The sequence below is a fragment of the Coregonus lavaretus genome (assembly GCF_964263955.1).
Source record: "Coregonus lavaretus genome assembly, chromosome: 2".
In the NCBI taxonomy this organism is placed as follows: domain Eukaryota; kingdom Metazoa; phylum Chordata; class Actinopteri; order Salmoniformes; family Salmonidae; genus Coregonus; species Coregonus lavaretus.
Window position 1 is genome coordinate 25,163,385 of NC_139989.1, and position 72,089 is coordinate 25,235,473.

The 72,089-nt window shown below is 44.7% G+C and overlaps 1 protein-coding gene across 1 annotated transcript; it reads left to right on the forward strand.

Annotated features, from left to right (window-relative positions):
- Window positions 1-12,492: 12,492 nt before the first annotated feature.
- On the forward strand, window positions 12,493-49,530 carry LOC311137901 (cadherin-10-like; the record flags this gene model as incomplete). Its single annotated transcript, XM_084172508.1, has 11 exons — window positions 12,493-12,708; window positions 27,317-27,611; window positions 31,531-31,650; window positions 32,333-32,500; window positions 33,518-33,705; window positions 34,307-34,566; window positions 41,656-41,792; window positions 42,125-42,246; window positions 42,339-42,447; window positions 46,677-46,925; window positions 49,037-49,530. 11 exons carry the CDS (start codon window positions 12,493-12,495, stop codon window positions 49,528-49,530), a joined length of 2,358 nt encoding a protein of 785 aa, XP_084028634.1.
- Between the last annotated feature and the right edge of the window lie 22,559 nt (window positions 49,531-72,089).

The window sequence follows — 72,089 nt, forward strand, 5'->3', positions numbered from 1 at the left end:
CTGTTTGTGCTTAAGCCAACAACCTGTCTGTGTTTTATTCATTGTCATGCCATGACAAACATGAATAGCATGAAAATTATAGAACAGTTGGCTAAAGCACATACAGTCTGGGACCGGACTACCAAATAGGATTTCACTGATAGCTCTATATTCTATATTTTCTCTACAGACCATGGTTGTGTCCCAAATGGTTGAGACCCTATGGGTCCTGGTCAATAGTAGTGCACTAAGTAGGGAATAGTGTACATTGGCACACCACATTCCCATCAATGAGTATGTCATCAATGAGTATGTAGCCATCACATCTGACGGTGGAACAACAACAGCATCAAGATCTGTGTGTTTCATTAAGTATCATCCTGGCGAGACCTGATGACAGATCACAGTTTCAATAAGGAGCAGTGAGCTCCGTAGAGGTGAATGGGAGTGCTACTGCTGCAGTCGCCCTGTAATACTGATAGAACCAGACCCAGAGCCTTGGGATAGCATCCCTGAAACGCTCTTAATGGGAGGAAATTGTTTCCTTGCCCCTGGAATATATATTTTTTTAATGCAACAAATATTCAGTGGTTTACTTGTACTAAGCTAACTACCAATGTACTTAAGAGTTATAAGTCTTACACCTTGGGGAGTGCAGGGACATCATTCGGTGACGGTGTGTGTGAGAGAGTTTTCGCACACATAGTCATGCTCCTATAAGGTGTAAACCTGAGTCAGACACACAATGTGGCTGTTTTTCTCTGATTGCACTGTGTTGTTTGGGCTCAATAATAACAACATAAACCTCCCAGGGGTGTAAATAACAAGTACATTAAAACCAAGGATATGCACAGATGTACAAAATAGCCTGGTTCTTACACTGGCTTGTTAGTGTAGGACACAGGGGCATGGCGGCACACACACACACATCCACACGCATACGCATACACACACACACACACACACACACACACACACACACACACACACACACACACACACACACACACACACACACACACACACACACACACACACACACAGTCATGTACACAGACACACACGCACACACACACACACACACACACACACACACACACACTATCTCTCTCTCATGGCAGCATAAACAACACAACTACATTGTAAATTATGAAGGATGCGGACTTGGCTTCGCATCAGAGAAATGGTACCTCAGTGCCTGTGCCTGTGTTAATTAGTTTAGCTTGTTTGCTTTTTTATTTATTTATTTATTTGTTGCAGTGAGAGTTTGTCTGCATCTCAAATTCCCCATATGGGCCTTGGTCAAAAGTAGTGCACTATGTAGGGAATATGGGTCAATTTGGGACGTTGAGTTAATCATCCATTCACACTGATAGTGGGAGATAAAACTTGCGGTGGGATGAGGGTGGCTAGTGGTACAGCTGCTGCTTCCCTTAAATTATTCATTGAGACTGCAGACCCTGAGTGGCATCCCATGCATTTCAAAGGTACTCCATCACATTGTTTATCAGCTCAGGGTACACGTATGTGTATTGGCATTTGATTCTCTCTCTCTCTCTCTCTCTCTCTCTCTCTCTCTCTCTCTCTCTCTCTCTCTCTCTCTCTCTCTCTCTCCTCTTTGTCCTCAGAATCAAACACACCTGTGATATATTAACTCTCTCCATTTCCCTCAACTGAATTAAAATGCTATATCACTTTCAAAAGGCAGGGTATTGAGAAGGAGCTATATTGATATGCATCCAAGACGAAGCACATAATGAAAAGATATGACGGAGTGCTGCCTGCCTGGACGAAATGCCTGAACGCACGCGCTCAATTTCACTGCAGTCTGGTTGGCCAAGTCACCCAGGCAGGCAAGAGAGCGATGGAGATGGAGTTGGAGAAACATCCCCCCCTCTGAAAGGGTGATTTACAAGTTATGGTCTTTCTCTCCTTCATTCCAATGTCATTGAAAGGATATTAGATAGGGCCGATAGCTTGAGACATCAAACATCACAGAGGAGCTGGACTGTTTAGTATAACCTAGCTTAGACTACCGTGCCTCCTCTCTACAGAGCTGCTTTTCTCCATGCAGTCACATGGAGATCATTCTGTGCCTTCCAGGAGTCCACCCCCCCTACAGCCTCCTAAAGCTTACTACAAGCTCTACGCAGACGCAAGATTTGGAGTGTTGCAAAGTTGTTTTTCGTCATAAAAGGGGCGGCTCCTTGTAATATGCTCCGACATTCAACATACTTTTTTACTACCTGAAAATGTAGACCATTTAAAAAAAGAATCAATGTAAACCAATCAAAAAGAATCCACCCCAAAATGTATTTTATTTAGAAGTAATAACTAGTGATTACAGCCTATTGTGAAATGGTAGAACCTGCTATAGCCAAATAGCTAGCCATGTGCTTTTTTACTCAAAACATGTTGACATTCTATTTCAAAACATGATGACGTTCTATTTTTACCTGATATGGGAATGAATACAAAAGCAGCATATCAAACTGAGATAATGTTTTAGGTTACACCGGCAAACATAAGAATATTTGCCAGAGCATATTTTTTTATTATAAATCTGATTATTTCACATGGAGATGTGGGAAGCTAAAAACGCTAGCTAGCTTGCTATGTTTTTAGCTAGGCTGCTCGCTACTACTAGCAAGGGAAGGCGACTCTTCCTTGTTTCAAAATAAAACGTTGCTATTGCCCCCTTGTGAATGGGAGTGGGACCGGTGATGATATCATGTTACCAAAAGGTGTCCGCTACCCCAAAAATCCCACTCACGCACATAGATCAACTGAGTGAAGCTCGATGTCCATACCCGAGCGGATATCTAATTAGCAAAATGAAAAAATCCCCATCAAAGTCTGTCTGTTTAAGCTAGAGATATCAGTTTGTTTTGCATGGGCTGCGTCTCAATCTACCGCACCCGCTGATGACGGCCTTCCGCATCTGCGGTGGAAGGTGGCAAAAATCTGTCTTCTCACGAAAACGTCTGTAGGGTCTGAACCGTTTGGGCTACACACTAATATGACCCCACCATTGAAAGGTGAGACTCAACCACGTACATGTCGGTTGTTTTGCTCTAGGATGCCCACAAGCCTCACAAGCCTCATCTGAAGGTAATTTAGTTTCTTTCTTATATCACTTAGATATAGGACAGACAGTTCAAAACAAACAAACTTCCTTTTGATAAATGTTTTGACTCTCTATGTTGCCATGTATGAATATATTCAATAGTGGACCACCGAAAGGTATAGACTTTACCTCCCCCGTCCTCAATTCCACTGCTGCTTTTGTCAACTGCTGCTGCTCACTCTAAGTAAGGGCACTTGCTTTTCCCCCTTATCCTTTTCCTCTCTGCTTCCTTTTCTTTCTTTCTCTTTTTTTTCTCTCCCTTGCCCTCTCTTTCTTTATCCCAAACTTGAGAATGGCAGCCAATCAGAAGCAGTCCCCTTTGCTTCAGCCTCCCTGACATCTACAGCGAGAAGTGGTGCAGAGAGAGAGAGAGAGAGAGAGAGAGAGAGAGAGAGAGAGAGAGAGAGAGAGAGAGAGAGAGAGAGAGAGAGAGAGAGAGAGAGAGAGAGAGAGAGAGAGAGAGAGAGAGAGAGAGAGAGAGAGAGAGAGAGAGAGAGATAGATAGAGGGACAGAGAGAAGGAGAGAGGGAAATAAAAAAAATAGAGAGAGGCAGGAGGAGAGAGGTTAGAAAGAAAGAGGGTGGGGGAAGAAGATCAAAAGTGAGAGGCAGGAGGTGGAGAAAGAGAGGGAGGTAGAGGGAGAAGAGCATGGAGAGAGACAGAGGAAGCAGGCAGTAGGCTCACACATACACTAACACACACACTAGCGCTCGCAGCACTGTTCAGTCTTGGATGTAAGTGCAGCCGAGAGGATATAGAATAAGCGCTACCACTAAGCACTACTACGTGAGGAGTGGGGACACAGAACCATGACACTCAGAAACACAGATGGACAATACTACTAAGCTGTAAATAACAAAGGTAAGGTTCTGTTTTTTAGTTTTCTATTCTCTGTTTTGCTGGATTTTTTATATCAAATCTCTGGTGTCAACTCTCCTGTCCATCTCTGTAAAACCACTGCAGCCTTAGGAAACTTCAAAATAAAAAGTGCTAGATATTAATTTAAGACAGTTTGCTACAGCAGGCAAATAATCCTGCAGCAACAGGAAATGTGAATTATTATTTGGATGATAAATAATGGACATTTTTGTTGGGGTTGATACATGGGTTGATACATTTTTGGTAACAGAAATGTCAAACTTTAAAGCCTTTTGAAACCTCAAATACACTACAGGTTTTATATTTCCTATCAAATTAAGATCCTACATCTGTAAATGCATTCAGATACTTTCTTAAACAAAATAGGATGGGCACAGTGCTCATGCTACAGATTTACAAATGGGAAGGGCAGTAACTACATTAATTCAGAGACTTTTCATAACAACAAAATAGGACTGGCACAGTGCTCGTGCAGCGGAATTACAGATGTGAAGGGCAGTAGCTACATACAGGTAACTGCCAAAATAAAGGAAACACCAACATAAAGTGTCTTAATAGGGCGTTGGGCCACCACAAGCCGCCAGAACAGCTTCAATGCTTCTCACCTTGGCATAGATTCTACAAGTTTCTGGAACTCTATTGGAGGTACGCGACCCCCATTTTTTTAATCATTTGGTGTTTTTGTCATGGAAAACACTGTCTCAGGCGGCGCTCCAGAATCTCCCATAAGGGTTCAATTGGGTTGAGATCTGGTGACTGACTGACTGACTGCATGCACGCACGCACGCACTTTAAACCCCAATGCTCCTTTGAGACCCCTCTTGAGATCTCTTCTTCTAACCATGGTAGCCAAAATAATGGGCAACTGGGCATTTTTATACATGACCCTAAGCATGATGAGATGTTAATTGCTTAATTAACTCTGGAACCACTCCTGTGTGAAAGCACCTACTTTCAATATACTTATAATTATATGTATCCCTCATTTACTCAAGTTTAATTTATTTTGGCAGTTACCTGTACATTTAGAGAGTTTTCCTAAACAAAATAGGACTAGCATTGTGCTAGCTCATACGACAGATTTACAGATTCCTCCAGGGTATCACTCTGATTAGATGTTTCATGAACGGACTCATGCTCCTCCAATAAGCTAATTGATATTCAGGCTTTTATGTCAGCTACAAGAGTGATTTGTGTGTGTGTGTGTGTGTGTGTGTGTGTGTCCGTGTGTGTGGTAGGGATTGCAAAACCTTACCTGTAATTAAGTGTGAGCAGGTTTGATGGTGAGGCACTTTACTACTGCTCCTATCTCAGCTCAGATGCATGGAAGGGTGAAAGGGTTCATCATGGGGTGTTAATCACTGCAATAAGAGGGGCAACAAGTGTGTTAGGATGCTTATATTGTATATACCCTAAGGCACAGAACTCATCGCTCTGTCCCTCTCTCTCTCTCCATCCCCATGCCACTGTCCCTCTCTCTCTCTCCATCCCCATGTCTCTGTCCCTCTCTCGCTCTCCATCCCCATGTCTCTGTCTCTATCTCTCTCTCCATCCCTCTGTCTCTTTCTCTCTCTCCTTTTTCTCTCTCTCCTTGTCTTTCTTTCTCTCCCTATCCGCTATTGTGTGCTATGGGGCTTGATAGAGACAGCTTTATAGTCACACAGGTGATTTATAAGGGTGCAGTTTGCACTGGGTCATTTGGGTAATGCCATTATTGTTTAACACACATTAACCACTAACATTTCCCATGAATTACTGTCAGATATGTAATGGCCTTTCAGCATTGGAATGAATAATAGCAAAACCATGTATCCCTCCCACACATACACTGCATGGTTCTCTATCTCTCTTGCAAACACTCAACCAAAGCTTTCAACAGACTCAAATTGAAACATGACAGACCGATCTCTAAATGAACCTGTTGGATTTATATAGAAAATCAGGAAGAAAATGACATTTGGATCAGAAGGGTTGTCAGTGTTATAAAATGCTTGGATCAGGCAACAAAGTTAATTTTGTGTAGTGGGGCTCATCCAAAACACATAACACAAAATATGATCAATGAATTGACATGGACTGCAAAATAAATTGTGAATGAAATTGTAAGCTTTCCCCTCAGTTTGTATCCCATATGCATCAAAATTACACAACTAACTCTAAGTGATGATTTATGCAATTGGAAGGATGTTGTCTGTTCATGGCCTCACATATTTTAGAAGTCGACCCCCTTTTGACCAGTTTTCAAGTTACAAAGTGAAGACAGCATTTCAAAATTGCGGCAGGTTCTGTAAAGGGCTGTCAAGCCTTGCCAGAGACTTCAGCCAGCAGTCGTGATGCTAGCGATCTTGGAAAGGTCTAGGGCTCCACCAAGTGGACACTTTCTTCAGGTCTGCTGCTTTTTCACAGCTGCATCACCGCCCCTACTGTAGTAGCACTTAGGCTCTGTGGTGGTCTGTCAATTGTGCAGTCTGTCAGTGTGCAATCAGTAGCTACAGCCACTCAATCTGTCAATCACAAAACAGGCATTTATAGTCCTTGACCTCAATGCACCACAACTGCCTTCACCTCAAGTGCACCGTTTTGCTAAAAGAAGCACCACAATCTGTTTTTGGCAAATATGTATTCAAACCATCGCTCCTTCTTGCTAAGATAGGTCTATCCACAGGGACATCACATAAACCAAATATAGCCCAGGATGTATTTGGTCATATTTTTTTTGTAGAATGTAATGGCATAAACAAGACATTCTCAAACTGTGGGACGTGGATCACTGGTGGTCTGTAAGATATCATTTTAGTGCCCTTCAGTGAGTTTGCTGATTGCAGAGCAAGATGTGTGTGTGTGACTGAAGTTTGATTACTGCAGAAGAATATGTGGGCATCAGTGGCCAATATATATATACAGTGGGGGAAAAAAAGTATTTAGTCAGCCACCAATTGTGCAAGTTCTCCCACTTAAAAAGATGAGAGAGGCCTGTAATGTTCATCATAGGTAAACGTCAACTAAGACAGACAAATTGAGATTTTTTCTCTCCAGAAAATCACATTGTAGGATTTTTTATGAATTTCTTTGCAAATTATGGTGGAAAATAAGTATTTGGTCAATAACAAAAGTTTCTCAATACTTTGTTATATACCCTTTGTTGGCAATGACACAGGTCAAACGTTTTTTGTAAGTCTTCACAAGGTTTTCACACACTGTTGCTGGTATTTTGGCCCATTCCTCCATGCAGATCTCCTCTAGAGCAGTGATGTTTTGGGGCTGTCGCTGGGCAACACAGACTTTCAACTCCCTCCAAAGATTTTCTATGGGGTTGAGATCTGGAGACTGGCTTGGCCACTCCAGGAACTTGAAATGCTTCTTACGAAGCCACTCCTTCGTTGCCCGGGCGGTGTGTTTGGGATCATTGTCATGCTGAAAGACCCAGCCACGTTTCATCTTCAATGCCCTTGCTGATGGAAGGAGGTATTCACTCAAAATCTCACGATACATGGCCCCATTCATTCTTTCCTTTACACGGATCAGTCGTCCTGGTCCCTTTGCAGAAAAACAGCCCCAAAGCATGATGTTTCCACCCCCATGCTTCACAGTAGGTATGGTGATCTTTGGATGCAACTCTGCATTCTTTGTCCTCCAAACACAACGAGTTGAGTTTTTACCAAAAAGTTATATTTTGGTTTCATCTGACCATTTGACATTCTCCCAATCCTCTTCTGGATCATCTAAATGCACTCTAGCAAACTTCAGACGGGCCTGGACATGTACTGGCTTAAGCAGGGGGACACGTCTGGCACTGCAGGATTTGAGTCCCTGGCGGCGTAGTGTGTTACTGATGGTAGGCTTTGTTACTTTGGTCCCAGCTCTCTGCAGGTCATTCACTAGGTCCCCCCGTGTGGTTCTGGGGTTTTTGCTCACCGTTCTTGTGATCATTTTGACCCCACGGGGTGAGATCTTGCGTGGAGCCCCAGATCGAGGGAGATTATCAGTGGTCTTGTATGTCTTCCATTTCCTAATAATTGCTCCCACAGTTGATTTCTTCAAACCAAGCTGCTTCCCTATTGCAGATTCAGTCTTCCCAGCCTGGTGCAGGTCTACAATTTTGTTTCTGGTGTCCTTTGACAGCTCTTTGGTCTTGGCCATAGTGGAGTTTGGAGTTTGACTGTTTGAGGTTGTGGACAGGTGTCTTTTATACTGATAACAAGTTCAAACAGGTGCCATTAATACAGGTAACGAGTGGAGGACAGAGGAGCCTCTTAAAGAAGAAGTTACAGGTCTGTGAGAGCCAGAAATCTTGCTTGTTTGTAGGTGACCAAATACTTATTTTCCACCATAATTTGCAAATAAATTCCTAAAAAATCCTACAATTAGATTTTCTTGATTTGTTTTTTTCAATTTGTCTGTCATAGTTGACGTGTACCTATGATGAAAATTACAGGCCTCTCTCATCTTTTGAAGTGGGAGAACTTGCACAATTGGTGGCTGACTAAATACTTTTTTCCCCCATTGTATATATAAAAAACACTTCATTATAAGGGAGGCTTAGGGAGCAATTGTCAGTGTATTGTTAAATGTCTAAACACTCCCAACTTTTTCAACACTGTGTGTATGTTTCTAAATATTTCCTGATATTGTTCATAAAAGTTATACTCAAAGGACAGACAAATGGTTGATAACCATATAAGCCTTCATAGAAATAGTGTTTATTCCACTAGCTTTTGCCAGAATGGACAACCATAAATTGCCAAACGCTCTACTCAAAGATTTAACTTTTAAGAGCATATTTAATGATTTGTCCTTTCATGCATCTCTGTCTGTTTGCATGCCGAGCCTCTCAAGCTTCCTACCACCTAATATAATCATAAACAACATTTTTAAAATACTGCAGGATTTAATTGACTAATCAAATCAAGATACTTCAGTGAGAGGAGTCTATAGCATATGGCCAAGAAATCCAGTCAGTACGCTCTGCTCAGCTCATCCTTTAATGGAGGGTTTGGAGGAATTCTAAAAAGACACACTGGCCTAATGCTTAATAGACATGGTGCATCAAAGATTAATATCCAGAATGCTATTAAAACTCAAGGACAGCCTTGAATGATAATTAGAAAATGCAATCACAGGAATCAGACCAGATTAATTGCCAGTCAATGTTTCCCGATTTCGGGATTCTGCGCCTGCCTTGCCGCCTGTCATACTCATGGCAAAGCCTGGGCATGTAGTGAAGTGATAACTGCACATCATCATCAGCTTATGGCTTACTGGCACCCCACGACTTCCCCCAATCGTCATGGCTTCATTCTGTATCTTCTATCGGGTGGTAGGGAGAGCGACACACACAGTTGATATCACATTTTCTTGGTTCATACAGTACATGTTGTTGAGCGTACTGTATGTTTTGTGAAAATGATTACTTTGTCCTCATGTAGTGCACCTTTTTATTAAATTAGGGATCGTTTTATGTTCTTGTGCTTTAACGAGGTTAAACATCTGGGAAACCGCTAGACCGGGTCTTGCTGACTCAAAATTAACTTTAATGGTCTAGTTCCATTTTATATTTTGAAGGCTTGACCTCGGATGACAGCTGAGACCATACCAGTTTTTCCAATCACAACTGTCTCGCTCTGATACTGTCCTAACCTTTTAACATTTGGATAAAAGCCATAACCTGCCTGTATGAGAGTAATTTTTTGATTCAGTATAGACATTAACCTTAATGACATGAATTACATTCCACAGTGCTCTTTAAGACTGGATGGAATGAATAATGTTTCATTTTGGGATCTCATTAGCTGAATTATTTGATTTGCATTCATGGGATAATATTAATTTACATGTGGCGGTGCTTCAGTTTCATCAATGGAACCTTACCAATTTGGTTACAGACAAAAACAAGGTCCTTTGTTCATTCAAATCAAATGCCTTCATTGACATTATATATATTTTTTTGATTGTTGAACAAAAGCAGAGAAATGATCAAATATGGTCCTTGCTTGTTCAAGGCCCCTCGTGAGTTACAAAATGAATGCTTGTCAGGATGGCGCTGGCACTATGGCCTTTCCACCAGCTTCACACTAAATGGGCTCTTTTAGAAAAGGAGGACAAGATTTATTAGGATGAACTTCCCAAAGCCCATAAATTATGCATGCATCCGCAAGTAACCTATCAAGGCTGGCCCTGGTGGGCTGGCCCCTTCATCTAGGTACCATAGACTGGTTAGCTGACAACATCACAAAAACGATGTGCGCGCGTCGATGGGGCAGAGGTCCGTGTTTTTTATGATTCTGGGCAGTCAGATAGCTAACAACAATGACAAGACGCTGCCATGTGGCGAATCGTAGGTGGCTCGTTTCAGCTCATTGTATCTTGTTATGATACCATGTCTTGTTTTGAGGTGTTTTGACAACTGTAACAATGTATTTGAGAGACAACAAGTGCTCACTGGGGAAATGTATTTATGTTTTCAATAAAGATTTGGAGAGGAAATATAGTTTACATGTTGTCGACACTCCTTTGAGTGTAAGCCTACCCAGCCTGTTTGCTACACGGTTGCGCACACATCGGTTTTGTTGCTAAACAACCCACTGTCTACATAGCACGTGCCATGGAGTCAATAATACAATGGCTATGTTTAGAAGCCAAGGTTTGGCTGCCAGCAAGCCCAGTAGATACAGCTTTGTCAGTGGTCAGTCACCATTTATCAATACACAGGAAGATGGCTAGCTTAAGCTGAACATGAAGCAGGCTAGGAAAATGGTGGTTTAGTTAGCTAGCTAGCTAAGTAGCTAGTAAGCTAGCTAGCTCCCTTCCATTTCATTCTAGGTTGGCGCTATTTTAATTTACTTTGTCAATACCTATTGTTTCAGCAGCAACAAATAAATAAGAAGCTGTTACTGGACTGTATTACTTAATATTACTCTATTTCTAATCAGATCTAAAAAAAACAATTGATCAATGTATTACATTGTAATGTTTTATTGTAAGGGAAACGAAAATAGGCTCAGCAGTGTGTTGCAGTAGGCCTTTGTAGAATAATACAAAACATATCCTTGAATCTATCCAAAAACAAATTACTCTTGTTTTTATACATTTTCATGGATATATTTTCACAAATATGTATTTATGCAATTCATCCTTTACAATTGTTTATGCACTATTTATCAAGTGTTGGTGCTTATGTTTATGGCAAATCATTTGACCTGCACGCCTTGCGGGTTAATATTATTCTGGACTGCATTACTTACTGGACTGTATTACTTACTATAACTCTATTACCATTGAAATCTACAAATCAAATTGATCTAATGTGTTACAAGTTTGGCTGCCAGCAAGTTTGAGCTAGCTTACCAGAGCCAATCCTAGGTAAAATGTTTGAGATGCCGATTGGAACTATAATTCCTTTACTAAAAGCTCTATTCAGTCTGTATTGCTGAAGCACTACAGATTGCGCTATAGAAATATTAAAGGTAATTTCAGATTTAGCCAACATATGCAGCATTTACCGTGAATGCAGTCTCCACCAACGCTGGAACATTGCCTTTAAATTTAGCTAACTTACATTTTGTAACGCTGGACTTCCGCGATATGGATTGAATAGAGCCCAAGAGAATCAATTAACGCATTTAAGGAAGTTTCAAATTCCATATAATTCATAATTGTCCCCCATTATGAAATAGGGGAGGGGCATGTGGATCTGTCTCCGTTTGTCCGTCCGTTCGTACATTAGTCACGCTATATCTCAGACAGCACTGGCTGATTTTGATGAAGCTTGGGTGAATGATGAGGCTTGCTATAGAGATCTGGAATTTACAAAATTACACTGATTGGGCCAAGGCAGGAGCTATAGTAATTAACTGAAATTTGTTAGTGACACACAATCTCAATTGGCCCAAGAGGGGGGCGCTACATAATTCGTGGGGGACGACATGTTTACTGTTGCCTTGTTTTTTCTCTAGGAAGATAAAACAGTAGCAATGTAAAACACTGGCAACACTAAACAGCTTTGAAGCATATTATCTCTTGATACAGATGTAAGATCTTAATTTGAGCCAATTTGCTAGACCAGGAAAATTATCCTGCAGCAACAAATGTGACTTATTATGTGGATTATAATTAATGTACATTTTTGAGAGTCTGTAATTTCAAAGTGGAAATTACAAACTTCAGAAGCCTTTTTAAACCTCACATTTTTTATTTCATGCATTGCAGGAAAGTTCTCCTGCAATGGGTGATCAAATTAAGATCCTACATCTGTATTAGACACAATCAGACGATATGACCTTTGGGGGGATATTGAAACCAAATATGTCTGCCTGAAGTCAATATCCTGCTTGTGTTATCTCTCTGATTCATCCATGTTCTTCTTCTTCACAGGGATCAATAAGGGATCAAAGGGAAGAGGACTACAATGCCTGATTTGGTTACATTTCATTCCAGCGTGCATCCTACCAGAAGCTCATTACCATAACTCATTAGACATACAGAACTATTTCCCCGTGTGATTGGATACCATGATAACCAATCACTTCCTGGGTCTACTGATGCTCTCCATCCTGCAGCCAATCAATGCCCTGCCTGTGGCACCTGGAAATACTGTGAATCTCTTGGGAACATTGCCGGAGAAGGATGATGGAAGGATACTCCAGCGCTCCAAACGAGGATGGATGTGGAATCAATTCTTTCTTCTGGAGGAGTACACAGGGAATGACAACCAGTATGTTGGCAAGGTAAGGGTTTTGTGCACCGTTTTTATGGGGCATTCTTTGTATGCTGCCTTGAGATGATCGATTATGTCAAAGTACACTCAGTCAAAAGGACTGTTCCTGTTGGACGTGCCATAACTTTCAATAGTTTCTGAAAATGTGTACATAAATAGAGAGGAGTGCACCAAATGAGAACTCCCTTAATGTAGGTATTAGCTTGTTAGGCCAATGATCATATGTGAAGGGAATGGGCTCCTATATCCCAGCAACAGGCAACTAATTCCAGCCATCCTTCCCTCATTCACACCACAATTCAAAAACAACAAAGTTGGTTATAAATGAGTTCAAAAATTAATAATCAGTCACTCAAATTAGAGATTTAACATGACACAGAGAGGAGGAATAGATGTTCCATATACGACAGACAACTTAACCAAATCAAGTCATGAGGGCGGACATAACGGCTAGACAAAATCACTGACCCAGTCCCTCACATCGCCAAGGGCCTGAGAGCCTCCTCTATCATGATGATACAGCTATTCAACTGACAGAGGCCTGTTTTAGCCAGTCAGGGACCAGATAAGAACACATAAAAGTTGAAATATTTCTCAGAGCTATAACCCTCCACTTTAGATCAAAGGAGTGACGTGTCAAGCCACCAGTGTTAGTGCTAACACAGAGACAGCTAGTCGCAGTGTTAGAGACAACGCTACAGTTATCATCCTGAGGGAGGGGAACGAGGTGACTGTCGACAGCCAATTTTCTCAGAGGAAGCTGGCTTTCATCACCTGCCTCATCCTCAGGAGTAAACAAGTGTCACTGTACAGGGTGGAGTACAGTCTGATGTAGGAGGATATGACTACCAGCTTGGCAGATAGCATCGTCCTGACGCGTTGGAGACAGGGGAACAACAAGAAGACAAAGATGGAGAGAAGAGGGAAGAAGGGAAAGGGGGTGATGGAGAGAAAAATAATGAATCAATCAAGTCAGACCAATGACAATGGTAGAGCATGGCGCTTCCAGCGCCAGGGTTGTGGGATCGATTCCCATGGGGGGCCAGTATGAAAAATGTATGCACTCACTAACTGTAAGTCACTCTGGATAAGAGCGTCTGCTAAATGACTCAAATGTAAATGTAAAAATGCAACAAAACAGGCCCTCCACTGATGTTGTAAGTTACTGCTGAATTCTGGCTTACTTCCTGACTCTGATGGTCTCTGGCTGGTACACTGGCAAGTTTCCTGGCATGACAGCAATCACATGCGCTGGCTCTTGACTCACCCGATGTCCAATATCATTCACAATTAAACTGTCAGAATGTCATGAGGCCTCAATAAATAAAGTGGGTGAGAAAACAAAGCCCACACACGCTGGCTTTACTGTTGAAGCTAGTGGTGATCACTATCTCTAATTCCATCAGCATCACTCTGGAGTTGGTGTCTGTGATGAGGAGTGGTGAAAAGACTGGGCCGATGGACTGGCACTTAAAGGCCCAGCGCCAAGCCATCATGTCTTTCTCATGAAGATAATTTTATGGCATTTACAGTGTACTGTGGGAGGGCTTATTTATTTCACATGCAATCAAGTCCCCCATCCACCACCCCCTCCCTAAACACACTCACAGCTACAGTATCTTCCTCCTCTCCACTGGTGTAGTGGAAAGCCCCGCAGCACCTGCAAGGTGGGTGGGCCCAGGAGCTCTGTCTAAATTGTCATATTTTTTGTGATGAGGTGGTGTTCAAGGAGTCAGGCGCAGGAGGGTAAATCATAGAATAACAGGCTTTAATCCGCAAAATACAGGTTTACGCATAAATGCGTCAAACACACTCCAAGGCACAAAACAGGCGCACTGGAAAATACAAGGTACATGGGAAAATACTTCTGTCGATACACAATACACGAGCTCCACCGAGCTTCACTAACCTCCACAATAAACAGTCACCCACACAGACAAGGAAGCAGAGGGAACACTTATACCATGACTAATGAAGGAATAAGGACCAGGTGTGTGTGATTGAAGACAAGACAAATGAAGTGATGATAAATGGATCGGCAGTAGCTAGTAAGCCTGTGACGCCGAACGCCGCAACCTGCCCAAACAAGGAGGGGAGGCAGCCTCGACAGAAGTCGTGACAGTACACCCCCCTTGACGCGTGGCTCCAGCAGTGCGCCAACCCCGGCCTCGGGTACAACGAGGAAGACGCGGAGCAGGGCGAGCCAAATGGCGACGGTGGAAATCCCGTAACACGGAGGGATCAAGAATATCCCTCACCGGGACCCAGCACCGTTCCTCCGGACCGTAACCCTCCCACTCCACGAGGTACTGAAGGCCCCCCACCCGACGCCTCGAATCCGGGATGGAACGAACAGAGTACGCCGGGGCCCCCCTCGATGTCCAGAGGAGGTGAAGGGACCTCCCGCACCTCAGCCTCCTGGAGCGGCCAGCTACCACCGGCCTGAGGAGAGACACATGAAACAAGGTGTTAATGCGGTAATCAGGGGGAAGTAATAATCTATAAGTAACCACGTTGACTCTCCTCAGGACTTTGAACGGCACCACAAACTGCGGGCTCAGCTTCCGGCAGGGCAGGCGGAGGGGCAGATTCCGGGTCGAGAGCCAGACGCGATCCCCCGGTAAAAAGACAGGGGCCTCACTGCGGTGACGGTCAGCATTGGCCTTCTGACGATGCACGGCGCGTTGGAGGTGAACGTGGGCAGCATCCCACATCTCCTCCATGTGCCGAAACCAGTCATCCACCGCAGGAGCCTCGGTCTGGCTCTGGTGCAACGGTGCCAGAACCAGTTGGTAACCTAGAATACACTGGAAAGGCATTAGGTTAGTGGAGGAGTGGCGGAGAGAGTTCTGGGCATATTCTGCCCATGGCAAGAACACCGACCACTCCCCTGGCCGGTCCTGGCAGTAGGACCGCAGGAACCTACCCACGTCCTGATTTACCTGTTCCACCTGCCCATTACTCTCGGGGTGGAACCCAGAGGACAGGCTGACCGAGACCCCCAGATGTTCCATGAACGCCTTCCAGACCTTGGATGTGAACTGGGGACCTCGGTCAGACACTATATCCTCTGGTACCCCGTAGTGGCAGAAGATGTGTGTAAAACAGGGCCTCCGCAGTTTGCAGAGCCGTGGGGAGACCGGGCAGAGGTAGGAGGCAGCAGGCATTAGAAAAGTGGTCCACAACGAACAGGATGGTGGTGTCACCTTGGAAGAGGGGAAGATCAGTTAGAAAATCAACACTTAGGTGAGACCATGGTCGTTGTGGAACTGGTAAAGGTTGTAACTTACCAGCTGGGAGGTGCCTAGGTGCCTTACTCTGGGCGCACAATGAGCAGGAGGAGACATACACCCTCACGTCCTTAGCCAAGGTAGGCCACCAGTATTTTCCGGTCAGGCAGCGCACTGTATGGCTGATACCTGGGTGACCAGAGGAGGGTGCCCAGTAGATCAGACGATCACAGATAAGAGCAGGCACGTACTGCAGCCCATCTGGACACTGAGGTGGAGAGGGATCCATGCGTAATGCCTGATCTATATCCGCGTCCATCGCCCATACTACCGGCACTACAATGCAAGAGGCCGGCAGTATGGGAGTGTTGTTGCTGGACCTCTCCTCTGTGTCATACAGCCGGGACTGCGCGTCTGCCTTCACGTTCTTCGTACCCGGGATGTATGATAGAGTGAAATCATACCGGGTGAAGAATAGGGCCCACCTGGCCTGGCAAGGATTCTGCCTCCTCACTGCCCGGATGTACTCCAGGTTATTGTGGTCTGTCCAGACGAGGAAAGGGTGTTTTGCCCCCTCGAGCCAATGCCTCCACACGGTCAAGGCTCGGACAACAGCCAATAGCTCTGGATAACCTCCGATAGTAGTTGGCAAAGCCAAGGAAGTGCTGCACCTCCTTAACCGTGGTTGGAGTCGGCCAATTACGCACGGCTCAAATGCGATCTCCGTCCATCTCCACACCTGAGGTGGAAATGCGGTATCCGAGGAAGGAGACGGACTGCTGGAAAAACAAACACTTCTCTGCCTTAGCATAAAGGCCATTTTCCAACAGTCGGGCCAGCACCTTGCGAACCAGGGACACATGCTCGGCGCGCGTAGCGGTATACACCAGGATGTCATCGATGTAGACCACTACACCGTGACCAAGCATGTCCTGAAACACCTCGTTCACAAAGGACTGGAAAACGGAGGGAGCATTCATCAAACCATAGGGCATCACCAGGTATTCATAATGCCCCGTGGTTGTGCTGAATGCTGTCTTCCACTCATCTCCCTCTCGGATACGCACCAGGTTGTACGCACTCCTGAGATCTAATTTGGTGAAGAAACGCGCCCCATGCATTGATTCAATCACTGAAGGAATGAGGGGGAGAGGATAACTAAATCTTATCGTCTCCCTGTTCGGTGGTAGATAATCAAGGTACAGCGTCTACCCAGAGGTTTATCGTGCAATCCCCCACCCGATGAGGTGGTAATTTAGTAGCCTGCGTTTTAGAGAACGCTTGCGCCAGATCGAGGTATTCAGGGGGAATGCGCACGGTGGAGGTACTGTCTGGACTTTCCACGGTGGTTGCACCAACGGAAACACCTAGACACCTACCCTGACACTCTCGCGACCACCCCGTGAGAACCCTCTGCGGCCATGAGAAGGTGGGGTTGTGGAGTGCTAGCCAAGGGATACCTAATACCACAGGGAAAGCAGGAGACTCAATCATGGAAAAAGTAACCTGCTCACAATGAGTCTCCTGGTTAATCATGGTGACTGGTGCAGTAACTTCCTTAACCAACCCGTACTTAATGGTCGACTATCAAGTGCTCTGACGGGGCGTGGAATGGATAGGGGAATCAATGGAATGCCTATACGGTGTGTGAATGCCCTGTCCATAAAGTTCCCAGCTGCGCCTGAATCGACTAGCGCCGTACACTGGGGAACTACCATGTGCTCAGGATAGGAGACAAGTAATTTACAGTGCGCAGCAGAGGGCTCTGAACGAGTGTGGGTGATGCAAGAGTGCCCTGCCTGCCGCCTCCAAACCCAGAAGAGCGTTGACGACAACGTGTGGTGAAATGTCCCTTCGCACCACCAGTGTGGCACTGGCGCTGTCGTCCTCCGCTCTCTCGACTAGCGGTTCCACCCATCTCCATCGGTTCTTAATCCGAGTCGGCCGGGATGGAAACGGGCAGACCTCCTCCAGGACGTCCTCTGGTTGCCAGCAGGTTGTCCAAATGAATGACCATGTCCACCAGTTGTGAGAAGGACAACATGGTGTCAGGGCAGGCTAGCTCCCGTCGGATGTCCTCTCGCAGATGGCACCGGAACTGCTCGATCAGGGCCCGCTCGTTCCACCTGGACCCAGTGGCCAGAGTTCGAAACTCCAATACGAAGTCCTGCGCAGTCCCCGTCCCCTGCCTCAGGTGGTCCAGCTGCTCGCCCGCCTCTCGACCCTCGGGCGGGTGATCGAAGACCGCCCAGAAGAGGCGAGCGAACTCCCCGTAGTTCTCCAACGCGGCTCCTCCTTTGTTCCACACCACGTTGGCCCACTCAAGGGCTTTCCCCGAGAGGCAGGAGACAAGGGCGGACACCTTCTCCCGCTCCGATGGAACCGGCCGGATGCTGGAGAAGCAGAGCTCCAGTTGGAGAAGGAATCCTTGGCACAGCGCCGCTGTCCTGTCAAACTCCCCTGGTTGGGATATATGGATCCCTCCGGGTGCTGGGGTGTAGGTGGCGGGATCCGGTTGACCAGCTGGTCTCGACAGATCGGGCTCTCTCCTCTCCAGGCGTTGGATGACCTGAAGAACCCGACCCATCACTTCACCCAAGCTGGCTAGCATAGTTGAATTCTCCTGGACCCGTTCCACGACTCCAGGCATGTGCGTCTCTCCCGCTGACTCCATATCAAGGTGGGTGATTCTGTGCTGAGGTGGTGTTGAAGGAGTCAGGCGCAGGACGGTAAATCACAGAATAACAGGCTTTAATCCACAAAATACAGGTTTACGCAGAAATGCGTCAAACACACTCCAGGGCACAAAACAGGCGCACTGGAAAATACAAGTTACACAGGAAAATACTCCCGTCGATACACAATACACGAGCTCCACCGAACTTCACTAACCTTCACAATAAACAATCACCCACACAGAGGGAACACTTACAGTGGGGAAAAAAGCCACCAACAGCCACCAATTGTGCAAGTTCTCCCACTTAAAAAGATGAGAGAGGCCTGTAATTTTCATCATAGTCAACGATGTACACGTCAACTATGACAGACAAATGAGAAAAAAAAATCCAGAAAATCACATTGTAGGATTTTTTATGAATTTATTTGCAAAATTATGGTGGAAAATAAGTATTTGGTCAATAACAAAAGTTTCTCAATACTTTGTTATATACCCTTTGTTGGCAATGACACAGGTCAAACGTTTTCTGTAAGTCTTCACAAGGTTTTCACACACTGTTGCTGGTATTTTGGCCCATTCCTCCATGCAGATCTCCTCTAGAGCAGTGATGTTTTGGGGCTGTCGCTGGGCAACACAGACTTTCAACTCCCTCCAAAGATTTTCTATGGGATTGAGATCTGGAGACTGGCTAGGCCACTCCAGGACCTTGAAATGCTTCTTACGAAGCCACTCCTTCGTTGCCCGGGCGGTGTGTTTGGGATCATTGTCATGCTGAAAGACCCAGCCACGTTTCATCTTCAATGGCCTTCCTGATGGAATGAGGTTTTCATTCAAAATCTCACGATACATGGCCCCATTTATTCTTTCCTTTACACGGAACAGTCGTCCTGGTCCCTTTGCAGAAAAACAGCCCCAAAGCATGATGTTTCCACCCCCATGCTTCACAGTATGTATGGTGTTTTTTGGATGCAACTCAGCATTCTTTGTCCTCCAAACACGACGAGTTGAGTTATTACCAAAAAGTTATATTTTGGTTTCATCTGACCATATGACATTCTCCCAATCCTCTTCTGGATCATCCAAATGCTCTCTAGCAAACTTCAGACGGGCCTGGACATGTACTGGCTTAAGCAGGGGGACACGTCTCGCACTGCAGGATTTGAGTCCCTGGCGGCATAGTGTGTTACTGATGGTAGGCTTTGTTACTTTGGTCCCAGCTCTCTGCAGGTCATTCACTAGGTCCCCCCGTGTGGTTCTGGGATTTTTGCTCACCGTTTTTGTGATCATTTTGACCCCACGGGGTGAGATCTTGCGTGGAGCCCCAGATCGAGGGAGATTATCAGTGGTCTTGTATGTCTTCCATTTCCTAATAATTGCTCCCACAGTTGAGTTCTTCAAACCAAGCTGCTTACCTATTGCAGATTCAGTCTTCCCAGCCTGGTGCAGGTCTACAATTTTGTTTCTGGTGTCCTTTGACAGCTCTTTGTTCTTGGCCATAGTGTAGTTTGGAGTGTGACTGTTTGAGGTTGTGGACAGGTGCCATTAATACAGGTAACGAGTGGAGGACAGAGGAGCCTCTTAAAGAAGAAGTTACAGGTCTGTGAGAGCCAGAAATCTTGCTTTTTTGTTGGTGACCAAATACATATTTTCCACCATAATTTGCAAATAAATTCATTAAAAATCCTACAATGTGATTTTCTGGATTTTTTTCTCTCAATTTGTCTGTCATAGTTGACGTGTACTTATGATGAAAATTACAGGCCTCTCTCATCTTTTTAAGTGGGAGAACTTGCACAATTGGTGGCTGATTAAATACTTTTTTTCCCCACTGTATACCATGACTAATGAGGGAATAAGGACCAGGTGTGTGTGATTGAAGACAAGACAAATGGAGTGATGATAAATGGATCGGCAGTAGCTAGTAAGCCGGTGATGCCGAACGCCGAAACCTGCCCGAACAAGGAGGGGAGGCAGCCTCGATGGAAGTCGTGACATTTTTGTTTATTTATACCAGGCAAAAGTTTGGACACACTTACTCATTCAAGGGTTTTTCTGTATTTTTACTATTTTTTATATTGTCGAATAATAGTGAAGACATCAAAACTATGAAAAAAACACATATGGAATCATGTAGTAACCAAAAAAGTGTTAAACAAATCAAAATATATTTTATATTTGAGATTCTTCAAATAGCCACCCTTTGCCTTGATGACAGCTTTGCAAACTCTTGGCATTTTATCAACGAGCTTCACCTGGAATGCTTTTCCAACAGTCTTGAAGGAGTTCCCACATATGTTGAGCACTTGTTGGCTGCTTTTCCTTCACTCTGCCGTCCGACTCATCCCAAACCATCTAAATTGAGTTGATGTCGGGTGATTGTGGAGGCCAGGTCATCTTATGCAGCACTCCATCACTCTCCTTCTTGGTAAAATAGTCCTTACACAGCCTGGAGGCATGTTGGGTCATTGTACTGTTGAAAAACAAAATGATAGTCCCACTAAGCCCAAACCAGATGGGATGTCGTATCGCTGCAGAATGCTGTGGTAGCCATGCTGGTTAAGTGTGCCTTGAATTCCAAATAAATCACAGACAGTGTCACCAGCAAAGCACCCCCACACCATAACACCTCCTCCTCCATGCTTTACGGTGGGAACTACACATGCGGAGATCATCCGTTCACCCACACCGCGTCTCACAAAGACACGGCGGTTTGAACCAAAAATCTCAAATTTAACTCCAGACCGAAGGACACATTTCCACCGGTCTAATGTCCATTGCTCGTGTTTCTTGGTCCAAGCAAATCTCTTCTTATTATTGGTGTCCTTTAGTAGTGGTTTCTTTGCAGCAATTCGACCGTGAAGGCCTGATTCACACAGTCTCCTCTGACCAGTTGATGTTGAGATACTAGTCTGCCAGCCTGCCAAATATCCAGCCAGACAGTGCAAAAACTTGTGAGGTTTGTGGCTTCTGAGGTTGTCCATAAGTGGACCTCCAACAATTACCTTCTGTCTTTTTTAATTCAATAATTGCAAGCCTGTGTACAGTACATCCCTTAGGCCTGTGTTGTCTGAGGACTGTCAAACTCCAATTAGCTGGCAGACCTGACAGTATGGCTCCACTGTATGGAGTTCCCTCTTCCCTTCCCTTTGATTGTCTCTTTGTTTTCTTCCTGTCAGTTCTCTTTTTATGGGATTAACGACTGAGAGGCATAGACTATGTCTCAGATGGCACCCTATTCCCTCTATAGTGCACTACTTTTGACCAGGGCCTATAGGAAACAGGGTGCCATTTTGGACACAGCCATACTGCAGGAGTCATCAGAGGAATGTGCATTGGGAACTGAAAAGACACAGGGTATAAATTAGTTCTGTAGGAGAATCTGACTGCATTTTAGGAGCAGCTACAGATGTATGATGTTAATTTGAGCCAGTTTGCTACATCAGGAAAACAATCCTGCAGCAACAGGAAATATAAATTATTGTGTAGATCATAATTTATTAAGTTATTTTGTAGGGGTTGATACATTTTTCGTTAAGGCAAATCAAGTCTGACATTTTTAAGTGGAAATAACACACTTTAGAAGCCTTTTCAAACCTCAAATACTCTACAAGTTTGCATTTCCTGCTGTGCAGGAAAATTCCCGGCAACAAAAGAGTGATCAAATTAAGATCCTACATTTGTGCTGTACATTTTATGTTGAAATATTATATTGACTTCATCATATTCTTCAATGTTCTACAATGAGCATCATGAGTAATACTATTCACAGACTGTAGCTGGGTCGTTCCACCAATTCGGTACCTTTTGAAAAGTGTAACTTGGTCAAGAAAAACGTTGATTTCACCTCATTTTAACATTCTGTCATAAAGAGCTCATGTTCAACTTTATAAAACAAATATAAACAAATCCGTTTTAAGAGGTTAAAGACAATGACTATAGTAAGTGCCTATTAAGTGCCAAATAAAGTAACAGGGTTGACCGTAACAGGGTTGACATTTTCATCTTAACCCTCCCTTTGTCCTAGGGTCAAAATGACCCGCCACTGTGTTGAACCAACTTTATTCAATTTTTATATTTTTGGGATCATTTGTGAGAAGGAGGCAGTGAGACTTTAAAGAAAGTATCACTGCCTCCTTCTCACAAATGATCCAAAAAATATAAAAATTAAATAAAGTTGGTTCAACACAGTGGCGGGTCATTTTGACCCTAGGACAACGGGAGGGTTAAATCAGCCATAAATCCATTTGTGACCGGATGAATGGAAGCTTGTTGTGTGCAATAGGGAGTGGCGATTGAATGAAGCTTTACAATTTTATTGTATATTTTTTACATTTCTAGCCTGTCTGTCTATTTTTTATGTCAAACGTTTTTGTTATGTCAGTCTTCTGTAATGTACATGAAGTGTCATATTGGAATGCAAACTCAAAATGGAATACGTTTCAACTCTATATCTGACATGGTACTGGTGTCTTCTTTTTTTTAACTCATAACCATGTGTTTGTTTTAAAGTAGATTTGTTTAAGACTACCAAGAAACACTATGTGTGACCCTGATTTAGCCCACTGCAGTAAAAGGTTTTATGTGGGTTAAAATCTTCCTAGAAGTCACTGATGGAAAATGCTGAATTGTGGCATTGAAGCAAGTCTTTATTCATATAAAAAATAAGATGTATTGAATTCTCCATGTGGTCTATATTAAAGGGCACTTAATTTAATAGATCAGGCTTTTAAAACTCAATATTGGTGCACAATTTCTACTTAAAATATATTTAGGGAACGACCCAGATTTATTCATAGTTTGCATCCCAAATGGCACCTTATTCCCTATATAGTGCACTACTTTTGACCAGGGCCATGCACCAAATATAGAATAGGGTGTCATTTGGGACGTAACCATAGTTGGGTCACATTGTGCATCTTTCTCACTTTCTTCCCCAAGTTGCAATGTTGTTGATCGCAGTTTTCAGATTGCAGAAAATAATTAGTTTCTCCCTGAGTATGTTGATATTAATATTCATGATATTATGATGTTGATGCTGTGTCCCTCAATGCTTGTCATTTAGGATGTGAGGGCCTATGAGATACAGAGCTAAATATAAGCCTCTGACACTGTAGTATCAACAGTGCAGTAATGAGCTTCAAGCCAGTCACTCATCATACCTGCTTGAAGTAATGCTACTTTCTTTCAAGATGATGAGTAGTCCAGAAAGAGGCACTTAGATGGTAGATAGGACCAAGCTTAACAGAAACAAAGTACAGGAATATATGTTGTCTTGTGTTCTTGTGATGCATGGATTTCCCCTATGTCTTTCCATTAAATGATTGCATGTTCATGTCGCCGGGTCTTGTAGGCTACTTGTGTCTATTGTCAGATGAGATTTAAGTGGACGACCTACTGATGTAGTAGGGTATAGCGACACATGCAGGTGCACGTTGTCAATAATAGGACAGAGTCACACATCCATGTACATGTGCCTCTTTCTTAATATGTACACCATACAGGACTTCCTGTGTGGCACGTGGAAGAGGTGAATGCTAGTAGTATGGCTCTTTACAGCTTTGGCAGTGGTGGAAAATGTACTCAATTGTCATACTTGAGTAAAAGTAAAGATACCTTAATAGAAAATGACTCAAGTAAAAGTGAAAGTCACCCAGTAAAACACTACTTGTAAAAGTATAAAAGTATTGGGTTTTTAATGTACGTAAGTATCAAAAGTAAATGGAATTGCTCAAATGTACTTAAGTATCAAAAGTAAAAGTATAAGTATAAATCATTTCAAATTCCTTATATTAAGCAAACCAGATGGATAGCCAGGGGCACACTCCAACACTCAGACATAATTTACAAACAAAGTGTTTGTGTTTAGTGAGTCCGCCAGATTAGAGGCAGTAGGGATGACCAGGGATGTTCTCTTGATAAGTGTGTGAATTGGACCATTTTCCTGTCAAAATGTAACGAGTACTTTTGGGTGTCAGGGAAAATGTATGGAGTAAAAACTACATTATTTTCTTTAGGAATGTAGTGAAGCAAAAGTAAAAGTTGGCAAAAATATAAATAGTAAAGTAAAGTACAGATACCCCCCAAAACTACTTAAGTAGTACTTTAAAGTATTTTTACTTAAGTACTTTACACCACTGAGCTTTGGTTGCGTCCCAAGTATCTTTCCTTTACCCCCAAAGTGTGTAGCCAAGTGTGTTAATTTCCCTTCTTAGATTTGAAAGGTAATGACTGGTACATGGAAACTCCTTCCATCCCATGCCTACACCAATCCAATGTTTTTAAATGTGTGTGGAGTAGTAGTGAAAAAGTGCACACTTCAGAAGGAAGGAGAGATTATTGGGACGCAACCTTGGTGTCTTTCCCAGAGGGGCTTTATCCTCCCTATAGGTGCTGTGTATTAGGTGTCCCCGGACATTATCGGTTACTGAGTTGTTGGATATTCTCAAGGGAGCTTCAGGTTGTTTAGGCCTATATATTTCAGAGTTTTCCTCATGGAGGGAAAAAGTGATAGCAGGTAGCATGAGTGCGTTGCTGACATTTGGCAAAGATACCCTGCCTGCCACAGAGGATCAGTCCTAGGGTAACTGAGCTTCATGGTGACGGCTTATGTTCCTCCTATGATGCCATGTTGTAATTGCCATCGATATGAAGATTTTGCGGCTGTGTTGGTGACACAGCGGAAGTGTGATACATTTGGGAGGATTTTTGTGGGAGAGAACCATTCATTTGTAAAACATGTCTGGGACTGCGGCAAGGTGCTTCATTTGTGTTGCGGATCATGTGGAGGGTTATTGGGGAGGTATCAAGCATCCATTGAAGAACAATGGGCTGGGGTTGTGTAGAGTTCACACCATCAAGATTGATGGCTCTCTATGAAGTTTGAGTGTATATCTGTGGAGGTGTTGTGCTCGCAGAGCAGGCTTACAATGGTCCATTTGTTTGACCCATGCCTCTCACTTGAGATCTATCAATCAATCACAGACATTTTACCACAACATTTGTCAGAAAGCGCTTATAGTGCCCATCCTATACCCCCAAAGAGCAAGCATCAGCACAGTAGCAAGGAAACACTTCCTAGAAGGAAGAAACCTCATTAAAACTGAGAGGCGGAGGAGGGGGTCATCCTCTGCTGTAGGCCTACACAGTATGGTAACATGCGAGTGCAAAGGCCAGTATCTTAAAGAATGAAGTAACCATTCAGCTAAACAAATAGCCCATCAAATATGAAACAAATCTTCTCATCTAATCTCCTTAGAAATCTTTATTTTTAGGAACTGCCCTGAAGGCAACGTCGCAGATGGAAGATATTAGGGAGCTAAATGGATTTAGAGTCAAAGTGACATGATTTTATGCTACTTGGCATATGGTAGCAGATTGAGCTTCTGTCTATTTTTAGTCTTCAACCAAAGTCTTGAATTATGGAAGTCTGAAAATAAGAATGGTCTGTGCATTGTGACTGTTTTTACTTCAAGGAAAATCTGATGTTAAAATTTCCAATCAGGATTTTGCCTTTTGCTGTAAGAATACTGTAGGATATTTATTCCCTATGTTTGTTTTGTTTATTACCTGTGAAGGAAAGTGGCCACAGGAAAGGAAGGAATTTTCCTCCATGATTCCTGTAGGTTTTTTCCTGCATGACTTGTTTGTACCTCCCGAGTGGTGCAGTGGTCTAACGCAGTGCTAGCTGTGCCACTAGAGATCCTGGTTCATATCCAGGCTCTGTCGTAGCTGGCCGTGACCGGGAGACCCTTGGGGCAGCGCACAATTGGCCCAGGGTAGGGGAGGGAAAGGGCAGGGGTGGGAATGTCCGGCAGGGATGTAGCTCAGTTTGTAGAGCATGGCGTTTGCAACGCCAGGGTTGTGGGTTCGATTCCCACGGGGGGCCAGTATAAAAAAAAAAAAATGTATGCACTCTGGATAAGAGCGTCTGCTAAATGACTAAAATGTAAGGGGCAGCACTTGTTACAGTATTGTGTGTGTGTTGTCACATGAAATACATGACTCCTCAAGGGTTGTCCGTTTGAAGTTGCCCACAGAATATAATTATTTTGATCAGAGAGGGACATCCTGCTTTAGAAATGGCCAATTCAGGGGGCAGTCACAATCAGGATAAGAAGCATTGCATTCAATTTGAAGGACACACTTTAAGTAGACACTCATGTTCCTAAGAAACAGCTGGAATACAAGATTCAAGATGGGAATTCTGTGCCAAACATGAACCATTTTTGTTTAGGGCAGTCTCTGAGCAACCATTCATGTCCATACAAGAACAATACAAGATACAAACAATGACAATTTTTTTAGAGCAGTCTCTGACCTAGCATTCTTGTTTTTCCATTTCTCAAATATACAGATTAATTAAAGAAATTCTGAGGGATGGTGATTTTCAGCCAATAGTAAATAAATAACTGAAATAAAATATCTGTGGATTGAATGTATCCAAGGACAATATTGTGAGCTCAAAATAGCTCAAGATTTCAAACTCAAGATCGCAAGATAGTCATACTGTATATAGCCAAACTAGCTATCTGTCCAGAGAGACAAATCGAAGGCATATGTAAAGTTTTAATGGTACATTTGAAGTTGAATCTGTTCTTTACCTAAACCTGCGAACTGTACTTGTTCTTTTATTTTCGTGTACATTTCACATTTCCTGACTAACACTGAATGCTCTCTCCATCTCAAATAAAAGCTTGTCTCTCTATCCACAGCTGCACTCCAACATGGACAGAGGCGATGGTAACGTGAAGTACATTCTCACTGGAGACGGGGTGGGAAGCTTGTTTTTAATAGACGAGAACTCAGGTGACATTCACGCCACTAAGAGGTTGGACAGGGAGGAGAGGGCCATATACACACTCCACGCTAAGGTGGTGGACAAGAGGACCAATGAGACACTGGAGGCTGATACTGAATTTAACATCAAGATCCACGACATCAACGACAATGAGCCAAAGTTCTCTAAAGACATTTATTTCGCCAGTGTCCCAGAGATGTCTGATGTAGGTGAGTAATTGGTCCTCTTGTGATGCTTTATTTATGTGAAGAAATGTGAATGACAATTATTTCTTTAACCTATTTAGTTCACAGAGGCAGAGATACAGTGCCTTGCAAAAGTATTCATCACCCTTGGCGTTTTTCCTATTTTGTTGCATTACAACCTGTAATTTAAATGGAGTTGTATTTGGATTTAATGTAATGGACATACACAAAATAGTCCAAATTGGTGAAGTGTTAATGAAAAAAATAACTTGTTTCAAAAAATTCAAAAAAATAAATAACGGAAAAGTGGTGGATGCATATGCATTCACCCCATTTGTTATGAAGCCCCTAAGTAAGATCTGGTGCAACCAATTGCCTTCAGAAGTCACATAATTAGTTAAATTATGTCCACCTATGTGCAATCTAAGTGTCACATGATCTCAGTATATATACACCTGTTCTGAAAGGCCCCAGAGTCTGCAACACCACTAAGCAAGGGGCACCACCAAGCAAGTGGCACTATGAAAACCAAGGAGCTCTCCAAACAGGTCAGGGACAAAATTGTGAGAAGTAGAGATCAGGGTTGGGTTATAAAAAAATATCAGAAACTTTGAACATCCCACGTAGCACCATTGAATCAATTTGTTTTAAATTGAAAGAATATGGCACCACAACAAACCTGCCAAGAGAGGGCCACCCACCAAAACTCACGGACCAGGCAAGGAGGGCATTAATCAGAGAGACAAAGAGACCAAAGATAACCCTGAAGGAGCTGCAAAGCTCCACAGCGGAGATTGGAGTGTCTGTCCATAGGACCACTTTAAGCCATACAGTCCTGGGCTTTACGGAAGAGTGGCCAGAAAAAAGCCATTGCTTAAAGAAAGAAATAAGCAAACATGTTTGGTGTTCGCCAAAGGCATGTGGGAGACTCCCCAAACATATGGAAGAAGGTACTCTGGTCAGGTGAGACTAAAATTGAGCTTTTTGGCCATCAAGGAAAACGCTATGTCTGGCGCAAACCCAACACCTCTCATCACCCCGAGAACACCATCCGCACAGTGAAGCATGGTGGTGGCAGCATCATGCTGTGGGGATGTTTTTCATCGGCAGGGACTGGGAAACTGGTCAGAATTGAAGGAATGATGGATGGCGCTAAATACAGGCAAATTCTTGAGGGAAACCTGTTTTTGTCTTCCAGAGATTTGAGACTGGGACGGAAGTTCACCTTCCAGCAGGACAATGACCCTAAGCATACTGCTAAAGCAACACTTGAGTGGTTTAAGGGGAAACATTTAAATGTCTTGAAATGGCCTAGTCAAAGCACAGACCTCAATCCAATTGAGAATCTGTGGTATGACTTAAAGATTGCTGTACACCAGCGGAACCCAACCAACTTGAAGGAGCTGGAGCAGTTTTGCCTTGAAGAAATATCCCAGTGGCTAGAGGTGCCAAGCTTATAGAGACATACCTCAAGAGACTTGCAGCTGTAATTGCTGCAAAATGTGGCTCTACAAAGTATTGACTTGGGGGGGGGGGGGGTGAATCGTTATATACGCTCAAGTTTTCTGTTTTTTTTGGGTCTTATTTCTTGTTTGTTTCACAATAAAAACATATTTTGCATCTTCAAAGTGGTAGGCATGTTGTGTAAATCAAATGATACAAACCCCCCAAAAATCCATTTAAATTCCAGGTTGTAAGGCAACAAAATAGGAAAAATGCCAAGGGGGTGAATATTTTCACAAGCCACTGTAATCAATGAACTGCATATCAGTCAAATCATGTCATTCACACCATACTATGCTTAAGTAATAGTGGAAGGTTGAAATTAAAGCTGTCATTAAAGTGAAGGTTTTGCCTCATTGCACTGAAATTAATTAAGATAATATGGACTAACCTGTAGGCATGAATACCAACAAAGCTTTAAAAATGCAAACAGGAGAACTGGAATCAATTTTCATTCATGAGCCCACAAATTAATAGAAAGTGTAATCACCATTGAATCAAAACGTATTTGCGAATATGGAAGATAATGGTCCTCTATTGTGTTCAAATAATGATTGAATCACTGACTGACTCCAGAGAGAGGATGTTGAGGTTAAACCACGTAGCATTGGGAATATGCATCGAATACATGTCTCTCTGGGAGGTAACCAACCACCATTTATTGAAGATCAGACTCAACAAGTTCTGGTTTGGGCACTGTGAAAAGGTGTACTGTAAAAGTAAAAGTTGTACAGTAAAAGCACTGTAAACCACTAGTACTATGAGGCAGACTTCCCTTTAAGGTCGATGCTTCCAGTTTCCAGAATGAGAAGTGTCTATTTGTTTGTTAATTAATTAATTCATCCATTTTTTTCATTCATTCTTTCATTAATTTGTTATTTCGTTCATTCATTATTCATTCATTCATTCATTCATTCATTCATTCATTCATTCATTCATTCATTCATTCATTCATTCATTCATACATACATACCCTCGGTAATGTCAGAATGATGCATTTATCATGTGATTTCTTGTGTGTTAAGTGCATAGCCATTACCAAATGGTAGGTCACGGTCACCAATGCTTCACCAAACAGATGAACAAACTGCCCATGGCCAAATTGCCCAAATTGCACCCTTTCCCTAGTGCACTTCTTTTGACCAGGGCCCATAGGGATGCATCACGTGTGTTTAGAAGGTGCAAACTGGTTTGTCAGAGCAGGCATCCGCGAAGAGTCAGCAGCTAGCTCCCTTTCATGTTCTCATTGCAGACAGCTGTTCCTGCAGTCATTAGTATGCTTGAAGACAGTCAGACTTAGCCAGGACGTTACAGAGGTCTCCAGAATGCCAAGGACAAATGCGTTCCAACTGGCACCCTATTCCCTATAGTGCACTAAATAGGGAATAGGATGCCACTTGGGATGCAGACATAATCTGAGCGGTGGCTTGACAATTTATGACGTACATCACAGGGCTATGATCCACACACTAGGGGTCAGTTTCGCAGACATAGATTAAGGCTAGTCTTGGACTAAGTGGCACTTTCAATGGAGAATATCAGTTGAACATGATTTTTTGTCTAGGACTGTGTCTGGGAAACCAGCCACTAGAGGTCTGATGCAACTCCAAGTATACCTACAGTTTGGCTTAGTATTGGAACAAGAATTACATTTTTGCCCAAAAAAGTATAAACTGTACTCTCTTGTTCACCCCAGCAGAGCTTGGATAATTTCAGCTCAATTTACTTCCCGCTCATAGATGATTATGATACGTTCTGTGGAAATGCTTTTTGGGGAATTGATTATTTTTAGCTATATTTATAATGACAAGAGCAATGTGCTGTGCATATTTCCCTAGGCAAGGTTAACAAGGTACTGTGCAACATCAATTGCAAAGCCTCACACAACTTCTGCCTCCCTTTGAGCTGGATCGCATTTAAAATTATTTTGTCAAATTTTATTGTGGTTATAATGACTTTATTATATGCATGCTATATCATTCCTAGTAATTGCTCTGTGGGTACTTAAATTCGATGTATGGCTATGTGCATTATCTTGGATGTATAGCTATGGGCATTTTGTTGGATGTATGGATGTGCATTATCTTGGATGCAGAGATAGGGCCGGCAGGTAGCCTAGCGGTTAGAGTGTTGGGCCAATAACTGAAAGGTAGTTATTTCGAATCCCCGAGCCAACAAGGGGAAAATATGTTGATGTGCCCTTCAGCAAGGCACTTAACCCTAATTGCTCCAGGGTCACCGTTAATAATGGCAGCCCCTGGCAGTGACCCCACTCTCCGAGGGTGTCTCAGGGAGAGTTGGGATATGCAAGAAACACATTTCCAATTGCATATTAATACATACTTGTACATTTGTGAAATAGGACAAATATAAGCACCCACCAAATTATATTATCTGTATTTTGCTATGTACTGTAAGGTCTCTATCTTCTCCTCAACAGGCACATCAGTTATTCAAGTCACCGCGACAGATGCTGATGATCAAACATACGGGAACAGTGCCAAGCTTGTGTACAGTATTCTACAGGGTCAACCATATTTCTCAGTGGATTCAGACAATGGTAATCTAATCACAACACCCACAACGGGCATGCAAACACTTGAAAGAAGCGATCATGTGTGTATCTCTCCTCCTCTACTCTGCAAACAGAGACCCAGCAGCACTCAGTTTGGGGTGTTTGTTTAGGGAATGAGATGTGAGTTGAGCTGATTCATAGTTTTCCTCTCTACTCTATCTCTATGTTAGTCAGGTCGCATCAAGAAATGATATTTTAATAGTGGATGAATATAATGGCTGCTGTGAACTCTTGGCTTCAATGGCTTGTGGTGTTAATATAAACTCTTAGGGTTCAATGGCTGTTCCCATAGAATAACCCTTTTCGGTGTCAGGTAGAACTCTTTTGGGTTCCATGTACAAGCCTCTGTGGAAAGGGTTTTGCATGGAACCCAAGTGGGTTCTACTTGGAACTCAAAGGGGTTCTACCTGGAATCAAAAAGGGTTCTCCAATGGGGACAGCCGAAGAACCCTTTTAGGTTCTAGATAGCACTTTACAGTAGTGTTCTGCTTTTGATACCTTCTTTTGATAACTACAACATTCTTGTGATATATTGCGCTTATACTAATGAGGACTGGCAATTCAAATGTATTTACTCTAAATTAAGTAGATCTTGTCCTTGTAAATTAGTTTAATCTCATGTTAAACCTGACCAGTCATACTGATAATAGTCTATTTTCTCATTCAGGCACGATCAGGACAGCCCTGCCTAACATGGACAGAGAGACCAAGGAGAACTACCAGGTTGTGATCCAGGCTAAAGATATGGCTGGCCAGATGGGTGGGTTATCAGGGACCACCACAGTCAGAATTACCCTCTCTGATGAGAATGACAGCCCACCCCGCTTTGCTAACCGTAAGAGACCTTCCCTCTTCTCATCTTTGTTGATATTCTGTTTTTCGTGAAGGCAAAAAGTGCTGTACATATACTACTGTATGTGCTTTCTTTTTGCTATCACTGTGCACATTTTTTAAAACTGAGACAACAATGGATCATCTAGCTTGCATCGACAGTATCCTGTGAGCTCTGTCAAAAGTTGGTTTTGAGCAATGTGTTATGACATAACCAATAACACATTTACTACAATTATACCGAAACTTTGTCAGTTAAAAGGCAGATATTGTGCTATGTACGTAGCCTACGGGTAGGACTGGCAAAAGGTAACAATCTTTATGTAATAATCCTTTCTGAAGGAGTCCCACAACTAATGACATAACAAACCGGAACATTTCGACACAAGACAAACTCTATTGTCACGACTTCCGCCGAGGCTGCCTCCCTTCCTTCTTCGGGCAGGTTTCGGCGTTCGGCATCACCGGCTTACTAGCTACTGCCGATCCATTTATCATCACTCCATTTGTCTTGTCTTCAATCACACACACCTGGTCCTTATTCCCTCATTAGTCATGGTATAAGCGTTCAATCTGTTTCCTTGTCTGTGTGGGTGATTGTTTATTGTGGAGGTTTGTGAAGCTCGGTGAGCTCGTGTATTGTGTATCGACGGGAGTATTTTCCCGTGTGCCTTGTATTTTCCAGTGTGCCTGTTTTGTGCCCTGGAGTGTGTTTGACGCATTTCTGCGTAAACCTGTATTTTGCGGATTAAAGCCTGTTATTCTGTGATTTACCCTCCTGCGTCTGACGTCTTCAACACCACCTCATCACATCTATAAAGAATCTGCACTACTTAATTGAAGCTGAAAGTTTAAAAATAAATCAATAATACCTCTCCCCCAGGAGACGTAGATAAACAAACATTTAAAAATACACACCAAATCACATCGTCCCAGAGTGCAAAGAATCTGGGGGATACAACTCCAGTGGTTATTCTGTTTCTCTTCCATTTTTTGAATCGTGTTTTCTTCTTCTCCCCAGATACGTTTCGTCTGAGCACTCTGGAGTCGGCTGAAGTGGGAGCGGCCATAGGTCGGATCAAGGCTAACGATGCGGACGTGGGGCGGAATGCTGAGATGCAGTATAGCATCGTCGACCGAGATGGACAGGATATGTTCACTATCATCACCGACCAAAACACACAGGAGGGCGTTATCAGGGTGAAAAAGGTAGGCCCTAAACTTCCAATACTATGCTCTCATGTTTTAATCGCCTATGACCCAACTGCTTCAAATCACAAGATACCACTTTGTGTATAGAGAGAGTTATCCTCTCTCTAAACTAAACCCATCTTCTATTATTATCATCTTCATGAAAGTACTTAATTCTGTTCACTGTCAAGAGACCCTTATTCCTCCTGGGAATTTGTATAAAGAGTCTGAGACTTTTGAAATCCAGGTTTAGCTTCTCTTTTCTTAGCCAGGGCCATACTTTTCAGAGCCTCAGCCAATTATGCAAATTGGAGAGCCTAAGTGAAAAGAGGACGGTGCGTACATACTGTATACATAGGCTCAGATTAGAAATGACACCCTGATAGCAGTCCTTTATATCTAAAGGTGCGCTAAAGATTAATGGAATTGACCATCCACCAAGAAACTCATAGATACAGTAAGTATAAAGCTGTAAGGAGATAAGTAGGGGAGCTCCGCTTTACTTTACTAATTCACTAGTTTTTACTTCAACCAAGAATCCACCAAATTTATCAATTTAAGTATCAACTTTCAGTTATGAATAATTATTGATCATTTATCTGTTTCCTTTTCTTCATAGCAACTGGATTACGAGAGACAAAGGACATACTCATTCAAAGTGGAGGTGACTAACACCTATCTGGACCCCAGGTTCATGTACAGTCCGAACCCTCCATTCAAAGACGACGCCATGGTGCGGGTGACGATAGAGGATGTGGATGAGCCGCCAGTGTTCAGCAGGAAACCTTATATCATTGAGGTGCACGAGGATACAGCCGCTGGCAGCTTTGTTGGTGTGGTGTCTGCCAGGGACCCCGATGCTGACAACAACCCAGTCAAGTAAGTAATTGTGTCTGCATGTCAAATTGCACCCTATTCCCTACACAGTGCACTACTTTTGGCCAGGACCCATAGGGCACTGGTCAAAAGAGTGCACTAAATAGGTAATATGGTGCCAGTTGGGAGCAGACCATACATTAAACTGATCTGGCTCAGCATCTTTGTTATAAAGTCAGATAATCTACAGGATTTGATTGGTTGATTGATTGACTACATGTAGTTGGTTGATTAGTTGACTTACTGATTGTTTATAAATGTTCACTCACTGAATAAAGCTGTTTTAATTTAGGTAATTTGATTTTCATAACCTAATGGACTGTTATGGTGTAAGAAACCAATAATTAAAAGGTAGCAATAGAAACAAACAATTCCTGGTGTGGTAATACGTCTATAACAACCATTCAAAGTTTCCTCTTATTAGGTTTTTTGGGGTGGAAATGTGGATCGCTTGGCTAAATCTAATCCATCAGTGTATCTGAGTGTCAGCGTGGAGGGAGGGTGGAAGAAAAGTAAATTATTCATGGGTCCCTCCTCGTTGACAGCACTGGGAAGAGAATACAGACACTGTTTATCTCCACAGAATTATGTAAGCAAGCCCAGTGCGGTAGCGGCACAAAGTCAAAGTGAAAGAGCCTAATTTGCTTTATCGATTAACACTGCTCTGTTCCACACATATGGCGCATGTCTGTCTGTGTATTTGTCTGTCTGTGTATCTGTCTGTGTATCTACCTGCCTGCCTGTCTACCCGTCTGACTATCCGTTCGTCTGTCCGTCTGTCTCTCCAACATGGAGACATGCCAGTCTCTGCTCGTGCAGCACAATGAGGACTGTCAGTAGAATATATAAGTTGACAATGATAAATGAGACAGCAGTATAGAAGTATTCATTATTTCCTGACAAAGGAAATAGAAGGAGAGGTATGATATACTGTGTGGGCCAACGCTGGGTGATTTGTAATGTATTTTTTAATAGAGTCCTGTATTATTATTGTCACGGTTCAGACAGACGACAAGAGGACCACAATTGCGTCACACCAGAAAGTTTATTAAACTTAAGGGAAAAGGGAAGTAGGGAGTGAGTGAAGGCTCCAGGGGTTATTCCGTCCAATGTGCTGGGTCTGTGCCCCCCCCCAGTGGCAGCGATGCGTCCGATGACGCCGGTGGTTGGTGGTCCAGAAGTCCTGGGGGGGAGGAAACACAGACACAACGGGGCGGATGAAACAAGGCAGAAGTACAGTTCAAGGGAAATCCAAACACGTTGTAGCAAGGCAGAAGGCTGGTCAGAGTTACCGGGGTCGAAGAGTAGTCAGGAGTCGTAATGGCAGAAAGCAGGTCTGGTTTTCCTGGGGCAGAAGAGTATCCAAGAATCAGGCAGGTCCGGGGTCACAAAACAAGGGTGAGCCAGAAGCGCGAGCAAACAGGTTCCGGGTGTGAGCTTTGCAGACGATCTGACAAAGGAGAGCTGAAAGACAGGACTTTAAATACTGGGAGAGGTTAGTGGGTAATGCAGCGCAGCTGGCAGAGTAATTAGAGCCGAGCAGAGCAGGGACAGGTGGAGCTAGTTAGGCTGAGTAGAGAGAGAGTGGTGAGCAAAGTGGAAGATAGTGGAAACAAATTAAGGTGGTAACCCGGTGGAGTGAGAGGGCTCATGACAGAACCCCCCCCCCAAGGGACGGCCCCAGAAGTCCCAAGAGCAACACCACGCCGGGCGGGAGGAGGGGAGCCGGAGGAGGGCTAGAACTCCTCCGAACGGTCCGAGCGAACGTCCTCATCCTCGGAGGAAGCCGGAGGGCCGTGGTCGGGAGATGGGACAGGTCCCGAGACAGGATCAGGCACAGGACAGGAAGCCGAGCGGGCAGGACGGTTAGGGATCCCTCTGGGGCGGCCCCTACGGATTGCAGGTTGATCAGGATGCCGTTGGTGGAAGGCGGTGATGAGAGTCCTATCCACAATCCGACTAGCTGGCACCCAGGTCCTTTCCTCAGGTCCATAGCCCTCCCAGTCAATGAGGTACTGGAGACCCCTACCCCTCCGTCTGGACCGAAGCAGGCGGCGGACGGTGTAAACCAGACCACCATCGACGAGCTGTGGAGGAGGAGGACAAGGCGCAGCAGGGACCAGCGGACTCTCATGAATGGGCTTAATCTTAGACACATGGAAAGTGGGGTGCACCCTCATGGAATTAGGCAGTTGGAGCCGGACAGCAGTTGGGCTAATCACTCTTATGATAGGGAATGGGCCAATGAACCGAGGTGCCAGCTTTTGCGACTCCACCCTGAGTGGCAGGTTCCTTGACGACAACCACACCCTTTGACCAACATGGTAGGTGGGAGCAGGGATTCTCCGACGGTTGGCCCCGGTAGTGTAGCTGGCAACGGATCTGAGAAGTGTGGCTCGGGCTTGTGACCAGGTGCGGCGACATCGACGGGCAAAAGCCAGTGCAGATGGGCAAGTAACCTCCCCTTCCTGGCTGGCAAATAGAGGAGGCTGGTAACCATAAACACATTGGAAAGGGGACATACCGATGGCAGAGCAGGTCAGAGAATTGTGTGCGTACTCCACCCATGTCAATTGCTGCGACCAGGAGTGGGGGTTGCGTGAAGTCATGCATCGCAGTGCCTTCTCGAGCTCCTGATTTGCCCGCTCTGACTGCCCATTGGATTGGGGATGGAATCCGGAAGTCAGACTGACTGTGGCTCCCAGCAGGTGACAGAACTCCTTCCAAAAAGCGGAGGAGAATTGTGGACCACGGTCAGAAACTACATCCTTTGGCAGTCCGTGGATCCGGAAGACGTGTTCCAGGACCACCTGGGCGGTCTCCTTGGCGGTTGGGAGCTTGGGGAGGGGAATGAAGTGTGCCATCTTGCTGAATCGGTCAACTATGGTGAGAATGACGGTCATGCCACTTGAAGGGGGCAGCCCCGTGACAAAGTCAAGGGCGATGTGAGACCAGGGACGTCTGGGCACAGGCAGGGGCTGCAGCAATCCGGCTGGGGGCTGGCAGGACGACTTGTGTTGGTTGCAGATGGGGCAGGCTTGGACGAATTCCCGTACATCCTTTCTCAGAGAGGGCCACCAGAACCTCTGGGCGAGCAGGTTGTAAGTGCGGGTGGAGCCAGGGTGACAAGCTAGGCGGGAGTCATGTCCCCACTGAACGACCTGGGACCTCAGGTTTTCGGGGACAAAAAGGCGGTCAGCTGGGCAAGTGCTGGGACCGGGCTGGTTACGGAGAGCTTCCAGCACCTGTTCCTCAACAGCCCAGGTCAGAGCTGCTACGATGCAGGGACTTGGCAGAATCGACACAGGATCCTTGGAGGGGTTGTCATCCTTCTGGAATTGACGGGAGAGGGCGTCTGGCTTGGTGTTGCGTGATCCAGGCCGGTATGACAGAGTGAAATTAAACCTGGTGAAGAACAGGGCCCAGCGGGACTGCCTGGAGTTCAACCGTTTGGCCGTGCGGATGTACTCCAAGTTCTTATGATCGGTCCAAACGAGAAATGGAATGGTGGACCCCTCCAGCCAGTGACGCCACTCCTCCAAGGCAAGCTTCACAGCCAGCAGCTCTCGGTTCCCTATGTCGTAATTGCACTCAGAGGGGGACAACCGACGTGAGAAAAAGGCACAGGGATGGAGCTTCCTATCCTCCGCAGCCCACTGAGAAATCACAGCACCAACTCCCACATCCGAGGCGTCCACCTCCACAATGAATTGTCGGTCCACATCAGGCATCTGGAGGATGGGAGCGGAGGTGAACCTTACCTTGAGGGTACTGAAGGCCTTGTCGGCTGCTGGGGTCCAGGTGAAGGGTTGCTTGGTGCTGGTTAGAGCAGTGAGAGGGGCAGCAACGGTACTGTAGTTCCGGATAAACTTTCTATAGAAGTTAGCAAACCCCAGAAACTGTTGCAGCTTCTTTCTGTTCTCCGGAACTGGCCATGAAGTGACTGCTGATACTTTGGCAGGATCCATTTGGATACTTCCCTCTGCCACTATGTACCCCAGGAAGGCCACTGTCTTGACGTGAAACTCACATTTCTCTGCCTTGGCGTAGAGGGAATTCTCCAGAAGACGATGAAGGACTTGCTGGACATGGCGGGTGTGTTCAGACAGGTTTCTGGAGTAGATTAAGATGTCATCCAGGTAAACGAAGACAAACTTGTTTAACATGTCCCGCAGTACATCATTCACTAGAGCCTGGAACACAGCAGGAGCATTGGTGAGGCCAAAAGGCATAACCAGATACTCGTAGTGGCCTGTTGGTGTATTGAATGCGGTCTTCCATTCATCTCCCTCCCGGATCCGCACTAGGTGGTAAGCGTTTCTGAGATCCAACTTGGTAAAAACAGTGGCTCCCTGGAGCAACTCAAAAGCAGAGGTGAGCAGAGGGAGAGGGTAACGGTTCTTCACTGTGATGTCGTTGAGTCCCCTGTAGTCGATGCAGGGGCGAAGAGATCCGTCCCTCTTCCCCACAAAGAAGAAGCCAGCACCAGCCGGAGATGAAGATGAACGGATCAATCCTGTGGACAGAGAGTCATTGATGTAATCCTCCATGGACTTTCTTTCAGGAGCAGACAACGAATAAAGACGGCCCCTTGGAGGGGCTGTTCCAGGGAGGAGGTCGATGGCACAGTCGTACGGTCGGTGAGGGGGCAGAGATGTGGCTCTTGCTTTGTTAAACACTTCTCTGAGACCATGGTAGCATTCTGGGACATGGGAGAGGTCAGGAGCGGAGTTAGTAGGTACTGACCGAGGGGGTAGTGCGGCAGCAAGCAGGCAGGTTCGGTGGCAGTCCTCTCCCCACTCCCTGATCACCCCGGTCACCCAGTCGAGCTGAGGGTTGTGCCGGCGGAGCCATGGGTAACCCAGGATGAGGGGTTGGCCTGGAGAGGGGAGCAGGTGAAACTGGATAGTTTCTTGATGGTTTCCGGACAGACCCATCAAGACCGGGGCCGTGACATGAGTGACCGATCCGAGTAAGTGTCCGTCCAGTGCCCGGGCAGGAATAGGAGGTGTCAAACGGAGGTTCTCCAGTCCCAGTTGGCGTGCCAGCTTGATGTCCATTATGTTGGCTTCGGCGCCAGAATCCACCAGAGCAGCCAGGGTGTGAGTTGAGTCAGAGAGGCGGAGGTGAACTTGCAGCAGGGGTTTGCGGTCGGAGGACTGGATGGTCATTGAGCTCAACCGGACTCCCCCTATGCCCGGTGAGCTTCGGCTTTTAAAGGGCAGGTTACCACACGATGTCCATCACCTCCACAATAGAGGCAGAGGTTTGAGGTGAAGCGGCGCTGGCGCTCTGCAGGAGTGAGAGAGGCTCGCCCAATCTCCATAGGCTCAGACTGATCAAGCTGACTTGGGTGAGTGGCAGTAGCTGACAGGAGCCCAGTCGGATCTCTCCGAATGCCGGTAGTTGGTGGACCTTGGCGCCCCCTCTCACGACGACGGGTCTGTATCCTTCTGTCGATCCGGACAGTCAGTGCGATGGCTTCATCAAGAGTGGAAGGCAGTTCATGGGAGACCAACTCGTCCTTGATATAGTCAGCCAAGCTATGGAAGAACGCGTCCACCAACGATGGTGTGTTCCAAGAACTTCGTCTTGCCAGGGTTCGGAAGTCGATGGAATGGTCTGCGACTGTACGTCTGCCTTGTCGAATACTGAACAGTTCACGAGACGCCTCTGCGGTTGGTGAATCCAGGTCAAACACCTTCAGCATCTCCTCAGCAAACAGGTCGAAGGTTGCACATGCGGGGGTTTGACGTTCGAACTCTGCTGTTCCCCAGAGTCGAGCTCGGCCCGTCAGGTGAGTGATGGCATACCCGACCTTAGCCCCCTCCGTGGCGAAGGTCCTTGGCTGCAAGGAGAACTGAAGTCGGCAGCTAGTCAGGAATGGCCGGACCTGGGTAGAATCGCCGTTGAACCGCTCGGGGTTTCCAATCTTGGGTTCCGGGGCAGCGGCTGCAATGACCGGGGCAGGTAACTCGGAGGCAGGGCTGGTGGGCAGACTGGCTGGGGTAAGGTTGGTGAGGAGTTGGATGATCATGGCGAGTTGTTGTTGCTGCTGCTGGGACTGCTGCTGGTGCTGCTGGAACTGCTGATGCTGTTGGTGGCCGACCTGAAGCAGAGAGGTGATGTCGCCGCTCATGCGGCCTAGCTCTCTCTCAGTGTGTTCCAGGCGTAGCATGGCGGTGGGTTGCTCAGGTTCTTCGGTTTCCATGTCGGGGGAAGTGTGCGCTGAGTCCATAATGGTCAGATCGTACTGTCACGGTTCAGACAGACGACAAGAGGACCACAATTGCGTCACACCAGAAAGTTTATTAAACTTAAGGGAAAAGGGAAGTAGGGAGTGAGTGAAGGCTCCAGGGGTTATTCCGTCCAATGTGCTGGGTCTGTGCCCCCCCCCAGTGGCAGCGATGCGTCCGATGACGCCGGTGGTTGGTGGTCCAGAAGTCCTGGGGGGGAGGAAACACAGACACAACGGGGCGGATGAAACAAGGCAGAAGTACAGTTCAAGGGAAATCCAAACACGTTGTAGCAAGGCAGAAGGCTGGTCAGAGTTACCGGGGTCGAAGAGTAGTCAGGAGTCGTAATGGCAGAAAGCAGGTCTGGTTTTCCTGGGGCAGAAGAGTATCCAAGAATCAGGCAGGTCCGGGGTCACAAAACAAGGGTGAGCCAGAAGCGCGAGCAAACAGGTTCCGGGTGTGAGCTTTGCAGACGATCTGACAAAGGAGAGCTGAAAGACAGGACTTTAAATACTGGGAGAGGTTAGTGGGTAATGCAGCGCAGCTGGCAGAGTAATTAGAGCCGAGCAGAGCAGGGACAGGTGGAGCTAGTTAGGCTGAGTAGAGAGAGAGTGGTGAGCAAAGTGGAAGATAGTGGAAACAAATTAAGGTGGTAACCCGGTGGAGTGAGAGGGCTCATGACAATTATGATGGAATTGATCACAGGAGACAGGAACAACAGCTTTATGTCTGGGGCAAGACATCATGTCTATATTATTAATTTGATTGGATTAATGTGTAGATTAGTATGGGTATATTCAAAATATGGATATTTTTTACACAATCAAATATGATGTATTTATATTACTCTCTGCAGATACTCCATTGACCGCCATACCGATCTGGAGAGACTGTTCAACATTGATTCTGTAAACGGCACCATTACAACACTGAAAGGCCTCGACAGGGAGATGTCAAGATGGCATAACATCTCTGTTGTTGCAACTGAAATAAGTAAGATAAACATCCCTTTTCTATAACTTTTTTTGTAAAACATCTTGTGCATGTTCTCTCAATTTTGTGGCCTTTGTTATTACACAAATTGGTGATGCTAGAGGCTTTTATGCACTTTTCAAAATAGACAAAGACACATAAATGGGATGTGAAAGCTGTACATGTTCACATATCTGCTTATGTTACACCCATCAGATGTCCCAGGTCTAAATCAGTCCCTGATTAGAGGGGAAGAAATAAAAAAAGCAGTGGAACTGGCTTCGAGGTCCAGATTTAAATTTAAGGGGTCTACTGTATGGGCCTGCTAACACACTTCCAAACATCTTGTTTAGGTAACCCTCGCCAAACCACTCGAGTCCCAGTGTTCATCAGGGTCCTGGACGTTAACGACAATGCACCTGAATTTGCCATGTATTACGAGACATTTGTCTGTGAAAATGTCCAATCTGGACAGGTAAAGTAGACATCATAATACTAAGAATGCTGAGGAAAAGCCTGAAGAAAGTACATATGTTTTCGAATGCCTTTTTGTTTCACTATCCACAGCTGATTCAGACGATAAGTGCGGTTGACACAGATGAACCTCTTGTTGGACATAAGTTTGTCTTCAGCATAAGCTCCTCCAATCCAAACTTCACTATCGTTGACAATGAAGGTAAACGTTAGCCTTCTGTCATTTTTTATTGACTAGTAGCATTTACAAGTAGTCAATGATGCTTTGTATCTGGCCATTATCTGTTCATACTGTACACTGTAAACAAATATGTTGTCATTTTTACAGTACAATACTGGCAGCACAGAAGCCAGTAACTTACTGTAGATTTACAGGACATTTACAGAAACACAATCCTACAGCATATTACTGTAACACCTGACTACAGCAACATGCTGTATTTCTAGAGGTTAGGAAACTGTTGTAGACTTACAGTGAAGGCAGCTAGTGCCAAAGATGGGCAGTATTTCTGTTATTTGATATAGGTATTTCAATACTTATTTTGTAATTTGTATATCATTGGCCTGAAGTACAATTTATTTATTTTGTGACAGTTTAATTAGAATACATCTATCTTGTATTTTCAAATATAGAAATTAACTTGTAAGTAGCCCGCTTAACTACAACAACATTCATGGTAACATAATATTTTTACTTGCTACAATTTGACTGTGATATGCTCTTGTTTATCTACCTTAGTTTAATGCACTGACTGTAAGTTGCTCTGGATAAGAGTGTCTGCTAAATGACCAAAATGTACATGTACATTTAAAAATAAACACTTGCAAAGCACACTGCTAGGTATTATTCTAATGAGCTCCGCCCTCAAAGAAGGCCACATTTGATCAAAATACAAATAGTTTGAGAGTGGAACTCATTAGAATAATACCCAGCAGTGTACTTTGCAAGTGTCCATTTTCACAATTAAATTTTGGTCATTTAGCAGACGCTCTTGTCTAGACCGACTTACAGTCAGTGCATTAAACTAAAGTTGATAAATAAATAAACACATATCACAGTCATAGCAAGTAAAACGTTTCTGTAACCATCACTGAGAATGTTGTTGTAGTTAAGGATACATTGGTCTTCAAGATATTTTTTATTTGTAACAAGATACCTTTTGATGCATCTTTGCCCAGCTCTGGCTAGTGCCAAGTATGTTACTATAATATTCACAGTAACTTGCCACCAGCGTCCTTAAAGTTAATGTAATATCAGAGCAATGCTACAGTACCATACTGTAAAATGTGCCTACTATAGGTATTTCCATATTACAGCATATTTATGAATATTAGGTGTTTTATATCACTTGCGCTTCTAGAGATCTAAACAAATGCTTCAAAACTGGCCGTGAGTACAAGGCAAAACAGACCAGAAGAACTTAGCAAAACAGGCAACCAGTAAAGGTTTAAGACTTGCTACCACTCTAATATGTTTCTTATACACATTACATTTATACATTTGTAGGACACTACTACCACATATCAGTTCAATTGGTACAGCATTCTCACTAACGGGTGAATATAGCCACTTACAAGGCACGCCTCTAAATATGTTAATGAGCCAGCAATCCTTTCCCCTCCAACAAAATATTTCCACAATGCACCCTCATTTACATAATGCTTCAGTAAATATAGAGCAAAACAGCAATACAGTACTTCATTGTTAAATTGTATTGTAATACAATTACAACAATTGCTAACACTGAATATGTAATTATATATTACAGCATACCAATGAATATTTGGTGTTTTATATTACTTGCACTTGTAGAGGCCTTAACAAATGTTTCTAAACTGGCAGTGACTACAGGGCAAAACAGATCAAAAGGATATGGCTAAACACGCAACCATTACAGGTTTAAGATTTGCTGCCTCTCTGATCTGTCCCCTACACATATTAGGGGTGACCTGAGGGGCTTTGAGGTACCAGAACGCATGAAAAAAAATCACCTTTATAATAAAGCATTATTATTGCTTTTGTGTACTGGCATACAGCAGTAGAGTAGAGGCGCTTGCACACATTGGGGGAAAAGTTTGTAGCCCAGGGACAGGAACATTATTGGCCTTTTATGAACGGATTTCATGCAATTCTACATACACTGCTCAAAAAAAATAAAGGGAACACTTAAACAACACAATGTAACTCGAAGTCAATCACACTTCTGTGAAATCAAACTGTCCACTTAGGAAGCAACACTGATTGACAATACATTTCACATGCTGTTGTGCAAATGGAATAGACAACAGGTGGAAATTATAGGCAATTAGCAAGACACCCCCAATAAAGAAGTGGTTCTGCAGGTGGTGACCACAGACCACTTTTCAGTTCCTATGCTTCCTGGCTGATGTTTTGGTCACTTTTGAATGCTGGCGGTGCTTTCACTCTAGTGGTAGCATGAGACGGAGTATACAACCCACACAAGTGGCTCAGGTAGTGCAGCTCATCCAGGATGGCACATCAATGCGAGCTGTGGCAAGAAGGTTTGCTGTGTCTGTCACCGTAGTGTCCAGAGCATGGAGGCGCTACCAGGAGACAGGCCAGTACATCAGGAGACGTGGAGGAGGCCGTAGGAGGGCAACAACCCAGCAGCAGGACCGCTACCTCTGCCTTTATGCAAGGAGGAGCAGGAGCAGCACTGCCAGAGCCCTGCAAAATGACCTCCAGCAGGCCACAAATGTGCATGTGTCTGCTCAAACGGTCAGAAACAGACTCCATGAGGGTGGTATGAGGGCCCGACGTCCACAGGTGGGGGTTTTGCTTACAGCCCAACACCGTGCAGGACGTTTGGCATTTGCCAGAGAACACCAAGATTGGCAAATTCGCCACTGGCGCCCTGTGCTCTTCACAGATGAAAGCAGGTTCACACTGAGCACATGTGACAGACGTGACAGAGTCTGGAGACGCCGTGGAAAGCGTTCTGCTGCCTGCAAAATCCTCCAGCATGACCGGTTTGGCGATGGGTCAGTCATGGTATGGGGTGGCATTTCTTTGGGGGGCCGCACAGCCCTCCATGTGCTCGCCAGAGGTAGCCTGACTGCCATTAGGTACCGAGATGAGATCCTCAGACCCCTTGTGAGACCATATGCTGGTGCGGTTGGCCCTGGGTTCCTCCGAATGCAAGACAATGCTAGACCTCATGTGGCTGGAGTGTGTCAGCAGTTCCTGCAAGAGGAAGGCATTGATGCTATGGACTGGCCCGCCCGTTCCCCAGACCTGAATCCAATTGAGCACATCTGGGACATCGTGTCTCGCTCCATCCACCAACGCCACGATGCACCACAGACCCAGGAGTTGGCGGATGCTTTAGTCCAGGTCTGGGAGGAGATCCCTCAGGAGACCATCCGCCACCTCATCAGGAGCATGCCCAGGAGTTGTAGGGAGGTCATACAGGCACGTGGAGGCCACACACACTACTGAGCCTCATTTTGACTTGTTTTAAGGACATTACATCAAAGTTGGATCAGCCTGTAGTGTGGTTTTCCACTTTAATTTTGAGGGTGACTCCAAATCCAGACCTCCATGGGTTGATAAATTTGATTTCCATTGATCATTTTTGTGTGATTTTGTTGTCAGCACATTCAACTATGTAAAGAAAAAAGTATTTAATAAGATTATTTCATTCATTCAGATCTAGGATGTGTTGTTTAAGTGTTCCCTTTGTTTTTTTGAGCAGTGTATTTTTAGATGACTGAAGACTTTAGCAGAATAGTTTTTAATACCTCACAAATCGAAATGACAGGCTACTTTGACACAGACAAACTGAGAATCTGAGATCAATAAAAACGACCTTGTCTTGAATCCATCAATGGCCTAGGGCTAGGTGTGTGGAGACACATACAGTATATTGTACAATATGCAGAAGAAAATATAGTTCTAAAAAAGCTTTACAGTTTCACTGACTCACCCAATGATGCGCAGCTCACTCACCGGCGATGGCTGGTGTCAAAAGCCTCTCTCCTGTTTTACTTTGTAAAACAATGCTGTTCGCTCAATAGGCCTATTTGGTGAGCCTACAGGCTGATTGGTCTTCTCTTTTCCACAGGAGCCATTTGCTTTCCAATCTGTCTTTTCCCACGATTGGATTTGAAATATTGCGATAGGCCTGTTTTGGCTGCATGTCAGTGTAGCGGAATGCCATTGAGCCCCCAAAATGCATTGCTCTTTACAGTACTGTTTTGTAATATAGAATTACAGTAGCTAACTGTACAATTTTTGCTGTGAATTTACAGCAATTTGTTACAGTGATGGTGTGAGATGTATTATGTCCTTTTTTTAACCTATGGAGCTGCAACAATACAAGCTTTAGGGGGACCATTTGTTTAAAACATTAGAAACTACCTTTCATTTCTCATATCCTCTATTTCTTTCCTCTGCGATCCACCCCTTAGATAACACAGCCAGGATCCTGACTCGGAGGGCAGGATTCAGCCGGCGTGAGATGAATACCTACCTACTGCCCGTAGTGATCTCGGACAATGACTACCCTATCCAGAGCAGCACCAGCACTTTGACTGTGAACGTGTGTGCCTGCGACAGCCGGGGGAACATGCAGTCCTGCAACACTGAGGCTCTGCTGTCTGCCGGGCTGAGCACTGGAGCCCTGGTGGCTATCCTGCTCTGTGTCATTATCCTCTTGAGTAAGTATTACTATCAATCACACTGGTACAGACAGTCAACAGCCTTGTGTAGAGCCCATAGGGCTCTGGTCAAATTTAGAGAAATCTAGGGAATATGGTGCCATTTGGGAGACTCCCAAATCAAACAGAGTCAGAGCACTCAAGTACTCTTCTTAAGTCTAAACATACGGTACAGTAGAACCCACTTATCCACTTATTAAAAGGTGGGGGCAATTATTCTGGGCTGTGTTGGACTCTACCACAACTAACTATACTGCACTGTGCTGAACTGGTCTGTAGCCACAAAGTCCTTCGACAGCACTTAAATCCACTGTGTTACTTCTGTGACTCTACACCTTGTTCTTCTTTGTGTCTATTCCTTTCATTATCAAACTTCTTCAACTAAAGATAGTTGAAAGTAGGACCACTCGCTGAGACATTACTTTGCTGGCTGCTTGTGTAAATAGTGTGTTTTCTCATGAAAATGGTGCAGCGGGATGAAAGCTTTCATTAGTGGATATATCCACTTGACAAAAAGGTCTTTGTGTTTTTCCGTGCTAAAGTAGGTCACATGCTATTTCCTGACTTCCTAAAGCACCACTTCAGCCCCCTTTGTGAGCTAATGCAGTATGTAAACGCACACAGTGCAAAACAGCAAGTGTGCATGTAATTTTCCCCGGCAAAAAGCTAAAATATGTAGTGCTTATGTTCAAGGGTATATCAATAAGTAATGGCCAAAAAACTTACTTTGAACCTGATACTGCACTTGGCCAAGCATAACCCAGTGCCACCTAAAGAGCATCATCTAGGAGCCATAAAAAGTCATGACAGTGACCTATCGGCAACATAAATACCAATCCACTCAGTTTTGCTTCACATCGTACCTAAGAACAGCCCTTAGCCAAGTGTTATGCACGATATTACAACGGTTCTAATGTGCCTGAGTGTTTGCCATTCTTCCTCCTCACTCGATACTGCAGACACCCAGCTCATCTATTGACGTGTTCACCTGTTCATGTGTATGCTCTCTTTCTTTCACAAACACTTGTTCCATGATCTCCGTTTAACTAGAATCATGTTCGCATCCTCACCTAGCCACTGATCCCTCGCTAGCAAATTAAGTATTGACATATCTTCCACTGCATGCCTGTTCCTCCTCACAGTCCCACTTCACTTGTCTGTCTCGCACTGAAGAGAGCTCTACTGTAGCTCTGGCTTCTGGCTCACGCAGATTGGAAGTGCTGAAGGTTGAACCCCATGCTCGCCTCTTGAGCGAAATATCATGACATCTGCTCATTATCCAATGGTTTTCTCGCTTGAACCCCTATGACAGGCTGTCTAATTTACCTCTTCTACGCCTCCGACAGACAGGCAGGCAGTCAGTAGGCGCTGGGCTGGAACGGTTTGCCCTCCTGCTCCTCCTCCTCCTCCTCCTCCTCCTCGCCACCCCAAACAACCCAAAACCACGGCATGGGTCAGTCAGAAAGGTCTGGAAACAGGGCCTCTAAAGAGCCCCTCCTGCAGAGAGAGCTTTATAATTAACGCCTAAGTGGGAGGCAGGTAGAGCACTACAGCACCTGCTGAGAGGTGGAAAGAGGAGGAGGAGGAAGAGGAGGAGGAGGGAGTAACACTGGCTGGCTTCAGCATGAAGCCCCAATGAGAGGGAATATTTTTTGCTATTTTTGCTCCTTTTTCATGAAAATAATGAGCTGTATCCCACAATAATCCCACGCTCTCATAGTGCCACTCTGGATGCAAATTCCTGCACATGCTGGCAAGTTTTGATTAAAAGTCTGGCTCAAAAATGAAAATATGATAAGATGCATTTAATCATGTGTGTAAGGGTAGTCTGACTTCAGAGAGAAAAAAGGAAGCACTCTTTCAAGTGCTACAGCTTTTCTACAGTGAATGTGACGTTAAGCGGAAAAGAGAAAGAAAATCTTTTCTGCTCAATCTTTAATACAAGGAGGTGAGTGCAGCGGATTTATCCCAGATAGCAAATGTGTCTTTCTCTCTTCTGTGAATTTCTGAGTCTCCTTAATGCATGACACATGTATCGAAGCACACTCCTCTCCTCTCCCATCTCATACTCAAGTTCTTCTCTCTCTTTCCCTCTCTCTTTGTGTCTATAGTGATCGTGGTGCTGTTCGCTGCCCTGAGGAGGCAGCAGAGGAAGAAGGAGCCTCTGATCATCTCCAAAGAGGATGTGAGAGACAACGTCGTCAGCTACAATGATGAAGGGGGCGGAGAGGAGGACACCCAGGCCTTTGATATCGGCACGCTGCGCAACCCAGAGGTGATGGACGCTAAGAAGCTGCGCAGGGACATCATCCCAGAGATGCTCTTTCCCTTCCAGAGGACATCACCTATAAAGGATAACGCCGACGTCAGAGAATTCATTCACGGGAGGCTCCATGAGAACGACTCGGACCCCACCGCACCGCCCTACGACTCCCTGGCCACCTACGCCTACGAGGGGAGCGGCTCGCTAGCCGAGTCCCTCAGCTCCCTGGAGTCTGGATGTACGGAGGGGGACCAGGAGTATGATTACCTCAGCAACTGGGGACCACCATTCAAAAAACTAGCAGACATGTATATAGGGAAGGACACGGCGAGAGAAACCTAGATCACAGTTAGGCCTATAATAAAGCAGCTCATCATCAACGTCATGTCTCAATAATCTCTCACACACTTTCCTCCCACCAATCCATTGATTCATATGAATGGTCAAGTAGAATTCAAGACTTGAACATTAAACTCAATACTGGTGGTGACATTTCTCACAGTTTTACTGTTTTTGGTATAATCAGTAAAGATGCCTTTGAATTTAAAATTTTAGGAAAATTTGTGAACAATGGTGTGGACAATGTGTTTTGTAACTGAGGAGCGAGATAGTAGTCTTGTATACTATCAATGTTTAATGGGAAAACATATTCATTAAAAAAAAAAGTTCAAAAAATAGCTTTTCTTGCTAAGTGAATTTGAAATAGATACATGTATGAACTGTTTTTCCATGATGGACATACTATATCCTATTTGCTATCTTTGTTTGACAAGCAATGTTCATGTGAACGGTTGGTAAGATTTATTCGTCAAACAGTGGATCCATTTCATCATAGGTATACAATGTAATAAGGACGTGTACGTTGTAGGGTAACTGTCACACGCTGAATTCATGTTGTTTGAATGCCAAGTCGAATTGTTTTATATTTATATTTTTATACTTATTTTATTAATAAAAATTCTAAAAAAAAACACTTCACTTTTTCCCTATTTTTCCATAGATAAGTGCATATTTCATGCCTTGGCCTCTATGAAATACAAATTGATACATCATATCAGTGGAATTTGATAGTATCACAGTTCCACAATATTCAGCAGATGATGCGCATTGTAAATCTTACATGGCCACATCTGAACTACGGAAAACTACACGAGCTACAACCACCACCTCAATTTATTGTTAGGCACTATGGTGCAATATAAATCTGGTAGCAGTAATATATCAGCATCATGGGTATTGCTAGGGAGGTTTTTCATAATATGATCAATAGCTCTTGAATCTCCCTTTATGGACACATTTTCTCTTGTTGAATTAGTGTTCTGTTTTTTTCCCCCATCCAATTTATTATATTCCAGCTATCTTTCTCTCTCTTCCCTCCGATGTTACACACAACATTAACTTCCTACTTGTTTAGTCCAAGCACAATTATGGATAATGTAGCTGTATGCATATTTTGAGACGAGTGGAATCAAATCCAATGTAGCAAATGGCTGTGTCCCAAAATGGCACTGTATTGCCTACATGGTGAGCTACAGTGAGGGAAAAAAGTATTTGATCCCCTGCTGATTTTGTATGTTTACACACTGACAAAGACATGATCAGTCTATAATTTTAATGGTAGGTTTATTTGAACAGTGAGAGATGGAATAACAACAACAAAATCCAGAAAAACGCATGTCAAAAATGTTATAAATTGATTTGCATTTTAATGAGGGAAATAAGTATTTGACCCCTCTGCAAAACATGACGTAGTACTTGGTGGCAAAACCCTTGTTGGCAATCACAGAGGTCAGATGTTTCTTGTAGTTGGCCACCAGGTTTGCACACATCTCAGGAGGGATTTTGTTCCAGTCCTCTTTGCAGATCTCCTCCAAGTCATTAAGGTTTCGAGGCTGACGTTTGGCAACTCGAACCTTCAGCTCCCTCCACATATTTTCTATGGGATTAAGGTCTGGAGACTTGCTAGGCCACTCCAGGACCTTAATGTGCTTCTTCTTGAGTCACTCCTTTGTTGCCTTGGCCGTGTGTTTTGGGTCACTGTCATGCTGGAATACCCATCCACGACCCATTTTCAATGCTCTGGCTGAGGGAAGGAGGTTCTAACCCAAGATTTGATGGTACATGGCCCCGTCCATCGTCCCTTTGATGCGGTGAAGTTGTCCTGTCCCTTTAGCAGAAAAACACCCCCAAAGCATAATGTTTCCACCTCCATGTTTGACGGTGGAGATGGTGTTCTTGGGGTCATAGGCAGCATTCCTCCTCCTCCTCCAAACACGGTGAGTTGAGTTGATGCCAAAGAGCTCAATTTTGGTCTCATCTGACCACAACACTTCCACCCAGTTCTCCTCTGAATCATTCAGATGTTCATTGGCAAACAGACGGCCCTGTATATGTGCTTTCTTGAGCAGGGGGACTTTGCGGGCGCTGCAGGATTTCGGTCCTTCACGGCGTAGTGTGTTACCAATTGTTTTCTTGGTGACTATGGTCCCAGCTGCCTTGAGATCATTGACAAGATCCTCCTGTGTAGTTCTGGGCTGATTCCTCACTGTTCTCATGATCATTGCAACTCCACGAGGTGAGATCTTGCATGGAGCCCCAGGCAGAGGGAGATTGACAGTTCTTTTGTGTTTCTTCCATTTGCGAATAATCGCACCAACTGTTGTCACCTTCTCACCAAGCTGCTTGGCGATGGTCTTGTAGCCCATTCCAGCCTTGTGTAGGTCTACAATCTTGTCCCTGACATCCTTGGAGAGCTCTTTGGTCTTGGCCATGGTGGAGAGTTTGGAATCTGATTGATTGATTGCTTCTGTGGACAGGTGTCTTTTATACAGGTAACAAACTGAGATTAGGAGCACTCCCTTTAAGAGTGTGCTCCTAATCTCAGCTCGTTACCTGTATAAAATACACCTGGGAGACAGAAATCTTTCTGATTGAGAGGGGGTCAAATACTCATTTCCCTCATTGAAATGCTAATCAATTTATAACATTTTTGACATGCGTTCTTCTGGATTTTTTTGTTGTTATTCTGTCTCTCACTTTTCAAATAAACCTACCATTAAAATTATAGACCGATAATTTCTTTGTCAGTGGGCAAACGTACAAAATCAGCAGAGGATCAAATACTTTTTTCCCTCACTGTAGTAGGCCTAGCTGATGGGATCCTCCTCTTTTTAATGGAGGCCATCACTCTGTTTTCTCAAGCAATTGCATAGCCTATAGAAATGTTGTGCAACATGAGCTCATTGGCTCTCATGAAGTGTTTTATTACATTTACATTACATTTACGTCATTTAGCAGACGCCCTTATCCAGAGCGACTTACAAATTGGTGCACTCACCCTATAGCCAGTGGGTTAACCACTTTACAATATTTTATTTTTGTTTTTGTTTTGGGGGGGGGGTAGAAGGATTACATTATCCTATCCCAGGTATTCCTTAAAGAGGTGGGGTTTCAAATGTCTCAGGAAGGTGGTGAGTGACTCCGCTGTCCTGGCGTCGTGAGGGAGCTTGTTCCACCATTGGGGTGCCAGAGCAGCGAACAATTTTGACTGGGCTGAGCGGGAACTATGCTTCCGCAGAGGAAGGGGAGCCAGCAGGCCAGAGGTGGATGAACGCAATGCCCTCGTTTGGGTGTAGGGACTGATCAGAGCCTGAAGGTACGGAGGTGCCGTTCCCCTCACTGCTCCATAGGCAAGCACCATGGTCTTGTAACGGATGCGAGCTTCAACTGGAAGCCAGTGGAGTGTGCGGAGGAGGGGGGTGACGTGAGAGAACTTGGGAAGGTTGAACACCACAACCGCTTCCTGTGTAAGGCAGGGTCGTACTCTCCGAATGTTGTAGAGCATGAACCTGCAGGATCGGGTCACCGCCTTGATGTTAGCGGAGAACGACAGGGTGTTGTCCAGGGTCACGCCAAGGCTCTTCGCACTCTGGGAGGAGGACACAACGGAGTTGTCAACCGTGATGGCGAGATCATGGAACGGGCAGTCCTTCCCCGGGAGGAAGAGCAGCTCCGTCTTGCCAGGGTTCAGCTTGAGGTGGTGATCCGTCATCCATACTGATATGTCGGCCAGACATGCAGAGATGCAATTCGCCACCTGGTTATCAGAAGGGGGAAAGGAGAAGATTAGTTGTGTATCGTCAGCGTAGCAATGATAGGAGAGGCCATGTGAGGATATGACAGAGCCAAGTGACTTGGTGTATAGGGAGAAAAGGAGAGGGCCTAGAACTGAGCCCTGGGGGACACCAGTGGTGAGAGCACGTGGTGCGGAGACAGCTTCTCGCCACGCCACTTGGTAGGAGCGACCGGTCAGGTAGGACGCAATCCAGGAGTGAGCCGCGCCGGAGATGCCCAGCTCAGAGAGGGTGGAGAGGAGGATCTGATGGTTCACAGTATCAAAGGCAGCAGACAGGTCTAGAAGGACAAGAGCAGAGGAGAGAGAGTTAGCTTTAGCAGTGCGGAGAGCCTCCGTGACACAGAGAAGAGCAGTCTCAGTTGAATGACCAGTCCTGAAACCTGACTGGTTTGGATCAAGAAGGTCATTCTGAGAGAGATAGCAAGAGAGTTGACTAAAGACGGCACGCTCAATAGTTTTGGAAAGAAAAGAAAGAAGGGATACTGGTCTGTAGTTGTTGACATCAGTGGGATCGAGTGTTGGTTTTTTGAGAAGGGGTGCAACTCTCGCTCTCTTGAAGACGGAAGGGACATAGCCAGCGGTCAAGGATGAGTTGATCAGCGAGGTGAGGTAGGGGAGAAGGTCACCGGAGATGGTCTGGAGAAGAGAGGAGGGGATGGGGTCAAGCGGGCAGGTTGTTGGGCGGCCAGCAGTCACTAGTCGCAAGATTTTATCTGGAGAGAGAGGGGAGAAAGAAGTCAAAGCATAGGGTAGGGCAGTGTGAGCAGGACCAGCAGTGTCATTAGACTTAACAAACGAGGATCGGATGTCGTCAACCTTCTTTTCAAAGTGGTTGACGAAGTCATCCACAGAGAGGGAGGAGGGGGGGGTGGGGGGGAGGATTCAGCAGTGAGGAGAATGTGGCAAAGAGCTTCCTAGGGTTAGAGGCAGATGCTTGGAATTTAGAGTGGTAGAAAGTGGCCTTAGCAGCAGAAACAGATGAAGAAAATGTAGAGAGGAGGGAGTGAAAAGATGCCAGGTCGGCAGGGAGTTTAGTTTTCTTCCATTTCCGCTCAGCTGCCCGGAGCTCTGCTCTGTGAGCTCGCAATGAGTCATCAAGCCACGGAGCTGGAGGGGAGGACCGAGCCGGCCGGGAGGATAGGGGACACAGGGAGTCAAAGGATGCAGAAAGGGAGGAGAGGAGGGTTGAGGAGGCAGAATCAGGAGATTGGAGGGAGAAGGATTGAGCAGAGGGAAGAGATGATAGGATGGAAGAGGAGAGAGTAGTGGGAGAGAGAGAGCGAAGGTTGCGGCGGCGCGTTACCATCTGTGTAGGGGCAGAGTGAGTAGTGTTGGAGGAGAGCGAGAGAGAAAAGGATACAAAGTAGTGGTCGGAGACATGGAGGGGAGTTGCAGTGAGATTAGTAGAAGAGCAACATCTAGTAAAGATGAAGTCAAGCGTATTGCCTGCCTTGTGAGTAGGGGGGGGCGGTGAGAGGGTGTCAAAAGAGGAGAGGAGTGGAAAGAAGGAGGCAGAGAGAAATGAGTCAAATGTAGACATAGGGAGGTTGAAATCCCCCAAAACTGTGAAGGGTGAGCCATCCTCAGGAAAGGAACTTATCAAGGCGTCAAGCTCATTGATGAACTCTCCAAGGGAACCTGGAGGGCGATAGATGACAAGGATATTAAGCTTAAATGGGCTAGTGACTTTGACAGCGTGGAATTCAAATGAGGAGATAGACAGATGGGTTAGGGGAAAAATTGAGAATGACCACTTGGGAGAGATGAGGATTCCTGTGCCACCACCCCTCTGACCAGATGCTCTCGGGGTATGCGAGAACACATGGTCAGACGAGGAGAGAGCAGTAGGAGTAGCAGTGTTTTCAGTGGTAATCCATGTTTCCGTCAGCGCCAGGAAGTCGAGGGACTGGAGGGTAGCATAGGCTGGGATGAAGTCAGCCTTGTTGGCGGCAGAACGGCAGTTCCAGAGGCTGCCTGAGACCTGGAACTCCAGGTGTGTGGTGCGTGCAGGGACCACCAGGTTAGAGAGGCAGCAGCCACGCGGTGTGAGGCGTTTGTGTAGCCTGTGCGGAGAGGAGAGAACAGGGATAGGCAGAGGCATAGTTGACAGGCTGTAGCAGATGGCTACAATAATGCAGAGGAGATCGGAATGAAATGAACTAAACATCTGGGAAAGGAGAGAGCAGGGCCTCCCTCACCAAAAAAAAATATAACTCTCCCAACTTCCACCTCAGAAACTATAATTGTTTCACTGAACCAGCCGAATAAAACTCTCCCAACTTCCACTTTAGAAATTAGAATTGTTGTAAACTACAGTGGTTCAATGTTTCAATGAATAGACTCAACTTACTTTATTCAGCTAGCTAACTATGACGCCATAGCTAACTAGCATGCTAGCATCCAATAACACACAGTTTAGCACCAATACTTGGTTACAACAAACTACCAGTAGTGTGTGAACACACTAAACAGATAATTCGTGTCCGTGTCTAGTTCTTTCATAACGCAGCAATAATTAAACGTTGGCTAGCTAGCACAAAGATATTGTATTTAGCTACCACAGTACAGCTAGCTGGTAGTGTTGGCTAGCTAGCAATGGCTGCTGTGTTGACTTTGTTTGAAAACGACGTCGCTGCGAACGAATGTAGCTGGCTAAAAGGATATTGTTTTTAGTTGCTACCGTTGCTAATAGCTACTCGCCAGCTAATCCAGGAGGTGAGTTAGCTAGCTAGTTACAAAAGTAACCTACAATAACTACATACAACAACTACCCACAACAGCCCACGATGCCTACCTATACTACCTATTAATATACAGCCCACGATGCCTACCTATAATACCTAACTACAATCTAAATACATAGTTTAAGCCTTACTCGACAAAGCCCAAGCTATGTATAAAGCCAAACTTACCCAACGCCAGCTGTCTGGGTGGCAGACTGCAATCAGTGGGTTATTATTAGATAAGTATATAGGATAAGTATATAGGATAAACTCTTTGAAAAAAGGGTTCCAAAAGGGTTCTTTGGCTGTCCTCATAGGATAACCCTTTTTGGTTCCAGGTAGAACCCTTTTTGATTCCAGGTAGAATCCTTTCGGGTTCCACGTAGAACCCTCTGTTGAAAGGGTTTTACATTGAACCCAAAAGGGTTCTACCTGGAACCAAAAAAGGGTTCTTCAAACGGTTATCTTATGGGGATAGCCGAATAACCCTTTTAGGATCTAGATAGCACTTTTTTCTAAGAAGGTGCCATTTGGGACACAGACAATGCAGAGCACTCAGAGTTACAAACATAAATCACGAGTTTAACTAAATAAATCATCCACTTACCGTACAAGCCCAGTCCAAGCCGCAGTCCACACTTTGAAGGATACCTGTGGGGTTGGTCATGGCTAGTTTTACAATAGAATAATGTTTATTGAAGTGCCATTGCTTATGGCTACACAACATGGTTACTCATAAAGTCTCCATGGGTAACTAACATTCTCATCTCATGCTAGTACTAATAGTATTTGCACTAATAGTATTACTATTCCTCCAGCAAGATGGTATCTTGATTTATGATACACACACTGACTGCTATGGACAATGTGGGAGTCTATGGCAGTAATAGTATGCAATAATATAATGTATGCCATTTACCATATGATTTTATCCAAACTGACTGACAGTAAATATCACACCCCTTTCCACAATGAGTAAAAATCAAGTAACATTCTACCTTTCCCTTTTAAATTGAATTGATGACTTATCCAGGAATCTACTACCTCTGTAGAATGTTATGTAATTGTTGGAGCCACCCAATATATTTGATTAAAAGCACAATCGGAGGTGTAGGTTCAGAACAAAGAGGGGGACTTCATGACTCTACTGAGAAACCCGACCAATGCTACAGTATGCCTTTCTGAATCATGCATTCGGGCAGAGAGACAAGCCAAGGTGACTGCAAAGACGTGCCACTGTCACTGGCCATTACCTTTAGACTTGGATGGCATCCCAAATGGCACCCTATTCCCTATATAATGTACTATATCTGGTCAAAAGTAGTGTACTATAAAGGGAATAGGGTGTCATTTGGAACACAGAGCCGGTAATATGGGGCACTATGAATCGTTCATGTCGTTTGCAGCCAAAAATTATGCATTAATATTCCAAGCACCACGTCGGTACTATGCAGCATTAGTTATGGTGTGATATCAGTGCTATGAAGTGGGAGAGACCTCTCTGAGGTCAATGTATTTTCCATTATATTTAGAGAGGTAGTCTGATTATAAGTTTTATGTGTAGCAGCTAGCCTAGTCAGCACAGTGAAGTCACTCTTTACCAGTCTATGACGTTTGGATGCTAACATAATGGAGGCCTATGGGTTGTTCTTGAATTGCGGTGGCATTTTCGGTCCTTCGCCTTTGCAACCATGAAAAACACTTTAAAATGAAAAATAGTTATACATCATACATGTTTTTGCTTATATTAAACTGTTTCTCATTGATACAACATAATCCAAGTCATGTATACTGCAAAACGTTATGCATTGTTTAAAATACTTAGGGTAAGCAAATTGTCTTGTCCCAGTAATGACCGAGTAGAGTTGCAGTAACATGTTTTTGGGATTCAGAGATATCTATCTATTATTTTGAATGCTAGAAAGTAAACAAGAGTATTTAATATATAGTATAGATCAATAAAAAAACAAAGAAGGCTTTTAAAAGTATGAAAATGTATGCACTCACTAACTGTAAGTCGCTCTGGATAAGAGCATCTGCTAAATGACTAAAATTTAAAATTTCAAAATTTAAAATACCTATTACGATCCAATACCTAATTTACAAATATAATATGTGTCTCTCAGTTTTTGTTACCACCTTGAAAATTACTCATTACAAAGATATACAAGGACCTTGAGCATTCCCTCCAGTGGCAAACTGTTACTGGGGGAGGGTTCAATATTAAATACAATTATTAGCTAATTGCACCCTTTTAGTATGTCATACATTTTAGGATTCCATTTATCATTTGGGGTTTCTAAATCTAAGTATCACTTGGTGTTACTCAATGTTAATGAAGGGAAATTACATTGTGAGCAAAATGATTAATCATATTATTTTTAATGGGTTAATGACCTTAGCTTTGAGAATATGTGGCCTCTATTTCTGAAAATCAAAATGTACTAAAAATGTATAATTGATGTAACCATCATTGGTGTTACTACTCCTACTGGTGTCACAATGTTATCATAATGGTAAAAAGGTAATTAAGCTACCATATTAGTTGAGTTAGAATGGGAAGATGCATTTAAATTAGCCAAAATCTAGAAAAAATTTGCCAAACATTTGTTTTATATTTTTTATATGCCATACCCAAATGCCACCACAATTCAAGAACAACTAATATATATACTTTTCTAAAGGTTAGTGTATGTAATAAGCCATTTGGTTTCATAAATATTAATATGTTTCCTAAACTGCATGAACATACATTTTTTAAATAGCGATTGTTTTTGGCCGGGATTCAATCAAATGCAACTAAATTAAGCTACCTTCAAAGGTAAAGTGCAATGTCCTTGTCTACAATGGGTCTTTAATTGATTTCCGGCCTTAGAGTTGTTAATGCTTGCATTTGTCCATGTTAATTTTTACTATTGTGGTACACCGAAGGATACAAGACTATTTGATGACATCTCTATGCTAGATAATAGGGATGATAAGCGACTAAAGACAACAACAGGCTGTCACCTTGAATTACCTTTGCTTATTATTAAAATGTATCTTACACAGTAAAAAAGAGAAGCATGTCCTCAAGGAGAGAATAATAATTTAATCTGCATCCCAAATGGCACCGTTTTCCGTATATAGTGCACTGCCTTCGACCAGAGCCCTATGGGTGCTGGTCAAAATAGTACACTAAATAGGGAATTGGATGCCATTTGTGATGCAGCCCTAATCAGAGTATAAATGGTGCATCAGGCGTTGGGTTCACACGGCTTGCTCATCCGAGAGCAATAACCCATGTGGTGCACTGAACTGTGGGAAACGTTAGAGTCACTAAGTCTGTGTCCCAAATGGATCCCTATTCCCTATATGAAGAGTTTAATTCCAAAACGCCATATATCCATTTTCAGAATTATTGGTAAATTAGCCTTTATTGTTTAAATAAATTATTAAAGAGATTGGTGTATTTTTCACTATCTAATCATGGCATGGGGTTGTTCAATGACATACATGTAATTGTCTAAAATGTACCACTTGATGTTTTTTTGCTAAATGCTATACATTTGACATTTTAGTCATTTAGCAGATGCTCTTATCGTGCATTAATCTTAAGATACAGTAGCTAGGTGAGACAACCACATATCACAGTCAAATATACAGGATACGAACATTTCATTCCAGCTAAACAATGGATATAATAGCGTTTTGCTAAAAAAAATCATTTTCATGCACATCTAAAATCTATGAATAAAAAACCTGAGAACAATAATATTTTACACACACATGAAGGTACCCATAAGCAATCATTTGTGATGAAAAACGCAAATGTGAAAAAACTGTGGATATAGCGTATTGGAAATAATCTCTTCATATAATGTACTACTTTTTACCAGGGCCCATAGGGGATTTGACCACTGCATAGGGGATTGGGTGCTGTTTTGGACACATATTTAAACACCACAGAGGGGAAGAACTCACATCTCCCACCTCCCTCCCTCACATGTGGCAGCATGTGAGTGTTTATGTTATGCATATCCTGTTTGCATGTCATATGGAATAATACATGGCAGATACCTTATTACGGTGAGAGGATTCCCAGGGTAAGCAAATGTTCTACTGCTCATGGTGCACTTTAAGTGCAAAGCGGCAGATGACAATCGCTGATCTTTTTTTCCACACTTTAACTTCCTCAGATGTGACATGCATTTGGATGTAACAAATTGCTTTCTAGCCCGAGGCCATTGTGGCTTCTGATGTCTTGTCAAGTCACCATGTTCAGAATGGTTCAGAATTGTGTGTCTAATGTTAGCACTATTTTGTGCCACTAGATCCACTAGTGTGTGTGTGTGTGTGTTGGGAGTATAGTTTCACAACATCGGTTTTGTAACACCCCATCGATTGACTCTGTATGACTTTGATATCTCTCATGTCTTGAAATAGTCACATCAGCAACTCTGAGAAAAGGTATCTCAGATATGATAGAAGAGAACTTAGTACTGTCTTCCTCACATGGGATCCTCCCCTGTGTTATTCTCATAATTTGAACATGCACTACTCTATGCAGCGTAAATAATTGCCCGCAAGCACGTTGAAGCAACTACATCCAAAATGTTCTTTATTTGGGATGTTATTGTACCCCCTGTGAAGCAGACGAGAAGAAGAAGTGGGAGGCAGGTTGCATGTCAAGTTGTATAATACATTATATTTTCAGGTTTGAAAATGGCAGAAGGGAATACTTTTTCTGAGAAAGGCATGGACCGCTAGGCCATTGTGATCAATAATTCAGGTGAAGTATTGGCATGTGGATGGGATGTGACAGGCTGGGGCAGGGAATCCAGACCACCTGAGACATGGTGGGGTCCTGGGGGAGTGGGAATGGCTCTCCCTGTCACAGTGGATGAGTCCCAAATGACACCCTATTCCTTATTTAGTGCACTACTTTTGACCAGGGCCCTGGTTGAAAGTAGTGCACTATATAGGGAATAAGGTGTCATTTGGGACGCAGGGGTGTGTCCCCTGTTTAGAGGTTGAACTCACACTTGAGTGGAGCTAAGAGGTGCATCCGGCGATGCGTCTGGGCGGAGGAGAGTAACGATGACTCAAGTGAGTCATCATGGAAGCCGCTGGCCCCAGAAGACGCAGTACTCATCTTTTAATAAAGAAAATACATTTCCTAAAGGGGCTGGTGTTCTAGTCATTGGAAATGTTGAGTAATGGGTTTTTCTGAGGATGGTTGATTTTTAGAAGGACCCATATCTGCAAGAGTAAGTGTTTGGTTTACAAGGAAGGGGACGTTGTTGCAAGCATGGGGCACAGGCATCAGCTATCAGATTGGTGGATAGTCCATTCTCTCCTCATAGCATTTTACATTGCCTATGGTTTTCAATTTTCAGTGAATAGACTATTTGACTTGTCTATTTGCAGCTCTGAGGTTGGTCCTCAATTATTTCCATTTGTAAACTGTCACATTGTAGGGATATGGCTAACCTAACGTAGCAGGCGTAAAAGAAAACACCTGAGTGGAGTTCCCACATTTTTTCAGTGGAAAAGGAATCTAGTGTAGGCTAAATCCCAGAAAACCAGATACATCCGGATGTTGTCAACTCTGCTAACACTAGGATATGGCAGACTACAAAACACATACATTGCCTAGGCCTAAAGCTCCCCCTCTAAACTTGACAGTGCCTTCAGTGTTTTAAAAGCACGCCCATGACACAGCTAAGCCAATTTTCTAAGACCCAGGCTTGCACAGTCAGGATGAAGATTCTCAAAGTGTCCTGATGAAAAACAGCCCCGGCGATCCACCCGTCACCTTTCAGATTTGACAGTGTGAGAGAGCTGAATACTGAATCTGTGCCAGGACAGGACACACCAGGGAGAACATACTGATCATCATCAACTCAAACTCTATCTATGGAGGACCATAGGCCTGGTTATAACTGTAAGAAGGTACTTGCAAATGTAAGTAGGTTAAACTCTAATAGTGCTTTGTTTCCTTAATCCTAAAAAAACAGAGCGAGGATAACAACCATATACTGTACAACAGGCTTAGGAATAAATATATTATTTTATGATGTGAAGCACTTTGTTACTGAAAAGTGCTATACAAATAAAGTTGTTATTACTATCTAGACTGATGGCCTAGCTCTCAAGGGTAAAAAATTGCATGCATTTACAGTAGGTTCAACTGTATGGTGCTTTGTTACAGGTAAAAACAAAAATGTCTAAATTAGAAAGAGTATAAACTTGTACATACATGGGAGAAGATACCAAGCGTCAACCACTGCTGTACCCAGGGATGGGCAAAAATGACAAAATACAATTACGAGATACAATGTCAAAATACCATAAAGATCAATGTATTAAAATACATGTATTTTAAAATACATTTGCAAGTAACCGGCGCGAAACAGCAACAACACTCTCAGTAATGGTTACAGAAACATTTGACATGCTATGACATGTTGTTTATCTACCTTAGTTGAATGCACTGGCTGTACGTCACTCTGGATAGGAGTGTCTGCTAAATGACCAAAATGTAAATGTGTATATGAAAATGAACATACCAAAATGTCACGAAGGTTGAGAGACGGGTCAGACCAAGGTGCAGCGTGGTATGCATACATGTTTATTAAGACGTATAAACACTTGACAAAATAACGAAAACATGAAGTCCTATGGGCTATACACACACAACAAGCCTAACAGGAACACAAACAAGATCCCACAACTAAGGTAGGCAACCTGGCTACCTAAGTATGATCCCCAAACAGAGACAACGAGCGACAGCTGCCTCTGAATATGAATCACACCCGGCCAAACATATAAATACAAATACTAGATCATAAACATATAATCTAATAACATAAATCTCTAACGACACTCACACCCTGACCCAACCAACAAGAGTTCACCCCCCCCCCCCCACCCCAAAGGTGCGTACTCCGGCCGCACCAACCTGACTCATTAGGGGAGGGTCCGGGTGGGCATTCAGCATCGGAGGCGGCTCCGGGCGTGACGACCTCTCCCTCCCTGCCTCCCCGTTGCACCCCTGGTCTGGTCTGGACCTCGGCGCGATGCTTCCCCTCTCCTTCCTCCCACGATGCACCAAGCCCTGTCTGGACCCTGGTGTGGGAGGCCCCGAACCTGGAGAGGGGCTGACGTCTGGGCCTGGATCGGCAATCCTCCCGCGATGCACCAAGCCCTGTCTGGACCCTGGTGTGGGAGGCCCCGACCCTGGTGAGGGCCGCTAACCGGAGCTGGACTGGGCACCGGTGGAGCGGACTGCTCTGGCTCCGTAGTGGATCCGCTGACCGGAGCTGGACTCGGCACCGGTGGAGCGGACTGCTCTGGCTCCGGAGTGGAGCCGCTGACCGGAGCTGAACTGGACCCCGGTGGAGCGGACTGCCCTGGCTCCGGAGTCGAACCGCTGACCGGAGCTGGACTGGGATCACGCACCACTGGCTTGGTGCGGTGCGAGAGGCAGGCACGGGGCTTACCGGGCTGGGAACTGACGTTGGAGATGTACGACCGTTCCAGTCCTTCTCTCTCCACCGCCAACACTCACACCCTGACCCAACCAACAAGTGTTGTCTCGATCAGGGCGTGACACAAAATGAAATGCAAAGCACACTGGGTATTATTATTGGCCTTGTTTCGGGGCGGAACTCATTAGAATTATACTCAGTATGCTTTGCAATTGTTCATTTTTATATATACATTTATATTTAGTCCAATTAGCAGAAACTCTTATCACACCACAGTGCCATCAGACTTCTGATACCAATGTTAGGGTGAAAGGGGGCCACAAAATGGTGAACCGCTATAAAAAATGGTATAGATAAGTATTTTATATTTTGAAAATATAAATTACAGTTCTCTAAAGTATCTTGTTACAAAAAACAATGGAGTGTAGTTCAGCCCAGTGTAATATAAATTACACAATACTCAGAAGTAATTGAAATACAGTGCAGTCGGAAAGTATTCAGATCCCTTGACTTTTTCCACATTTTGTTAAGTTACAGCTTTATTCTAAAATGGGTTAAATCGTTTTTTCCCCCACATCAATCTACACACAACACCACATAATGACAAAGCAAAAACAGCTTTTAAGAATTAAAAAAAAAACTTTAATATCACATTTACATAAGTATTCAGACCCTTTACTCAGTACTTTGTTGAAGCACCTTTGGCAGCGATTACAGTATCGAGTCTACTTGGGCATGACGCTACAAGCTTGGCACACCTGTATTTGGGGAGTTTCTCCCATTCTTCTCTACAGATCCTCTCAAGCTCTGTCAGGTTGGATGGGGAGCGGTGCTGCACAGCTATTTTCAGGTCTCTCCAGAGATGTTAGATCGGGTTCAAGTCCGGGCTCTGGTTGGGACACTCAAGGACATTCAGAGACTTGTTCCGAAGGCACTCCTGCGTTGTCTTGGCTGTATGTTTAAGGTCGTTATCCTGTTGGAAAGTGAACTTTCGCCCCAGTCTGAAGTCCTGAGCGCTCTGGAGCAGGTTTTCATGAAGGATCTCTCTGTACTTTGCTCCGTTCATCTTTGCCGCCACCACCATGATGCTGCCACCACCATGCTTCATCGTAGGGATGGTGCCAGATTTCCTCAAGATGTGACACTTGGCTTTCAGGCAAAAGAGTTCAATCTTGGTTTCATCAGACCAGAGAATATTGTTTCTCACGGTCTGAGAGTCTTTAGGTGCCTTTTGGCAAACTCTTAGTGGGCTGTCATGTGCCTTTTACTGAGGAGTGGCTTCCGTCTGGCCAATCTACCATAAAGGCCTGATTGGTGGAGCGCTGCATTGATGGTTGTCCTTCTGGAAGGTTCTCCCATCTCCACAGAGGAACTCTAGAGCTCTGTTAGAGTGACCATCGGGTACTTGGTCACCTCCCTGACCAAGGCCCTTTTCCCCCGATTGCTCAGGAAGAGTATTGGTGGTTCCAAACTCCTTCCATAAGAATGATGGAGGCCACTGTGTTCTTGGGGACCTTCAATGCTGCAGAAATGTTTTGGTACCCTTCCCCAGATCTGTGCCTCGACCCAATCCTGTCTCGGAGCTCTACGGACAATTCCTTGAACATCATGCCTTGGTTTTTGCTCTTACATGCACTGTCAACTGTGGGAACTTATATAGACAGGCGTGCGCCTTTCCAAATCATGTCCAATCAATTTAATTTACCACAGGTTGACTCCAATCAAGGTGTAGAAACATCTCAAGGATGATCAATGGAAACAGGATGCACCTGAGGTGAATTTTGAGTCTCATAGCAAAGGGTCTGAATACTTATGTAAATAAGTTTTTTTTTTTTTTTTTTTTTTGCAAAAATGTATTCAAAACTGTTTTCGCTTTGTCATTATGGGGTATTGTGTGTAGATTGATGAGGATTTTTAAAATTTAATCAATTTTAGAATAAGGCTGTAATGTAACAAAATGTGAAAAAAGTCAATGGGTCTGAATACTTTCTAAATGCACTGTAGTTATAGGCCTTGTTATCAATAGGGTACATTCTTGTACATAAGTATGTTTAACTGTAGTAGTGCTTTGTTGCCTACTGTAAATCATAAACTGTATGCCCATAAACTGGCATATACTGGCATCAATGAACTCATCATTTCCATCTCAACATCCCATTGATGTCTGGAGCCAAAACAGTTCTCAAACTGAGAACTATCATACCTCATTATAATTATTGCATGTTAAATTAAAACAATTACCAAGCCATTTAACAGATTCTGCTAACATTGTGATAACCCTCCAAATTTCGAGTCCTCGTTCAGTCTAATTGAAAGCGGTAATTTCCCACACAGTAACCCAATTATGAACAAGGATATATTATATTATAAATCCCCTGCATTTGGCACTGAGCTAAATCCATCTGAAGTAACTGTGTGAATCATATAGCCCATAGAGAACACTATTGTATTTGTCCCAAATGGCACCATATTTCATATATAGTGGACTACTTTTGACCAGCGCCCATATAGGGAATAGGGTGCCATTTGGGACGCATGCTATGTTATGTCATCTGCAAACATCACTAACAGTGAAATAACCTGATCCTTTCATGTAAACAAGTAATGCTCTGTTCTGGGATGTGCGAGTGGAAAGAGGGACGTGACGAGAATGTTAAAATAGAAGACATACGTTTCCCTCAGGAACTGGAAATTACTCCCAAATCCAGAGGGAGTACATCAATGGTGGGGCACACTGCCTGGTTTGTTATAATTACAGGCAGAGGAAACTTCTGAATAGGCGTCTTAATGACCAAACAAATTGTTGCATATTTCAACTCCATCTGGGCTATTTTCTTAGGGGGAAGATTGTAATTGCTGTTTTGAATGGTTGAAATGCTGTCTTTGTAGTGTGTGCTGCTCTCCATGGTGGAGTAATATGTATTCATCACATTTCAGATGATTACGGAGGCAGTTACATGCCAATCATGCCATTCCCAGCAAATGCTGGTGGCACATTATTTTGACAGGGAGGATGCCATGCTGACGGTGTAGTTAAAAAAAGAGAAGGAATGAGGAAATTAAGGGAAGAGGGAAGAGAAGATGACTGAGAAGGGAGACGTTAAGGGATGATTTATGTAAGTGCTGTTTAAATAGCCAAAACCTTGCTGTGTTGATGTCACGATCGTCTTGACGAGAAGGAGTAGACCAAGGCGCAGCGTGTGAAACGAACATTACTTTAATTAGTTAAAGCACAAGTACAAAACAAAACACGATCGTGAAGTCCACAGTAACACTGACTGAACACGGAACAAAAACCCACAACCCCAAGGTGAAAACAGACAGTATAAATATGGCTCCCAATCAGAGACAACGAGCCAACAGCTGACACTCGTTACCTCTGATTGGGAGTCACTCATTCAAACAAAGAAATACAACCACATAGAACAACCCAACCAAACAGAACACCACGAAACGAACACACCCTGGCTCAACATACAAAGTCCCGGAGCCAGAGCGTGACAGTACCCCCCCCTAAAGGCGCGGACTGCGACCGCGCCTCAAAACCCCAAACAGGGGAGGGCTGGGTGGGCATTTCTCCTCGGAGGCGGCTCCGGCTCCGGGCTTGACCACCACCCTTCCACAATCCCCCCGTACCGCCCCCGGTCCGGTCTGACCCCGCTGGCTGGATCTGGACCGGACATAGACGGAGCGGATTGCTCAAACTCCGTAGTGGAGTAGCTGACCTGATCAGGCACCGGACTGACGACGCGCACCCCTGGCTTGGCGCGTGAGGCAGGAACGGACCGGACCTGGCTGACGATACGCACCCTTGGCTTGGTGCGTGGAGCCGGAACGGACCTCACCAGGCTGACGACTCGCATCCTTGGCTTGGTGCGAGTAGCAGGAATGGGCTGGATCAGGCTGACGACTCGCACCCTTGGCTTGGTGCGAGTAGCAGGAACGAGCTGGACCAGGCCGACGACGCACCCCGTAGGCTTCGTGCGTGGAGCAGGAACAGGCCGGGCTGGGCTGGCGACGCACACCGTAGGCTTAGTGCGTGGAGCAGGAACAGGCCGGGCAGGGCTGGCGACGCACACCGTAGGTTTGGTGCGTGGAGCAGGGACAGGCCGGGCCGGGCTGACGACGCACCCCGTAGGCTTGGTGCGTGGAGCAGGAACAGGCCGGGCTGGGCTGGCGACGCACACCGTAGGTTTGGTGCGTGGAGCAGGGACAGGCCGGGCCGGGCTGACGACGCACCCCGTAGGCTTGGTGCGTGGAGCAGGAACAGGCCGGGCTGGGCTGGCGACGCACCCCGTAGGCTTGGTGCGTGGAGCAGGGACAGGCCGGTCTGGGCTGGCGACGCACACCTTAGGCTTAGTGCGAGGAGCAGGAACAGGCCGGGCAGGGCTGTCGACGCACACCGTAGACTTGGTGCGTGGAGCAGGAACAGGCCGGGCAGGGCTGTCGACGCACACCGTAGACTTGGTGCGTGGAGCAGGAACAGGCCGGGCTGGGCTGGCGACGCACCCCGTAGGCTTGGTGCGTGGAGCAGGGACAGGCCGGGCTGGGCTGGCGACGCACACCGTAGGCTTAGTGCGAGGAGCAGGAACAGGCCGGGCAGGGCTGTCGACGCACACCGTAGACTTGGTGCGTGGAGCAGGAACAGGCCGGGCAGGGCTGTCGACGCACACCGTAGACTTGGTGCGTGGAGCAGGAACAGGCCGGGCAGGGCTGTCGACGCACACCGTAGACTTGGTGCGAGGAGCAGGAACGGGCCGGGCAGGGCTGTCGACGCACACCGTAGGTTTGATGCGTGGAGCAGGGACAGGCCGGGCTGGGCTGGCGACGCACACCGTAGGTTTGGTGCGTGGAGCAGGGACAGGCCGGACCGTACTGGGAACACACACCACTGGCTTTAAACGGGGATCAGGAACGGGCCGGACCGGACTGGCAATCCACCTCAGTCCCTCTCGCCGTGCCTCTACGACTTCCTTCCCTCCTCTCGCCAATGGCTCCCGTAACCCGGTGGCCTTCTCTCCTCTTCTCCTATTTCGCCCTGTGGCAGCCTCCTGCTGCCCAGTCGCCCATGCCGTGTGCCCCCCCCTAAAAAATTCTTGGGGGTGCCTCTCGTCCGTCCGACGATGGCACTGCTGACGCCGCTGCTCCTCTCTCGCCAGGGCCTTGATCCTACCCCAAGGTCCCTTGCCCCCGAGCATGTCCTCCCAGGACCACACTTTGCCCACCTGGGCCATCGCCAGCCTCTCCATCTCCTTTCCTGGCGCCTCCTCCCATGACCAGGCTGCCTGCTCCTGGACACGCTGCTTGGTCGTTGTATGGTGGGTTTTTCTGTCACGATCGTCTTGACGAGAAGGAGTAGACCAAGGCGCAGCGTGTGAAACGAACATGACTTTAATTAGTTAAAGCACAAGTACAAAACAAAACACGATCGTGAAGTCCACAGTAACACTGACTGAACACGGAACAAAAACCCACAACCCCAAGGTGAAAACAGACAGTATAAATATGGCTCCCAATCAGAGACAACGAGCCAACAGCTGACACTCGTTACCTCTGATTGGGAGTCACTCATTCAAACAAAGAAATACAACCACATAGAACAACCCAACCAAACAGAACACCACGAAACGAACACACCCTGGCTCAACATACAAAGTCCCGGAGCCAGAGCGTGACAGTTGAAATGACCATGCAGCCATCATATCCAGTCCCACAGCTGCAGATATCACTAGCTGGTCCAATACCCAAGAGCCAATGTTGATAATAGACATTTTGTTGCAGATAAATCAACAACCTAAATTGTATGTTACTTTAGCTTTTTAGGTGAGAACATAGGCCTTACAACCTACTGACAGCCTACGCCTTACAGCCTGTTTTTTCCTTAGGGTCTTGCTTATGACAAGGTAAGACAGTTATATTGTACTAATCTCAGTAATGCATTTATAGTAATATTTGGTATTTATTACAGCAGATATGCAAAGTTTACAGAGTGTGACTATAAGAATGGACCTATAAGGAAGGAAGCATTACCAAGTATGTGACACCATCTTCTGGAAAGGACATGCTATTGCATTTAAGATGCTGGTAAACATATACAGTAATATTATCTATGAGCATTTCTAATCAATGCTAATCATTTTAAATTACAAATATGTTGATATGGAACCATTAACCTGGGTACCTGACCCATGGAAACAAATAAAGATATTTAAGACCTGACCAATAATGTCGTATCCTCATTATTTCATGTGGAATTAGACTCTGGGAAATATTTTAATAGAACGTGTGGTGAGGCTGTTCAATATTTACCCAAGCAAATTCATTGGCTGAGGCATTTTGTAAAGGGGTCCTGGAGAAGAATGGGAAATTATGATTGGGCCAGTAAGTACAAGGTCATCCAGTCAGCATAAATCCTGCAGAGCGGACCTTACATGATCTCGGCTCAATGGCCATAGGCTTTGAATGACTGCATTTACAGACGTCAATGTCAGCAAAGATTGCAAGGAACACACATTCAAAGGCAAAGACACTTTGGCAGAAAATATCAGCATAGTACCGTATCACCTTTAGAGGGCAGCAAAGATTATAGTAATGGCAAAATAATTATCCTGTTCAAGCAGGTTTGCTGTTAGATTAGGACTACCACATCCACACAACTAAAGTCTTTAGGTTTGACTCTGTGGGAGTAAATTACAATGGATGTAACTTGCACCACTGATCCAATTTGAATTAATGCTGTCGTCATTATTATGAATAAATTAATGAATTTGATTTCATTAATTCAATTTAGTTTACTTTATTGGGAGAGGCGCTGTGATACAAAATGTTTATGTTTTTTTAATCTAAAAGCTAAACTTGCTTTTGGCCTGAGTAACCTCTGGTGGCAGAGCATTCCAGAATGACATGGCTCTATACACAACTGAGCGACGCATTAAATCTGATTTTAGTTTGGGTACTGTGAAGAAACCCATAGTAGTGTGTCTGGTGGGGTATGTATGTCTGTTTGAAGTGTATGCAAATAGATTATACAAGTGGTTAGGCATTTTCAACACACAAATGTTTCTTAAATAGACTACAAGTGAAGTAGTCAATTTCTCCTCAACCCTCAACCATGAAAGACTATCATGCATGTTATTGATGTTAGTTCTGTTTGTGCAGTTAAGGGCAAGGCGTACTGCTTTGTTTTGAGCCAGCTGCAGCTTTGCTAGGTCTTTCTTTGCTGCACCTGACCATACAGTTATCAAGATGGGACAAGATCAGAGCCTGAACAACTAGTACAGTTAGTCTTTGTGTCAAAAACAGACAAACCTCTCCCCATCTTCACAACAACTTTGTTACTCCCAGGAGTTCAGTGTCAATAGTTCACCTGTCCAAAAGCTAACCGTAGCATAACTGCTTACTTGGACACATGCACATTCCTACTACTATAGGCTGGAATTATAGTTCCTGATTCAGACTTGGCCTTGCCATCACCCCATTCACTGAGCACATAAAAGAGAGCCCTTTCCAAACAAAAGACCTGAGAGAATACTTATGTCAGAGTACGAGTGCTCACAGCCTTAGGGAAAATGTCAACCTCTATCCTGCATCATGAAAACGAATTGCCAGCGGTCCAAAAAAGACTGAAGTGGGTGTAGTGTGTGTGTGTGTGTGTGTGTGTGTGTGTGTGTGTGTGTATGTGTATGTGTGTGTGAGGATAGCACACGTGTCTGTGTGTGAGAGACAGAGAGAGGGAGAGAGAGGGAGAGAGAGAGAGAGAGCGAGAGAGAGAGAGAGAGAGAGAGAGAGTGCATGCATAGGTGGAAACAAAGTGGTTGAATGTTAAATTCACACAGGGATGTAAAACCTATTTTTGACCATCACCCCACTCAATCAAAACAATTCATCTTCACATATTCAATTATGAGGTGCTTTTTCACAACACCAGCATCATATATTACCACAATGAAAAAGTGTTACCAGCGCCCTCTACAGCTAATCCATGTAACTACACCTGGCCGTTTCTAGCAGTGTGTTCCAGAGGTCAGCTCTGATTTAATCTCAGTTAAGCTTCATTCTCCTCAGCGTATCCAAATAGCGCCATTCTGTGTTCAATTAGCCAGGGCAGACACAGGACAATACAGACAATGTCACTGTGCATTGCTCAGAGCTGGCAGAGCACAGTGGGCCATCAATTAGATAGACATTGAAAGAACTGGACGATAAGCTGTCATATGCCCCTCGGTTCTGCACCTTCCAAGGACGTCCCCACAATTGAGTTGCGCCAGCAATTCCCTCCACCCGCCACCGATTGAATCGAGGGGAGGAGGGAATGGAAGAGAGAGAGAGAGAGGGGGGGGGGGGGGGGAGACAGAAGTAGAGAGAATAAGATAACAAGAAACAGAGAAAGAGAAGAGAGAGAGTAAAAGGGGAGACAGAGATGACATAACGAGAAACAGAGAAAGAGAGAGACAGAAGTGTATGGGCCTAGATTCCTGCATTGGGTTGGATTACCATGGGTGTCTGCAGGTGACCAGCAAAAGAAAATTGGCCGGGTCAATTGTAAGCATTCTACGGGCCGGGTTGCAGTCC